This window comes from Vipera ursinii (genome assembly GCF_947247035.1).
Source record: "Vipera ursinii genome assembly, chromosome: 1".
NCBI lineage: Eukaryota > Metazoa > Chordata > Lepidosauria > Squamata > Viperidae > Vipera > Vipera ursinii.
The window spans coordinates 112,075,505-112,136,452 of record NC_139512.1 but is presented as its reverse complement, the minus strand read 5'-3'; the positions used below and the strand labels follow the sequence as shown (position 1 = coordinate 112,136,452).

Here is a 60,948-nt window from a genome sequence, read left to right as displayed (position 1 = left end):
CTTTTTTATCAAGTAGCCTGTGGAGGGGCTCTGCTATTGCAGCCTTATGAGGTAGAAATGTGTGATAAAAATTCAGGAGGCCCAAAAATGCTTGCAACTCAGCTTTTGATTTTGGCCTAGGAGCCATTTTGATGGCCTTTCCTTTTGAATCAGTGGGATGAATCCCACTAGCATCGATACGGAACCCCAAGAATTCCATTGATGAGACCCCAATACTACATTTATTTTTCTTTAACTTGAGGCCCGCATCGCGGAGCCTTTGTAACACAGCCCTGAGCCTGTTGGCCAATACTACTGGGGATTTCCTGGCAATGAGAACATCATCAAAATAAGGACAGACACCCTGTATACCTTTAAGTGTGCGTTCCATAATCCCTTGGAAGATACCCAGTGCAACGCTGACTCCAAACTGCAAGCGTTTGACTTTGAATGCCCCTCTACGAGTTACTATTGTTTGAGCCATGGCTGTGGCCTCATCTACCAGCAGTTGCTGATACACCTGCACTAAATCAAGCTTAGCGAAAATGGTTCCCCCTTGCAAGGAGGCTAGAATACGGTTGACTATCAGGACCGGGTACGCGTGTTGATTTAAGGCTTTATTTAATGTGCATTTGTAGTCTGCGCAAATGCGAACCTCTCCGTTGGGCTTTAGTGGGGTGATGATAGGAGTTTCCCACTCCCCCCATCAACAGGTTGTAACACACCTTGCTCTACTAGTTTATCAATTTCAGAATTGATTTTGTGTTTTAAGGTGAAAGGAACTCTGCGAGGCTTGACCCTAATCGGTACAACATTAGGATCTAATTTAAAAGAAATTGGTGACCCAGTATAAGTTCCTAGTTTTGATTTGAAGACATCAGCGTATTCCTCACAGACAGCCATGAGGTCTGCAGTCTGTGTCTGGTTAATGCCTGTTATTTGAATGCCCAAAGCCTCAAACCAATCAAGTCCAATAAGTCTTGTTCTTTGGCCTTCTACTACTATGACATCCACATGCCCCAAAACCCCTTTAAATTTCACCAATAAGGTAGCTTCACCCTTAACTTTAACATGAGCATTCTGAAAATCAGTTAAGATAATATCTGAGGGCCTCAATTTAGCCCACTGGTTGCTGCGTCTACACACAAAATTGAATGTGTCATGGGAGATGATCGAGACTGCCGAGCCGGAGTCCAATTCCATTTTGCATGGAATTCCTTGAAGCTCTACTGAGAGCTTGAATTTAGGCTTAAGGGAACGATGAGCCCTGGTGCGACAAATGCTTCTATGCCTCCTGAAGAACCCCACACTAGTTGGACCCTGGGCTCCACTACCTCTCCTTGTCAGTTCCTCCGACCGGTGCTTGGGTGGCCTGTCTCTCTGGCGAGCTCTGCACACAACCGCGATGTGGCCGGTCCTACCGCAAGCCCTGCACGTGGCCATATGGAATCTGCAGTTGACGCAGGAGTGGTTGCCTCCGCACCCCTTACATCTTAGGTAAGAGAACGGCCCTGTAATCGTTCTCTCTTTGCTGGTTTCCACAGTTTTGTGTGCTTGACTGTCTCTGGAGCTTGTTTATCTCAGGTTCTTCATCTTTTGACGATTGTCCGCCGCATTTGGCAACCTCGTGGTAAACAGAATCTTCTATCTTGGGAGGTTTGGCAGGCTGCACTGTTTGCATGGCACCTTTGGCTGCTTCGTCAGCCATGACCTCGTCCTGTGCCTCGGCGAATGTGAGATTTGGTCTGGCGAACAGTCTCTGTTGGAGGTTTCTATCTCTTAGGCCACAGACGAGTCAGTCTCTCAGACGTTCCTCTAGATTCAAAAACTTGCAGAGATGCGCGGCTTGCCGTAGGCCTGCGATAAATTCTGAAGCTGTCTCTCCTGGAAGCTGCACTTGCTGGTCAAATTTAAAATGCCATGCCATCTCCAACATTTTAGGTTGAAAATGTCCGGTCAGCTTCTTCTTTAGGTCAACAAACGATACTGCTTCTATGGGCGTTGGCGCGAATAGGTTTTCTGCAAGATCAAACGTTGCTGGCCCGCACATGCACAGCAACGTTGCAGCTTTTAGGCCTTCTTCTGCAATCTGGTTTGCCCGTAAATAATTCTCCACTTGCGAGAGGTATGACGGCCAATCTTCTGGATGCTTGATGTCGAACTCTCTGAGTTTGCCGACCTTAGGCATCTTTTCTTCGATTCCTGCGTTTTGGGATCCTGCTTTTTGAGCTCAGGAATTGCGATCTCTGAGCACGCAGCTGCTAGTGTAGCATTACTAGCCAGCCTAGAGAAGGGGGGGATGCCTCTTCCCTCCAGCGAGTAATGCTGACCACTCGTGACTTCAGCCCTCAGGCTGTGAAGCAGGATCCCACCTTTGTCGCCACTGTTATGTTGTGGGTTCAGATGAGCAGGAATGACGCCACGCAGTTACGTACAGAGAACTCATTTTTTTTTTAAAGCTGGAACTGTACTGGAGACTGGGGTGTACCTTGCCACAATATATAGCCAGACTCTTTGATAGCAACCAATCAAATTAAACCCATGTTTGCCGCCTAAAGTTGACCAGTTGCAGGACCGGAGATGTCCTGTCTGGGTTGCTGGAGAACCGTTAGTTCTCATGGTCACTCACCATGAGAACTAACGGTTCTCCAAATACTGATCACTCACCAGAGTGTTTCTACTACACAGTCTGGATGTTGGAGTCCCTCACGCAGCAATTTCACTGCTCTCTCATCTGTATCCTTGAGGAACAACCATAACACTTTCAATCTCTGGTTTTTCCTCAAGACCTCAGCAAGATGCCTGCTGCAGGATTCTGTGAAGGTCCATCCCTTGAATCTGAAAATACAGGAACTCTTCAGACGAATTCAAATTATATTTTCTAGTTAGTAATATAATATATAAAAATAGATGGTACAGACAATACATATTAAAAACGGTTATAGGTAATCCTCGACATATGACCACAATTGAGCCCAAAATTTATATTGTTAAGTGAGAAAGTTGTCAAGTAAGTGTTGCCCCATTCTAGGACCTTTCTTGCTATGGTTGTTAAGTGAATCACTGCAGTTGTTAAGTTAGTCACATGGTTGTAAAATGAGTCTGGTTTCTCCACTGACTTTGCTCGTCAGAAAATCACAAAAGGGGATCACATGACCCTAGGACATTGCAAGTGTCATAAATATGGGTCAGTTGCCAAGCATCTGAAATTTGATCTTGTGACCATGGGGATGCTGCAACAGTCGTAAGTGTGAAAAACGGTCATAAGTCACTTTTTTCAGTGCCGTTGTGACTTCAGTCACTAAACGAACTGTTGTTAAGTCAAGGACTACCTATAAAATAAAAATAATAGTTATGGGTAATCAACAAATGTAAAGTATCATATGGTTAGATATTGACACTACATTAAAAGTATCCTATAACTAATATGTAGATTATATGTCAAAGTAAAAAATAAGTTCTAGAATGCAAATCTTGGGTTTGGCACATTTCATGTTTGCAGTTGTAATCTAAAATGTATTGCAAATAGAATAGAATTCTAAATCTAATTTCCTTTTAAAATAAGAACTTAATCTAGGCATTGTAGTATATTCCCTCGTTGGTTAGCCATTGTTCATCAGAAGGGATCAAATATCATTTTCAATAAAGAAATATATAAAATTCTTGTAACTTTTAACATAATCTTAGAATTCATATTTTTAAAAAAACAGGTGGTTTAGTAACCCTTAATAAAAATATCTCAGAGTGAAATGAGATTACGACTTTCAAAATTTGTTCCAGTCTACAATGGATTGTTTACCAGTATTGTTGAAGCATGAAATATCGCCACCACATATGGAAGAGGGATTGAATCTTTTCATTACATTTTTAGCATTTCAGAGGAAAAGTGTTACTGATTTTCACAATTGTGATTACAGTAATATATTAGTGGCAACACATCTTACATGAAATATCTCTTTAGTTTATTGTTCAAGGTAAATTTAATATTCTATTTCCACTGAAATTTCCATTATCCCATCTCTGTAAGTGTGTTTGTGTGTGTACATGTGTGCTTAGATGTGCTTAGGTGAAGTTGTTCTGAAAATGAAATCTACGTTGCAGGGAAAAAATTAATAAAAGGAAGACTACTTTGTTTAACTGAGAATAAGAGGGATTACCAAATATTTATCAAAAAATGCAAAACAATTACTGATGCTTAGACTCTTCAATTAAAACTAGTTGACTTGTTGACACTGGGAAGCTTTAGTTCTGCATCTTTCAATTACATCTCTTAAACCAGGTACAGAACAGCCAGCCACAGGATTGTTTATTTCCTGGTGCAGCCCTGAGCGTTTTCCTCATCTTCATATTCAAAAATGCCATACAGATTGGACTCACAGAACATGAGTGCTTTATGATGTTGCTTTAAGGAAACAACAATTGCAACGGTCCCCCTGTGATGATGGATAACTGCCCAGTGCAACCCAGGTCTAACTTATGGCTGCCAATATGAGTGAGGTCAGAGAGAAGACCATGGTTGTCATAGAGGCCATAAAATCTGAAATAATACTAAATCTCATCCCCAATACCTGGAGTACTCTTAGATTGGAGATTCCACCACAATCAAGCCATGAAATCCAAGCAGTACTGCTGGGCAGCAACCATCCTCAGCCCGTCCCTACAAACTCATGTAATGGCACTTACAACCAGGTACCAATGAAGAGGCACAATTGTTTCCTAACCCTAATCCTTCCCTAACCCAGAAATCTTGGCTGGTGGAAGAACAAAACTGGATAAAGAAAAACTGTATCCAGGTTACTGTCTGCTAAGGCTTCTTTTATAGCAAATGGGGCTGGCAGTGGAATACTTGGAAGGAATAGGACTGAAGGATGATTGTTAAGACTTATTACTAAGATTTACTGAAAATGAGAAAATAACATAAAAACCCAATGAGTAGCATTTACTTTCAGATGAGGATCTCTATATACGTTACTCTGGGAACTATAAGTTTGGTTGCTTTTTCATGTATTTGTAATGAACTGGAGAAGGACTCTTCCTCTTTGGAAGGCGGCTGGAAGAAATATGGTGCCCAGCCTCATTTCCTCAGTCTTTCTACCACCACCAATTCCACGTTGACCAACTATCCAAACAGCCATTCTAATTCACTCCATCTACCAAGAGCATATTTCTATTTGCCAAGCACTTCCATTGATCCAGCTATCAATTCAACCCATCCAACAGGGCACAGTAGCCTATTTATTAACCTTCAATACCCCCCCCCCAAAAAATCCTAATGAACAAACCACTCTAACCCTTATCTTATGAAGCCACAAAAACAGGTGGGAGATCCCTGTCCCTCTCTTTTCTCACTTCAGGGCAAGCCCTGACACTATTACCCTGCCTCTCATCAAGGAATTCCCATGAAAATACTGTACCCTTTTCCTAACTCTGCTTCCTTATCTCTCAATGTCAGTTATAACTCAGTTCCATCCTAGGCTTCAGGAATCCCCAGTAAAGCATCCTTTATTGTTGACCATGAGAAATTGATGAGAGACTTCTGTAACAATATTTAGGTTAATAAGCAAAGTTCTAATACTATGTTGTTGTTGTTGTTAGTTGCGAAGTCGTGTCCGACCCATCGCGACCCTATGGACAATGTTCCTCCAGGCCTTCCTGTCCTCTACCATCTTCTGGAGTCCATTTAAGCTCACGCCTACTGCTTCAGTGACTCCATCCAGCCACCTCATTCTCTGTCGTCCCCTTCTTCTATTGCCCTCAATCTTTCCCAGCATTAGGCTCTTCTCCAGTGAATTAATACTATGTAGTGGTTTCTTTATCAATAACATCTAGAATAAAATGCTAGCAGTTTCTTACCTGAGGACACTTAAGATTCTCAGTTTGGTCAGTGCTTTAAAGAAGTCTTCCATATATCTTTCATCCAAACTCCATTCCCTAAAGGGGAAAGATATTTTTGCTCTTCAGACGTTCGCTTCAGTGTTTCCATTTCCTCTACTTTGCAAATATAATAGGCATTCCAGTCCATTTAAAAAGTAATCACAAAAATGCATTCATCTTGCACTATGGGAAATTAGTAGTAGAAAAAAGACCATTTTGTAAATGAAATGGCTACAGATAGTCCTTGACCAACAGCCATATTAGAACCTGACTATTACAGTCAGAGGTTGCGACAGCCATTAAGTGAAGCTCCCATGTGATTGTCTTACTTACAACCCCCTACCCATGCTCTCCCCGAAGTGATCTTTAAATAAAGCAAAGGGTGCACCAGGGGCTTGGTGGGAGGCCCTGGGAGGCCTAGTGCAAGCTCTGTCATGGGTCACATAAGGCCTCCCCATCCCTGAGCCACCCCTACAGTATGCTCTGCTTCCCTGCAGGCTGTGGGCCTGCTTCCCAACCCACTGGATCCCATACTGTCTTCCCCACCTGGCATCACAAATCATTCACTTGTCTTTGTAGATTTCCTTCTGAAAGCTCTGGAGGTCACATTGGCGACATCTTCATAGCTATCCATAGTGCTCTGTAGATCACATTGGAGAAGAACAAGCTGCTCTCTCCCTAGGCTATATGGTCTGCTTCTGGAAGTAAGAGCTTTTTTGGGGGACTGTTGCAATGAATTTTGGCTGCTGCAAAATGGTGCTCATTTCCAGGAGTGAGTCATGCAGCCTAGGGATGGGATGCGACTTACTGTTCTTCTCCAATGCAATCTATGGAGCAGTGTGAAGATCTGCAGAGCTCACTGGAGATGGCATGGGAGAAGATGCACCTAATCTAGACATGTCAACACATGGCAATCTATGGGAGCAGTCTGATGGGAGCAGCCATCAGACCCTCCAGCCTCTAGAACAGACATGTCAAACACAAGGCCCGGGGGCCGGATCCGGCCCGCAAAGTGGTTTCATGCGGCCCGCGAAGCCATCCTGGAAACAGTGAGGGAACAGACCCCACTGCCTTGGCCCTGGCCCAGAGACCCTCCTTCTGCCAGAGACCCTCAGATCTGTCCCACTCCTGCCCAGGCCCCCATAGGCACCCTTGATGCGAACGATGTAGAGCTGGCCATGCCCACCCAGTAGGCCATACACATTCTAGCCACGCCCAGCCAGTAGGCCACGCCCACCCTGGCCACACCCACCCGGCCCCCTGAGGGCAACCGCAATGCTGATGCGGCCCTCAATGAAATTGAGTTTGACACCCCTGCTCTAGAACCAAAGTTTAGTATTCAGACTGGCTCATTGGATTCTCTGCTGCTTGTTCTGTTACAGGCAACACTGATGATTTGAAGGTACAAGGTACAAGAACATTCTATAGATTAATTTCTCTCTTAGTCATTTGATTCCTGGCTATTAACCCAAAATTTACAACTTGACAATACAGCTCCTCAAACTTATAATTGTCCGGCTTTCTATTTCCATCATCTGGTCGGGACAATCACAGGTGAGAGGAATAAACAAGGAGGAAATCCTTCCATTGGGAGCTGTAGTAAACTCACCCCTGTGGCTAAAGCAGGATAGGAGAATGAAATCTGGACAAAGAGCTCTTCAGCCAGCTTCACTTCCCACAGATAACAAGCAGGTAAAAACTACAATAAGAAAATTATTCTGATTTCCTTCTGTTAGAGAAAAAATATGACTTTAAAGCCAATTTATTTATTTATTTATTTAATTGGATTTATATACCGCCCTTTCCCGCAGGACTCAGGGCGGTTTACAGGGTATTTAAAACAGGAAATACAAAAGTTAAAAACAATTAAAAATAATTACAACAGTCCCTGAAAAAGTAAAAAAAACCACCCAATTAAAATTAAAATTAAAATTCTCAGCCTGGGCCAGAGAGCTCGAAGAGCCAGGTCTTCAGGTCCCAGCGGAATGAACGGAGGTCGGGGGCAGTCCTAAGCTCCACGGGCAGCTGGTTCCAGAGGGCAGGCGCACCCACTAAGAAGGCCCTCCCCCTGGGTGTTACCCGCCGGCAATCTTTTACCGGCGGCACCCTGAAAAGTCCCTCCCTGTGGGAGCGCACTGGACGAAGGGAGCTTGATGCTGGCAGCAGGTGTTCCCTCAGATATCCCGGACCCAAGCCATTTAGGGCTTTATAGGTCATCACCAGCACCTTGAATCTCACCCGGAGGGCAACTGGAAGCCAATGCAGCTCACAGAGCAGAGGTGTTACATGGGAGTATCGGGAAACCCCCATCACAACTCTCGCGGCCACATTCTGCACCAGCTGAAGCCTCCGAGTGGGCCTCAATTTCCACAAGAATAAAATAATTAAAAGCTGCGACACCATAAAGCTTTATAGGAAAGGCCTTAAATGTTAATGTTGCAGTTTATTCAGTATAATAATTCTCTCAACAAGACTAGAAAATGAGCCCTTTATAGATTCAGTGATGAAGCAGAGAAAATATCCAAGAACTGTGTCCAAGTCACACCACTAGAAGGATTTTTTTTACTTTCTCAATCCACTCCTCTTACTTGAGATGAAAAATGAAGCAGGGTTTAAATTAAAATCTCATACATAATCAATCTCTATAGTCAATCATTCTTAAAAATGACCTTGTTTTAAGGGAGATGCTTAAGACATTTCCAATTATTACAGAAGCATCATCTTATGTTATCTACCATGTAAGATGGAAAGTTTTACATGCAATGAAACTTACAAATGTAGTTCCATTGAACATTTTAGGGTATTGAATGTAGTTCTTTTTAATTAAAGGGAGAACTCCTTGAGCTTAGCTATGGCCAAGTAAGCTTCCAATCAGCCTTTAAAGACTGCCAATATTGGGCAATGAATAACATAATCAAGTTTTTTATTTGTTTATTTAAAATTGTTAAGATTCTCTAGATCTCAATAGTAATGGCCTCTCCAATCTTGAGCTGAGATGAGCACTTCTTGGTGATATGATTATAAGGCTCCTTAAGGCCAAGAGGAATTAATTGGTGTTGGTCAATTGCTCATTTTTAATCATCCTCCCATCCCACACAGCCCATCCCTTGCCTTCACTTCTCAGGACTGAGAGCGCTCTTTAACTTAGCTGCCCAAAGATATTTATGCATACTTCTAAGTGTCATTTTTCTGGTTATTATTATATATGAGACTGTAGGTTACAGAATAGTGGTGGCAAGATCATAAACAAAAAGAACTGTTCAATAGATTTCCAAAAATACTTACTCATTTTCTGGAAGAAATAATTTTGTCTCTGCATGATGTAGAAATTCAGAACCTTTGACAAAGAGGTACTTTAAATTCTGGCAGTGTTGTATACAATAGCTCAGGATAATCAATTCCATATCTGAGTTGCACTGATAATCTATTTCAGTGCTATCACCTATTGCATTTTTTATAAAATTGTCATCTTGTGTCTCATATAAATAACTAAACATTTCTTTTTGCAATTGGAAATTACGCCTCCTTTTTGTAATATTATTTTTTACACAGTCTAACAAGAATTCTTTATTCTTAGGAGAAATTTCCCATCCAAATTCTTTTTTCAACTCTTTCATTCTTTTTGCTTCATTTAAAAAACCAAAGAGGAAGCAAAATCCTACTGCAAAATCAGGCCTAAAAGATTTATGTCTTTCTAAAAGTGCCTGTAAATTTTTATTCTGATTTTCAGAATGCTGTTCATCTCCTTCTTGTAGGACATAAAAGAAAGCAGCAAAAAAACCTCCTTGAAGCTTAAATGAATGAAACTGAAGGTTTGAATACATTCAATGTCCCCTTTGAAGATCCTCTGATTCAGAAAAATGGGGAGGAAGTTTCTATGATCCAAACTGTGCTTCTTGACTTCTTTCATAAATATGGTTTTCTGTTTCCAAACCCCTTCTGCAGCCAAAGAGCACAACTCTTTCACATTTGATTGGACATCCTGTTTGGATTCTTTGTGGTGAAACTTTAACAGACTAGAGAAATACAGCATATAGATTGCAGTGGGGTTATATGGTGTCTTCTGCAGATCCTTGACTCTCTCCATCTCCTGTTTCATCACTGTGCAGATGATCCAGCACTTTCTTTTTGTAGGTAAATTGGAAGCTAGCCAGCCATGGAGGGGAAAGTCAAGAAGCAGGAGGACAACCAATCACGTTTTGTGGGACTTGTAATCCAGATTGAACACTAGTCCAACTTGGCTGCCAACTCATCCAAACTGCAGTTTCTGAAGTTGTCTTTAAGAAATGCCAGAGAGCATCAGGGAAATAAGCAGCTCAGGCTACAGTGCAAAATTGCCCTTGGTATCAAATTTTATTAAAATCTTTGCTCCCCTGCTTTTTATACATTTCTCCTATCTGTAAACTCAACCATTTAACACACCCTTTCTAAATATTATGTGCTTATTAAGCTGCCTAATTAAATTAACTTTTTATAATAAAGTTATATCAGAAAAATAACACCAAAATCACTCAAAAGCAAATGTACTTATGTACAATAAACTTTTCTTCATATAGTTTGTATCTCCTAATTTTACAAATGTTAATCATTTTTGACAAGATCTGAATTCCTTCATGGCTAGATACCAAAGTAAATGTATTGTTTTTAATTGTTCAATAGTTTAACGATGAGATAGTCCAGCTGTGTTATTATCTTTCCTTCTTAAGGTAACAAAGAAACGTACTGTCTCACAGTATAAAATATCTCTATGACTCATTGTCTATCTTTCTGTAATATGGGTGATTTGGGTGCTAATCTTTATCATTGTAGTTCTGCATTTTCCAGCTAAACGTAGAGAAAACACCAATATGGATTGTGCGCGCTCGGCTCGCAGCTTTTTCGAGTTTTATCAAATTGGTGGACTTTGTGCTGCGCGATCAGATACTGCCCCCTCGCGGCATAAACTGGGGGTGGCGACGGGGGAAGGCGGCGAGGCTCCGCCTATCCCTTGCCTGGAAGGCGTGGCGAGTTTTTTTTACAGAAACTCCCTTTCTCCGCTTGGGAGTTTCCACTGAGCAGCAAATTCGCCATGCGGAAGAGGCGGGGAGGGGCGAGTGGTGTCCGAACTGGCAGCGTGGCCGGAGTTGGAGAGAAGAAGAAAGCTGCCGTGCTTCCTCATCCTCTGTAGCTTTGGAGTTCCCGTAATCCGGCGCCTCTTTTCAGAGCTTCCTCTGTTCCTTGGGAATGTTGCTGTGAGGATGGGCGGGCTCCTTAATTCCCTAGAAACCAGCCTGAAGTTTGGGACTACATCAGGAGTTGCAGGGGGGTTGCCTCTTCCCTAAATTCTGTAAGACTGCCTGACGCTCCTTTGCACCCTTACCAGACAGAATGGATCCATTTGAGTCCTTCTTTCCTTGTGGATTTTAAACTGATCCTCAGTGCCGTGGGGGAGGGGGGGAGGAGGGGAGGATGGGAATGGAAATCCACCCCTTGGCCCAATGTCATACAAACAGAGCAGCGTTTCTCACTTTTGGGACCTTTAAGATAGCTGGATTCCAGGTAGCTGGGGAATTCTTGGGAGTTGAAATCCACCCGTAGGTTCACCCATACGGATGTGATATATTTATTGTATACCTTTTTTTTTCATCTAGAACTCCAGCCATTACTCCCTCCCTCTTCTTAATATGGCAGTGGTGGGTGAAGACCCTGCCAGATTTACAACAGATGCTCTGCCTTCTGACGCCAGACTCCTCCCAACATTGACAAATGCCTACCTGGGCACCCGAGTCTACAGGGACATCCTTCATGTCAATGGGGTGTACAATGGAGCAGTTGGGCAGACACATCGGGCCGATCTCCCCAGTCCCGTCGATGTCAAAATGGATGTGGGTGGGGCTGATGACCTGAGAGAGACCTTCTGTCTGGACACCAGGACAGGTAAGTGACAATGCCACTTTCCTCATCTACACTGTTTTGGTAGCCAATACATTCCTGCCACCCTGTCAGGGCAGCTTTCTTCAATTCACATGTCGAACATAGAAATTAGCTTTTGTTTTGAAAGGCAATGTGACTCCATGATTTATAAAGGAGAAAAAGGGGGTGGATATAGAAAATTCAAAGTGGGCTATGTTCTCTGAAGTTTGAATCCCTTCCTATCTCATAAAGGAATCTGAAAATCTCTTGATTTTAAAATCAGCCTCCCCAATTAGATCTCCAGATGCAACAAAGTGGTCCCCGTTTGCATCAGGATAATGCAAGTTGTTCTCCAGCATGTCTTATCCAACTGGGAAGCCTCCTAAAACCTTCAATCTGGAAGAAGACAGGAATTTTTAAAATAGGAATGTATTTTAATTACAGCGCAGAGTGCTCAAAATCTGGAGAACATTTTCACCTTTCTGTGAAAATGGGTATGGTAGCGATGTGAAAAACTCACTGTATTTTGAGGAATTTGCTGACATACTTGGATTTCTCTTGACATACTTAGGAAAAGTTGGAAAATTTGGAGCTCATTCTCTGTTAACCTGCTTATTTTTCATTCTTGGTTGCTGATCAAAAGTGAAGGGGGAAAATGTTTACCTAGATGCAAAACTTTTCTTGTCTGTAAAAGCCACAGACTCTTTAGCTCCCATCCCAGAGTCATGGGCCACCCTCTCCAGGTCAGGTCTTGCAGTCTGGATACCATAGCAACAGGGTCATAAAGTCACGATGCCAGGTTAATAAAAACTCTAGTGCCGGCCTTTACACTGGGAGCTTCTGCACAGAACTTAGCACTGGTTACTGTGAAAATCCCCCCCCCTTATCACTGCTGTCCTTATGAAGGAGCTCCTAACAGCTTGTAAGAAACTGGGTATCAGCTTGCTTGGTACATACACTTTTTGTGTTAAGCTTTTAAATCTGTTAGGTTACGTTAATAATAAAGCCTAAAATTTCTTCATTCACTGCTATGTTTATTGTCTCAGAATCCAAAAGACCAGCTGTGTGACACTTGGCAAGACAATGGATCATCTTTCAGTCCTTAAATTGGACTTCATTTAATTGTTAAGCAGACAATCGCAAGCAAAGATCTTTTTCACATTTCAATTCATCAAATAACAGAAGGGTTATATTGTCGGCCATGTTTCAATTTCTTGTGGCAGACCCAGTCCCTTATGTGAAATTGCAAAGTACATTTGATGTCAGAATTTAGGGTATGCATTCAAACTGACCCTTTCCTTCTGCCTGTAGGGTCGTATATCCATACAGCCCAGTGCTCAGAATATACAGCTACTCATACGATTTATGCCCACCAGTCTCTTGTCCATCTCCTGGCCTTCCACATAACGATTGCAAGGTCAACTCTCAAAACTAAGCCCATCACAGTGAATCTCCACACCCAGTTCACACCCGAGAGTCCAGACTTGGACTTGCAGAAAGGGCCAGATTTCCTGCGAGCGCAGTGAGTATTATTGTGGGAATGGTTTTTTGGGCTCTTGGCCAGGCATCGAAAGACTGCGATAACAAAATCTAGTTATTTTTCTTGTGCTTTTGAAAATAAAATAAATGCAGTCCCCCTCCAGAGGACACAGGGAGACTATCATGCTAAGAGGGTGCTTTGGATTATAAAAAAAGGATGGATTTTTTTAATTAAGTTTATTGGATGGATTTTTGTCTAATATTGCATTCCGTAACCTGCTGTCCTCCAGATATGCTGGCTCTACAACTTCTTGAACTCCCAACTAGCTTGATCTACAAGGCAGAGTGATTAAGGGAGAAGAGAACCATTGGCCCCTAACTTAAAAGGCATAGGCAGAATTACAAAGAATAAGGAGAAAGGGAAGATGGAAAAAGTATTAGATTAGAGTTCAAAAGGTATGCAGAACAAATTCTTTGTGCTCAATGGATATAAAATTCCAGTGATGTTTCTATTGTTTATTAGATGGTCTAATCTGCAGAGAGAAACATAAAGGTTCCCATTTTTTTCTTTCTCTTTAGCTATTTATATGGAAAGACATTGGTCCCAGAAGTAGAGGGTGGCCCCCAGCCTACTGTACACATGATCTGGACCCCAGTGCCCCAATCAGTGACCCTCCCTGGAGATCACAAGGAGCAGAGATGGGAGTTCCTCACTGCCATAGCAGAGAGTGAAGAGGATGTGCAAAGGACCTTTTGTGAAGGAATGTCCCTGATCGGATCTGGTTCCTTATATCTGTCTCACATCCAGGCCTGGGCAGCACTCTGGGAAGGCTGCTGTGTAGATGTGGATGGGCCTCTTCCCTTGAGCCAGGCCATCTATGGCTGCCTGTATTACCTGCTGAGTGCCATTCCTCCTCTGGGCTCTGCTGGCTTCCCTTTCTCTGGAATCAGCCCAGGAGGCCTTTCCAATGGCACCTCTGGTGAAGACTACTGGGGCCATGTCTTCTGGGACCAGGTGAGCAAAGGGCACTGCCTCAGTTTTCTACTACCGTATGAAGTGGAGATGAATTGGGGAAGATGCTGCATGCTGTGGCAAAGACCTGGCCCTCTACTCTCCTGCAACTAGTGTTAGCTTTCTGTGCTGCTCATGTAAAGACTAAAAGGTGTTGTGAATTTTGCACAGTTCCGCCTCCCTCAGTTGCAGATTGATGTAAGTTCCATGCAACTAACTGTTAGTTCAGATATGTGACTCAACCTGGAAAGTGAAGATAGAAAGTTAGACTTAGTTCATCTCACCTGGCATACACATCTAATAATGTGTGGGTGTGTGTTTAAGCTAGGGATCTTTTTAATTGAAGGTGACATGGATTAAATCAGGCCATTATCTATGTTGTGTCCTGAGGCACAGTCTCTGCTTCTCAAATAAAATATCTTTTTCAAAATAGTCAACAAGTTGGAAGGTTTTATTAGCAAATGACCTGAGTGTGGATCTGTCTCTATCTTTCCTCTGCCATCTCCCTCTCTATCCATTCCTTTATAACTTAAGCTTTGTTAAACTTTCAGTTGTTTCATCTGACATATAAAATGCCATATTTTATTATTGCTCTTCCTGATTTAAACACTCCCCTAAAATGTGATGTGTACTGGAATCTAGCTAGGCATATTCAGTATGAGATTCTGGGCCCATCAATATTTCTTCCACAGTAGTGAGAGTCTCCTGAGGAGGTTTGATATCAACTTTCCACCAGCCTCCTGCCCCAGAGAAGAATATTCATCATGTGGTTCTCTAGTTTGATCTTTACACTGAAGCCACATCATTCCTGGGGCCCAGATTTTTTTTTTTGAGGGTGGGGTTGAAGAAGTTTGTCTCCCAGAAGACTCATGCTCTCCATCTCACCCTCATCTGAAGCTGGGAGCTCTTATGGGAAAGAAATAACTGCTGGCTTTACTCTAATGTGTGGATCTTTTTGCATTTGATGGCAATATTTATATATGTTGTCCTTTTTTAAACCTAGGATACCTGGATATACCCAAACATCTTGCTTTTCTATCCAGAAGCTGCTTGTGCTATCCTAAAATACAGGATCCGAACACTAGAGGGAGCTCTACACAATGCACAGGAACAAGGCTGCAAGGTAGAAGCCTTCTTGCATTTCTTTCCAGGGAAGGCCTGAAACCAGTTTTCTTTATGAAAGAAAAATCTTCACAGCAGGGACCCATAAGAGGTTCTTCTCGACTTGAACTATTTTTAACTTTATCATTTCAGCATATCATTTTTTTTTTTAAAAAAGCAAAATTCTGGAGCAACAGCAGCAGGTCTTTTGAAACAAAGGTGGCTCTAAACCAGGGGTTGGCAACCTTGTTTTTTTTTATGACTCGTGGACTTCAACTCCCAGAATTCCTGAGCTAGACATGCTGGCTCAGGAATTCTGGGAGTTGAAGTCCACGAGTCATAAAAGCCAAGGTTGCCTACCCCTGCTCTAAACAGTTAGGAAAGCCTGGATGATATTCAGAAGCAGCTCTTGGAATCTGAAGTGGGGAAGACTGGAAGTCAAAGGGCAGGAAGTGGGGTCTAAACTGAGGAGATTTTAATTCTTTAACTCAGAAGTTAGACGACTTCTTTTCCAGAGTCAGACCTTACTTTGAAGACAAGTCAGGGATTTTTTTCTGTTCTTCAGAAAGCATAAATGGTTGGAATAGACAAGATACTCCAAATTTCAACAGGTTAATTTGGAAATAATTTATGAAAGAATTTCTGAAACAGCACAATGTCTAGAATTTATTAAATAAAGTAACTTGGACCAACCACCAGTAACTCCACATTAATATATAAATCATTTGAAATTAAGCTAGATAAGCCATTGGAGTCGTGGTAGAACAGTGGTTAGAATGCAATATTGCAGGCTAATTCTGTCCATTGCCAGCAGTTCAATTCTCACCAGCTCAAAGTTGACTCAGCCTTGCATCTTTCCAACGTTGGTAAAATGAGGATCCAGATTGTTGGGGGACAATATGCTGATTCTGTAAACAGCTTAGAGAGTGCAGTAATATGGGGTGGTATATGGAGTGGTACATAAGTGTAAGTGCTATTGCTGTTGGAGTACATTTCTAGACCTCAGTGTTACGGCAGTAAGCTTAAACAACAACGAACAATTACATAATAGTAACAATTCTAAGATAATTCTGAAGAGCACACTTGGTTCAGAAGTTGGCTGCTAAAAACATCAGTGACGCCTGTGTTAACATGGGTTCAGAGAGCACAAGCATGTAAGCATTTTTCAAATGTGCTACTTATTGCTAAGCTTTAAAATCAATAAATTTTGATCTCATTAAAGGTTATGGTAAGCTATAGGGTAGGGTGGGGGTTAAATCTTCGAAACAGTCTTAACTCCTGGTGATGCACTAATCCCTGCAGTTTTCTTGGCAAGATTTTGGAAGTGACTTGCTATTGCCTTCTTCCTGGATGAATGACTGCCCTAAGATCACCCAACTAGATTTCTGCCTAAGGGGGAGACTAGAACTCAGAATTTCCTGATTTCTGCCTTAACCATTCCACCAAACTGGCTATAGGCAAATCATTATAAAGCCTGCAGCATTGGCACCATAACAGAAAACTTGCCTATTGGATCCAGACAATGGCCCTCGGATGCCATCTTCCTGGGTGTTCTTCTTTCCTATGAACATGTGGCTGAATACTGAAGGTGGTGAATTCAACACACACACATCCCTTACATGAGTTTTACCCAGGGATTTTTTTTCTTAAAAAAAAAGGTGCCGGAACTCTCATCTTGGCGGGCACAGGAGGCGGGGGGACAGCACTGCTGCGGTCACAGGCACGAGGGGTGTTGGCGGCAGGCTGCCCCCCCCCCGGGTCCAGAGCAAAAAAAAAGAGGTGCCGGAACGTCATTCTGAGCGTTCTATGAGGAAAAAAGCCCTGCTTTTATGTTTTAATCTTATGATTTTAAAAATATATTTTTTTCTATTGTAAGTTGCCCCAAACCTCGCCATGTGGATTGCATACAAATATTATATAATCAGTAAATGAAGGTAGAACATATGTTAAATATACATCAAATGATAATATGCTTCCCTACAAAGTCAATTCTTGCTCAATGACAGACCAAGGAGTTAACTCGGAAAGGCAAGAGGAAAATCTAGAAGAGGTCTGTGCAACTTGTAGAAGGGAAATGCCCACACTGATAAATTAAAAATCTTTGTGGTCTGCAAAGGAATGTTGGTGGGCTAATCAATGATTTGGTGACTAGAGGAGCATCTACAGTGTTGCAGCTTGTGGTCATGGTAAGCCATGGAGGCACTAGGCAACATGACTTTCAGGGCAGTGTTGGTGATTTTATTACTTTAAAAAAAAGTCTCTGCTCTGTCCATGGGTGCTTGGTAGGCTGTATGTACAGGCCTGGTCTAGAATTTATTTATTCAACTATCTAGAGCAGGCATGTCAAATTGTAATGTCATGTGACATAACATGATGTATTGCACTTTTCCCCCATTGCCGGCAATGGGGTGGGCGTGGTTTCGTTGTGACGCATCTGGCCCGCGGGCCAACAGTTGCACATGCCTGATCTAGAGACATCCATTTTTTGCATTGCAAAGATGCCTTTCATCTGTTGTTTATATGGTTTTATTTTTGTGTGCAAAAGGATTCTAAATTGAGTCATGTCCTGGTGTGAAGTCTGATAGCTTGAGTTAAAGAGCCTATAAAATCTTAAATGACTCCAGTTGTTTTGTTCAAGTATGCTAATGTTCTAAGGTAAATATTATTCATACTATATAATATTCAGATGAGCACCTCAGTAGCATGTTGTAGTTCTATGAGGTGTGGTGGGCTTCATAATTTGTTGACTGAAGAAACCACCATGCCACATGTATATATGCAACTGCTATTATTTTTCAAGCTACATTACTTGAACACATGGCACACATCACAAATCAGATTCCTCTGTAATGCACTATTCCTTTGCATGACTGTAGGACATTTAGAAACGCAATTATGTTCTTATGCTTCCAAGGCATTCTTCCTTATCTTCCTGTTATATTGATAACCATAAAAATACTCAAGGTCTCTTGGGATAGGATAGAATAAGTATGCTATTTAAGGAATGCAATAGAAAGTATTCACAATGCACAATGTATTTAAATTTCATTTTGTTTGAGGCAACTTTTTATAAAAAAAATTGCCATTAATTTGTTTTAATAAAATAATTTAAATCAATTTTTACTTGATTTCAAATTAAATTAATTATATTGGTTGACAATGAGATTTTTTTTTAGTACAATTGCCAAATGCAATAAACTGGTTTTAGGTATATGTGTGCACTAATTATTTCAACACCAATAAATTTTAACAACAAATTATACAATTTTTTGTGCAAAAATAAAACAAAACAACAGATTTAAGAGCTGTTATCATTAGTTATCCTTAGATAAAAAATAATTCCATCATCCAAAACTTTATTATACTGCATTTAATGAACAGATGCTTTGGGATTAAAAAAAAGACTGACTACATTTGATTGTGTATCACCATGGCATTAAAACAAAAATTGAACAGTGTATGAAAAATAAAGGTTCCCTAAACGTCTGCAGGCTATATCTATACATTTTCCTTGATAGCACCCTTGCCTTCTTTTTAGCATTGTTTTCAACTTCCCAGCTTAAAAAAGGCAAGCCATCCTGCACCAGGAGCGGAAAGTTTGTTTAAGCAGGTTGCAAGGCAACCTGTTCACACTCGGCCTTTCTTACCTTCCCACTTTTGAATTAGCCCATACAGATCGCATTTCCTTCCATTTGAGCCATCAGAACGTCCATCGCTGCGATGCATTCTGGTGTTCTGCAACCTGGCTGCCTGAGGAGAATTTGGTTCTCCCGAACAGTTTCCTTCAGGTGTGTGTGTATGTGTGTGTGTGTGTGTGCGCGCGCAAAAAAAGGTGCCGGAACGCCGTTCTGAGCGTTCTATGGGGAAAAAAGCCCTGGTTTTACCCCATTTGACCCAGTCAGAGCTATTCTCTGCCAACCGAACAAGGCACAGAATAACGTTGAAAAGTTGCCTTCTCTCACTGAGGACAGAAACTGGATTGAGCAAAGGAGGCCACTGGTCAGTCTCTAGCAGGTTCTTCTGTCATGCAGCAAAAAGCTGCCCATTCCTGACCAAGCATGCTCCGGATTTGGAAGCCCTCAAAGAAAGGAAACGTTTTACTCCTTAATATGCCTTGACCTTGTCCAGATACTTTATTTTATTTTGGCTTTGGTTTTGGCAGGGTGCAAAGTTTCCCTGGGAGAGTGCAGCAACAGGCCGAGAGGTCTGCCCTGAGAAACTTTATGGAGACGAGGAGATCCACATCAACGGAGATGTGATGCTGGCTTTCGAGCAATATTTCTGCATCACTCAGGTAGCTGGGGCTGGCTTTGGGCCTCCTGTCCTGCTTCTGCTTATGCCAGCAAACCTGGTTAGTCTGTCTGAGTCAGATGGCCAATGGAATCTCTCCTGATGTGTTTCTAGGACTTGAAGCTCTTTCAGCAGGAAGGCGGCTGGGATGTAGTCCAGGCTGTCGCTCAGTACTGGTGCAGCCGAGTTGTGTGGAACTCTGAGGAAGAAAACTATCACATTGCTGGTAAGTATGTAAGGAAATTCCTGAGCAGGGATAAAAGTCAATTCAGTGCATCTTCCCCAGCAGCTAAAGCTGATGAGGCAGAACCTGTAACGATAGGGGAGAATGACCTTGGGAGACAAGAGGAAGAGCAGTAAATGCCCAAATGCATTGTAACCAATGGACCTTTATACATCAATACTTATTCTAAGAGTAATTCTGGGAGGAAAACAAAAGATTGGAGAGGTTATAGATGGCCATTCCTAACCATGAGGACATCACAGTGATGGCTATGAAAGGGCTGCTGTGTTCTAAAAACATCTGCCTCCTTTTAGGTGTTATGCCTCCAGATGAATATCATTGCACTGTAGATGATTCTGTCTATACAAATGCAGTTGCCCAGAGGAGGTAAGAGATTTCCAGAATCGCTGATCCTACTTCTCTGTCCTTCTCTTCTTCCAGAAATTCTGTGTCCTTCTCTTCTTCCAGAATTGCTGTTCTTCCTTCTATGTCCTTTGTTTTTTTTCTACTTTAGACTTTTTTATGGTTAACATTGAATTCCAGTTCTTAATACATCTGTTAGCTAATGCAAGTTTAAATAATTTAAAAGCTCATCGGCACGCTCTATCCTTCAGGAATATAAAAGATAATTATGATAGGCTGAGCCTCATGTCATATTTTAGTCTGGCTGTATTTCTCAACTCCCCCATCCTTCCCACTTCCAGTTGACACAGAATTTACTTTCTGGTTTCAAGGCGGAGTTGACCTTCAAATCCAGCAATGATTTAAGAATAATCTTTCCCCCTCTCTTTTTCCTCACCCCCTTTGAGAAAGATACTGCCCATGTAAAGAAAGAAAAGGAGGGCAATCAAATACAAATAGAGTAAGATTTTTTTATAAGGATACTCTGTCTTATGAAATACATATTACTTCTTTGCAAATTGTAAACTACTTTTGGTGAGCCGCCCCCTAACTGGTTTGAATAATACAAAATCAAGCGCAAATTTCTAAGCACTTTAAGGATTATTTGGGAAGCTTTTTCAAATTCAGTTCACGTGTGTGACTGTTTCTCTAACTTTAGAGGTTGTCATCACATCCCTATCAGTTAGTGCTAAGGAAGACATCCCTTGTGTGGGTGGTTATGGAATCATAGAATGTCAGGGAAAAATAAATTAATACTTCCCTATCAGAGGGCGATGAACCGTGGTTCATACGACACCTGGTAAACAGCAGGTAAAAATAAAGAAACCCGAGGCATATTCTACTGTATATAAAACTTTAATTGGGAAGCAAAGAAAAACCTAACTGACTACATCTTCCCATCAGACAGAATACAAAGGGAATAAAAAAAGTAAAGTGAGAAAACTTTTGTAGACATGCGCAGTTCTAGGCATGAAACCATAACATGGCTGGACATGTGACAATCACCTTGGTTACAGTGATAAGATTACTATGCAGCTGGCAGAAACAGAGTGAGACATGCAGAGCTGACAAACAGAAAAAAACACACGCAGTGACAGCCCCTTTTGTCAGTTACGCAGAGCTCAGATAAGGCACATCTTGTTGCGCAGATACTCGTGCTGAGCTGTAGGAAGTGGTTTGTTCAGCATATCAGCAATCTGATCATGTATAGGCACATACTGCAATTGAACAAAACCTTGTTTAACTACTTGTCTCATATTTTGATAATGGATGTCGATGTGTCTAGACCTTGAACCTGTAAAGCAACTCTCAGATATATAAACCACAGATTCGTTGTCTTCCATCGGTCGAATCGGGTGTCTCCAGATATCTGTGACTAAAGCATCAAACCACGTTAGAGAATTACACGCATCTGAAACACAAGCATATTCAGCTTCAGTAGATGAACAAGAAACAAAATTCTGTTTACGCATATGCCAGTAAACAGGACAATCACCTTCGTTACAGTGATAAGATTACTATGCAGCTGGCAGAAACAGAGTGAGACATGCGGAGCTGACAAACAGGAAAAAAAATGCAGTGACATAGAATTCCAAATTTGGAAGAGTCCAGACTAATCTTCCACATTGTACAAAAAAAATCCATTAAACATGAGTTTTGGCTATCCAAGATCTCAGTTTCCGTGTTCATTTAAAGATACTCTAAAGAAAAAGGAATGGAAATACACAGATGATAAGGTTGAAAATGTTGCTGCTGATTTTCTTAGTTTCATTAGAAGCCATCTCTGAAATTTATGAAGAGCAACGGCATTGTTCAAAAATATTCTGTTCCCAAGTAACACAGGTAGAAAGCAGAAAGGTTGAAATACAATTGCAAACCTCATGTAGATAGTTTCTGAGTCTGTTAATGTAACATTTTTTTTTAAAAAAAAATCTGTCTACCCTGGTACTAGTCCACTAAGCTTCTTAAGTAGCATATTCCCGATTTGTCTTCTGCAACAGAATGTATACTGTTGTATCTTCGGGATGCCATTTAATTTCACAGGAGTAAACATTAAGCAGATATGACATCACAGTGATTAAAAGTTGTTGGGAGAAATAATTTAATACCTCTTTAATAATAAATTAGCAGCAATCTCAAAGAAAACAAGTGCCCCAAATCTGATGGTTTTTTTTAAATGCTAAATGTCAACAATTTGTAATTCTCCATTAACTCAGCTAGATATTTTTCTCTCCATACCATTTTAGCTTGAAATTTGCAATTGACTTGGCCTCCCAGTTGCATTTTGTTGTCCCTGAAGAGTGGAAGGAGATTATGAAGAAACTTAAAGTGCCTTTGGATAAGAGTAGATGTTACCATCCAGAATATGATGGATATTGTCCAGGTGAGGGACTCAGAAGAAGAAATCAAGGTGTTCATCCTATCTTTTAACACCTGCAGGTCAAATTGTTCACTTAATTGTGAAAATGAATGAATTCATTTAGCACTTGCTGGGCCTGAAGACCTGGCTCTTTGAGCTCTCGGGCCCAGGCTGAGGAGAAATTTTTAATTGGGGTTTTTAAGCGTACAGGGTCAATTTAATATTTTTTAATTTGGTTTTTAACTTTTGTATGTTGGATTTTTAATTCCCTGTAAACCGCCCTGAGTCCTCAGGGAAAGGGCGGTATATAAATGTAACTAAATAAATAAATGTAACTAAATAAAATGTAACCATCACTCAACCTACACGCTAATGTGGAGGGCATCAAATTAACGTTTTACACAAAATTCAGTAGTCAATAGTCATTCTTGCTCAGGAATGTGCTTTCTCTACTGTGGGAATGGGGATGAGGAGAAGAATAGTGTAAAGCCAAGAGATTTTTCTTTTCCTCTCACCAACAAAAAAAGGCAAAATTGTTGTCCTCTCACTTCCATTAACTCTTGGGAACATGGTGATTTTTTTTGCCAGGAGGAATTAGGAAGCTTTGTTTTCCCGTTTTTTCCAATTATCCCCTGGAATCCTCTGATTGCCTAAAACTGTTTGAAACACTGAGGACAACATTGGTGACACTACATGTGGCTTTTGATTATGAGTTGCCTATCCCTTCAAGAGGGAATGTGTTGGAAAGAGATAACTCTCACACGTTGGCTAACTTATTATTTAACCTGGTCGGCCAGATACTAGAATATCCTCAAGTTCCTTCTTCAGATGGACATTTTAGCCAGCTCCTAGAGCTTTATTGCAATGGAGTTTTAAACAAAGGAGAGCTTTTCTCAGCATATTAATGTATTGTAACAGCTGCTGCATCTTTGCTTCCTATACATCAAGATTCTTTAACATAAGTAGAGGCTTTCTTTCTGTATTTCCCCCTCCCCCATCAAAGGGAATGCAGTATGAAAAGGAGATGTTCCATTTCCTTAGCAATCATCACCCCACATCTTGGCCATATCAGAGCTTTGCTTCATGCCTCTCCCCATAGGTGAGCCAGTGAAACAAGCTGATGTTGTCTTGCTTGGGTTTCCTGTCATGTACCCCATGGAACCAGAAGTCAGAAGGAATGATCTAGAAATCTATGAGCCGGTGACTGATCCCAAGGGGCCAGCCATGACTTGGGTAAAAAGCTGACCTTGAGGAAGGGAGCGAGTGATTTCTGTCGTAAAAGTGTGGGCTCATGCCCATCTGCAGTGCATCTGTTTGAATAAGGCTGTGTTGATGGTAGAGTGCTCCATCAGTGGTACCATGTCTTTCTCCCTTCAGAGCATGTTTGCAATTGGCTGGTTGGAGTTGAAGGAAATCAAAAGAGCACAGCAACAAATGGACAAATGTTTCAGCAACATCACCGAGCCATTCAAGGTCAAGCAGTTGGGCACATTTTATTCCTGTCTTTAAGTTCTACTCTTAACAACAATCATCTATATATGTGAATACTCTCTCTCTCTCTCTCTCTCTCCATTTTCTTAGATCTGGGTGGAAAACTCTGATGGATCAGGAGCTGTAAATTTCTTGACCGGGATGGGTGGATTTCTTCAAGCCATCTTTTTTGGATATGCTGGGTTCAGGTATAATTCCTAGTCAAAATTGTGTGGTGTACCAGAACATGTTCTGTTGCAGAATGAATGGAGACATAGCTTCCCTAACCCTAGAGTTTCATAAAGTTTATTTCTCAGCTATCTTATTGTGTATTTGACTTAAACTTATCGCTGTATGTTCAGAAAAGTTGCATGCAAGTATGTGTAACTGGGAATAAGTCCTTATAAAAAGATAGCAAAGATACAGGTTAGAAAGGTTACATCTAAAAATAAATAGAGTGCAAATTCTGTAACAAAGTATTTTGTAAAGCAATGCAGAAATTCGATAGAATGAATTCATTTAGCACTTGCTGTGACTGATTACTGTCTATTCAACAGGCCCTTTTGTGTCTCACTCCACACACACACACATATATAAATATACAATTGTATTAAAATTAGACTGTTCGGTTTTTGGAAATGCCAAAGTGGATTTGATAACAGGGATAACTATTTTTAGAAGTCAAGGTAGGGGTAAAAAAACAAGCTTTCCCCACTGCAGACGCTTCTAACTGCAGTCATCAAACTCCTCTTGTTTCTCCTAACGGGAAATACCATTAGCTGAGCAGCCAGTTTCCCTCAAGCAAGAAGGTCTCCTAAGACCATCTTGTCTTTTCCCACCATGTTTTCTCACCACATTTTGGTTTGGTATAGCCATTGAATTATGCCCATTCTGTGAACATCTGATTGCAAACTAGGTAGCATGGTATGATCACGTTACCTAGTTTGATAATGAAACATCTGCAAGAAAACAAGCTCAGAGAGCACCAAGGACCTCACAATTCAACCCTGAGCTACAAATATTCTCTTCCATCAGTACTTTGTTTTGTTTTGCTAATATTGTTCCACAGAATACTATGTGCATTGATGATGCAAAAATCAAGTTACAAAAGGCATCAGCCACTCTAGTCAGCAGGATTAACTGTCGCCTGGTAACTCTCCAGAGTTTCTGCAAATGTATTCTTCTCCGAGCTCTGGCTTTTTGGCTTTAACATTACTTTTAAAAACTAGTTAATTTAACTTGGACCTTAGTAATTTTCTTTGACACCCCACCACTCCCATCAAGCTTTGGAAGAACTTATTCTTGGACTCTGCTTTAAAATCCGTTGTTCGGGAAAGAATGATAATCTTGAATGACAGCCTGGGTCATGTATCTGTATCCCATTTCAAGTCTTGTGATAACGTCTGGCCTATTCTAGCCACCGAGTTCTTTCTGCTCTTCCTAGGATCTCCAGAAGCTGCCTGAAGTTTGACCCTGTTTATCCTGATGACATAAAGCAGCTGAACATTACTGGAATCTGCTACTTAGGAAGCAAGCTGAATTTCACCCTCACCAAAGAGAAAACCACCATCAAAATGACCAAGTCTTCCTCTGATTTACACTTATCTGCTCTGGAGGTGGTACTGGCTGGAACAGGAGAGCATCTGTCCTTAAAAGAAGGTGTTACATTGTTTGCTATAATATGAAGAGCCCACATTGCCCCTTACGATATAAGAACTTTGTATCACTAGCACTACTGGACTAGCACTCAGCATGGCCTCCGGGCATTCATATTTGTTAAAGCTGGAACTGAACCAGTCTAGATCTATAGCTAGCCAAAAACTAAGACCAACCCCTATAGATGAAAATCAAAATCTGTATAAGAGGATGTGTAGTGACTTGCTCAGGACAGCTGAAAAATCTGATAAGTGAATGCCAAACTTACCTGTGACACAATTTCTCTGATGATTTTCCCTCTTTTCATAAGACATAGCTCTGTCTTCTCTGGATTTTCCAGGTGGGAATCCAGGCAAAGCAAAGCTAAACAATTATAACTGGCAGCCCTTGAGAACTTTAGGTTTTGACAGAATTCCTTGAGTTCCAGCTGTTCCAGAGCTCCTAAAAGAAAATGCATAGCAAGAACCCTGCTTAGCTAAGGTCTACTATGCCACTAGATATTGAGACCTAGAAATAATGTTAGGCGATACCCATTGCTTTGTGTGGGGGGAAAACGTATAGACGCTCTTCAGGGTGAAATATCTCTGACCTAACAGACCATGTTGAGTGTAACAGTGTTCCCCAATTGCTAACAGGAAATTTTGAAATTCATGTTTCTAAAAGGGACTGTAGTGCAGACTACAACAAGGTTTAATTCTGACTTTTGGCCAGCAGTGTAGCTAACGGAAGCAAGAATTAATAACAGCTGGAAATGTGTAGATTCTCCAATTTTGTTCTACAAGTATATGAAGAAGCAGCATGAATGAAGGATGGGACTGGAATAGATTTCAATCACTGTTTTACACACTCTTCCTTTCTTTTCGTTTCAGGGCAAAGTGTCTCCTTCTTTACAACTACTGGTTGGATTCAGAAAGAATCTGTTCTGCCATGAAAACCAGCTCTCAGCCCAACCTACCTCACAGGACTGTTGTTGTGGGGGAAATAGAAGAAAGAAGGTTTATTAGAACTGTTTGCCACTTTAAATTATTTTTAAAAATAATAAAGGAGGGATACAAATTTAAAAAATAAATAAACTTTATGACATACATAAAAACTATCAAGAAAGAGTTGATAATTTACTTATTCTACATTATTACTGGCATATTACAAAGACATTCATTTGTAAGTCTCAGCAATATTACTGGAGAAATCTTTTTTTAATGAGTATGTAATGTTACAGTACGCAGCCTGAGATAATACAAATTCCATGGATACTTAATGAAAAAATTATGCCTTTGCTTTAATATTATATTGTTGCTGCCCAACTGCATGTTGAACACTTATATTTTCATTTGTACAGCGTAATTCTTGCATACAGGTAGTCCTTGACTTACAACGGTTCATTTAGTGACCGTTAGAAGTTACAACGGCACTGAAAAATGTGACTTACAACCATTTTTCACACAATCGTTGCAGCATCCCCATAGTCACATGATCCAAATTCAGATGCTTGGCAACTGATTCATATTTATGACAGTTGCAGTGCCTCATGGTCATGTGATGAGCTTCTGTGACCTTTTGACAAGCAAAGTCAGTGGGGAAACCAGATTCACTTAACAACTGGCAAGAAAGGTCTTAAAATGGGGCAAAACTCAATTTTCCCTTAGCAACAGAAATTTTGCGCTCAACTGTCATAAGTCAAGGACTACCTGTATTTATTCTCTTTTTGCAACATAGAATGATAAAGTACAATATTATTATGCTAGCCAAATTGCCACAGTAGATGATTTCGTAAATAACTGGCGTTGTATAAGCAATTTCCATTTCTTTGGTAACCTGTTTGGGAAGGGCCGCCTTCTTGTTTTCCAATATTACCAATTTGTTTTTCCATGTGATCCAGACATTTATGACACTCAGTTTCTGAAATGTGGATCTAGAGCTCATGAAATGCCTGAAACGTTTCCTCACTGACATGAAAGCTCTGCTTTTCAATATCAGTTCTGCTGTGATTAAGCTGGAGTCTTCTTGTTGTTGTTAGCTGCAAGTCGTGTCCGACCCATCGCGACCCTATGGACAACATTCCTCCAGGCCTTCCTGTCTACCATCTTCTGGAGTCCATTTAAGCTCACGCCTACTGCTTCAGTGACTCCATCCAGCCACCTCATTCTCTGTCGTCCCCTTCTTCTATTGCCCTCAATCTTTCCCAGCATTAGTCTCTTCTCCAGTGAGTCTTTCCTTCTCATTAGGTGGCCAAAGTATTTGAGTTTCAGCTTCAGGATCTGGCCTTCTAAAGAGCAGTCAGGGTTGATCTCCTCTAGGACTGACCAGTTTGATCGCCTTGCAGTCCAAGGGACTCGCAGGAGTCTTCTCCAGCACCATAGTTCAAAGGCCTCAATTCTTTGGCACTCAGCCTTTTTATGGTCCAACTTTCACAGCCATAAACTGCAACTGTTTTCCCATACGCAGTTTTGTTGGCAGGGTGGTGTCTCTGCTTTTTAGTGTGCTGTCTAGATTTGCCATAGCTTTCCTCCCCAGGAGCAAGCATCTTTTAATTTCTTGGCTGCAGTCCCCATCTGCGGTGATCTTGGAGCCCAGGAAAATAAAATCTGTCACTTCCTCCATTTCTTCCCCATCTATTTGCCAGGAATTGAGAGGGTTGGATGTCATGATCTTGGTTTTCTTAATATTGAGTTTCAAGCCCACTTTTGCACTCTCCTCCTTCACCCGCATCAAGAGGCTCTTTAGTTCCTCTTCACTTTCTGCCATTAGAGTGGTATCATCTGCATATCTTAGGTTGTTGATATTTCTCCTGGAGTCTTAATCCTACCTAATTCATGCCTATTGGGAGTTATAGCCTGCACTTGAGGCCTTTTTCATTCTGATAATATCTTGGGGGAGGGGTGTAACCTCTATCTTGCATCCAAACTAAATAATCTCAAAGAAATGTGCAAATTGAACTCTCTAGAAAGTTTCATCAATAATGTCACACCCATTAAAATATAATCATAAGGGAGAATGCTCTCAAATAATTAAGCCAAATAGTGCATCCATAAGCTCTGAACGTCAGAGTCAGTCTCAAGAGAAACATGTATTGTAAACACAGCATTAGATGTTCCTTTCTCCTGAAGTTGCTTCTCAATCCTGTTTTTTCTGACTTCCTGTCTAATGGAGCAGTACTGAGGAGTTCTAACTCCTTGTGTTGGATTTTGTGACACTGGCCCTCTATTACCTGCCATGGCCTTCTTCCTGTGTGGTCTTGCACATCTGTGGTGGCTGCATATGTTTGGAATGAAGCAGGGTGGGGGTTGGGCACAAAAGGTGATCTGTGGATTTCAGGATTGGTTTAGGTCAGGAATTGCATGTAGCCCCTTCACTGGGAATGAAAAAAACTTCCTTCTTTCCAAATAATGGGGCAGTGTCCTCAAGAGGAGCTCAGCAGAGAGAGAAGCCTTCTGTGAACAGCAACCAGGCAGCTATTTAAAGGCATTTGTGAGGCATCATTTCCATCTACTTTAAACCTCTGAAAGTCAACAAAGGAACCGCATGATGGCACCCAAACCACAGCTGCAACCAACATTATCCAAGTTAAAAAAAACATTTTGCATCTGGCTGCTCTGGCTTAGCCTGTGAAAACCTCGACATTTTGGGTCGTTGGAGATATCCTGCAGCATTCATGGTTTTTGAGTGTACTGTAGTGTCTGTGTGGGAGGTGAGCTATGGTTCAGTAATATTTTGGAATTAACCGTCGGGAAATGCCAACAAGCGCAGAGGGGCTGGGTGCCATTTTGCAGAGTGGCAGTCAGGCCTGTGTCTTTCCATTCTCCAGTAGAGCTAGGAGGAAGAAACAGCTGCAAGTTCCATTTGTCCAACCTTGCCCATTTGCTGGGCAGCAAACTGGGGCTTCCGCTTGCTTCCTCGGGTGAAGAAAAATTCAGCAGAAGTGCTTTCCAAATTTCTCCTTTAGACTTTTGCAATCCATCTTCCATGGAGCTGCCTTTAAAAATGGTTCAGAACCTGATGATCAAGAGATTTTCAAAACTTATTTAGCATCATGATCCTATGCTTTTGGCAACTCCATGGGTTGCCTGTCCATTTCAGGTTCTAAGTATTCACTTTTAAGCAATGGACAGGACTTCTTGCTTGAAGTTACCTGGATTTCTAGAGTGGACATTTTTTAAAAAAATGTTAATTACATATAATGTGCCCTTCTATGGTTTTCTTGCTTTTTACTATGTGCATCACAAACAAAAAAGGGTTTATAATTCTTTGTGCATCATACCAATTGGATGTTTGAATTTTGTTTGCAGCTTGGAATTCTGAGTAGATGGGCGATTATATATATGACTAATCTTGGAATCACTCAATCTAATTGGGAACTCCCCTGTCAGAAGCAACAAAACAAGCTGTGTAAATTTCATCTATAGTACAGGAGACTGTAGATAAGCACTGCCTTCTGCTATGTTGGTTTACATCAGTATTTTTCAAACTTGGCAACTTTTAAGATGTGTGAACTTCACCTCCCAGAATTCCCCAGGTGGCATGCTGACTGGGGCATTCTGGGAGTTAAAAGTGTCTTTTAAGGTATGCTCTGTTGCGAGTTTGGAAAAAGTATAGACATAAGTTAAATTATAAGATACCAATTTGGGCAATACCTAAACATGCAATAGAAAATATAAATGTGGGATTCAAACAGGATGAGACTACATATAAGGAAATTTTAAGTCTAGAAAGGAATGTATGGCAATTAAAGCCATATAATATTTTAAAAGAAGAAAAGATTGTACAAACTTGGTTCCACTATGGGCAATTACAGGCAAGATGGAAAGAGGACCAGAAAGCTGGCTTTTCGATGACTGATGAAAATTTGGTAAAACAAATTAGAGATCAAGGTCAAGCACATATAAAAAGGATATATAATGCATTGATAGAAATTGATTCAGAAACGGAACTTGTTAAAGATTGTATGATAAAGTGGGCCCAGAATTTTCAAGAAGTTATAACAATGGATACTTGAGAAAAGATCTGGGTTAGAAATGTAAAATTTACACAGGCCCAAAACTTAAGAGAGAATTTTTATAAAATGTTTTATAGGTGGCACTTAGACCCTAAAAAATTAGCAAGAATGTATCCGAACTGCCAGCCCAAATGTTGGAGATGTGGTTGTGAGGATGCAACATATTTTCATATATGGTGGACTTGTAAAAAGGTTAAAGTCTTTTGGATTAAAATTTGGTGGAATATGCAAAAGATATTTAAGAAAAGGATAAAGTTTTCTCCGCAATTGTTTTTATTGGGTATTATTACAGATACTACTGTTATAGACACTAAGTTGATGTTGCATCTAATTACAGCGGCAAGACTTTTAGTTGCGCAATATTGGAAGAAGGAGGAATTGCCGACTATAGAAGAGTGGACTTTGAAAGTTTCCAACTTGGCAGAAATGGCAAAGATTTCAGCATATTTGAAAGACCAATCGCAACAGAGATATCTGGACCGGGATGCCCTGTGTACGGTCACTCATGCGCTCGTGACCTCTCGCCTTGACTACTGTAATGCTCTCTACATGGGGCTTCCCTTGAAGACCACTCGGAGGCTCCAACTGGTACAGAATGCGGCCGCGAGAGTTGTCTTGGGAGTTTCCCGGTACTCCCATGTTACACCTTTGCTCCGTGAGCTGCATTGGCTACCAGTTGTCTTCCGGGTGAGGTTCAAGGTCTTAGTGATGGTTTTTAAGTCCTTACATGGCATGGGTCCGGAATACCTCGGGGATCACCTGCTGCCGGCGTCAACTCCCCTCCGCCCAGTGCGTTCCCACAGAGAGGGCCTCCTCAGGGTGCCTCCGGTCAGAGAATGTCGGCTGGTGGCCCCCAGGGGGAGGGCCTTCTCTGTGGGCGCCCCGGCTTTGTGGAATCAGCTGCCGGTGGAGCTCCGGATGGCACCGGATCTCCGCTCCTTCCGGCGCGGGTTAAAGACCCACCTATTTGAACAAGCTGGCCTGGCCTGATGGGGAATTAATTTGGGTTTTAAATATTGCTATATTTTATTGTTTTATCGTGGGCATTAATTTAATTCTATTTTAACTTTTGTAGTTTTGTATTTTTATTATATGCCCTGTACACCGCCCTGAGTCCCTTGGGAGAAGGGCGGTATAAAAATTTAATTAAATAAATAAATAAATAAATATATTGTGGAATGGAAAAAATGGATTGAATATATTCAGAATAAATATGGGACTAAAAAGTTTCATTTAGCATTTGAATAAGTAGTGGATTTTTATGATGTATGATTAGTTATTTGTTACTTTATTAATATTATGATTATGGAGAGTTAAAGTCCGATAGAACTTAATGTTTTATTTTTGTTGTTAGCATATTTTAGTTTATGTTTGTATTATTATACCCTGTATTCAGCTCTGGGAAGTCGGGGAGGGGGGAGGGGAGTGTTGGGGAGAGGGCAGGGGGAGGAGGGAGTTCATTGTATTTAAAAATTGTAAAACTTTTCAATAAAAAAAAGTGTCAACACATTTTAGAATTGCCAAGTTTGAAAAGCACCAGTTTACATCTATCACATTTCTGTTCCTTACATAGCTTATTAGACTTAGGAAAAGAACAACCTTGTCCTTTATCATATATGATTATTTCTAACTTGCATCCTGGGAATTTGTACAAGACCACATTTTGGACAAAGAGACCTTATTTTTTAACTTTTATTTAGCTTATGTTTATCACTTCTTACTAGTGCTTTATGCCACTTATTTGTGATGGATTCCAGCTTACTTTTGTATATACCTTAAATATAGTTTGGGTCACATCTGCTAATGTATATTGACTTTGGATGTAGCAATTCTTACTCTTCAATCTGGAAGGAGGTTGTTTTGCAATTAAGAATAATCTGGACAAGATCAAACACTTTGAGCCCTTGAATGAGTCCCAGTAACCCAAATACATTACAAGTGGATTGGACTCCATGACTCAAAACCATATTTCTTGCTTACAACCGCTACTTATAATGCATAATTAACCCATTTAATATATATAGATTCTGTGATGGCCATTCATTGTGAATTATGGAATTTGCTCCCTGTCACCTTGAAATTAGACCTTTTCATTTTCCAGTGATGACTTTAGATTGACTTCCAGGTAATTTTTTATATTAAATGAACATTTTTATATTAAAATCTCTTCCAGAAAATTCCCTGATGCTGCATTTAGTCTATTGGGATTGTGATTATATTCTAAAATTCTGAACACTGAAAACATCTATGTAATGAAGTGGAGCATATTGTTGATACTGCACTGGTAAAGCATTTTGGGGTAGTTTCTCTCCTCTCTCTTTTGCTAAGGGCAAATCATTTCCCATATAGATGCAGATTATTCAGATTGATTCAAAGAGAGAGGTGTACTTTTCCCACATTCAAGGACAACCTTTCTCCTTCCCCAGCTTCCCCCCCCCCATCCCCTAAGTAGGACAAATCACAATGGATGTTTCTCTACTTCTCTCATATGTGGTTGGCTACTCTAAAGGCAGCCCTAAAATCATATTTCTAAAATTAAAGCCATCTTTTTTTTTGTACAAATGACATTCAGTTCCTGGGCAGGATGTCAGTTCTGTACTGCAGAGCAAGCTGCTAATCCTCCATGCTTCTCCCAGCCATTTCTTAAGCCAGCTTTAGAAAGTTCAGCCTACACTGCAGTTGGTTGGTGACAAAGGTAAACTGGTGTTCATTCCAGATTCTGGGCACTTGTTATTTTGGCTTACTTATTTTGGCCCCCATAGTATCATGTTTCCCTAACTGGCATTCACACACCCCTCTTTCTTCTGTTAAGATTCGGTTTTACCCAAACAAATCCCACAAATTCCAAACTAGACCTTATACATAAAAAGCCCAGAACCCCTCTGACCATCAAGCTAGCATGTGGGAATATTTAACAAGGGAGTGAAATAAACCTTGGGTGCCCTGTAATTAGGCTGGCGGCAACTCAGGACCTGTCTTTACTAGAGGAAATGCTCATCCCTTAATCACCAAATGCCCACAGCTGTTCTGAAGCCCTTTAGGGCAGGTTCAGGGAAAGGAGATTGTCTGCCCTTTTTCTTCACCCAGCTGTCAGGAGGAGGATTTACCTTTGAAGTAACATGTAGGGCTGAAGCATTATGAATGACTTTTTAAATTCATTTTTATCTCTTGTTCCCACCTAAGGTAATCTCCATGACTGACAACAGGAACCTCCATGTAACTTATAGCAGTTCTGCCACTTATCTAAATTTGGATATATGTGAAGCAAAATCCAAAGTCAGTCCTTTCTAAACTCCATTGATTTTGTTTTGGGGGGGGGGGAATTAAGCTTGTTGAAATTGTTACTATTTTTTGAATAGCTAGTATTTCTTCTAAATAAATATGCACAGGAACAAATCAAAACTCTCACTCAAAGCAAGTTATTTCTTTCAGTGTGATTTCAGGATTGCTATCTTGTCATAATGGTTGACATTATAAAAGGCAATATGTTGAGCATGCATCTAGAAATGGCTGTGAATTGCTCTTCTGGGAGATCTCTAGTTATATACAATGATTTACCCTGCTGGCTTGCTCAGAAGGAAGCCCCTCTGCATTCACAAAGAAGCGTATCTAAGATTTCAGCCTTAATAAAATGCTGAGCAGGAGTTCACACTTAGTGGCAACCTGAGTAAGTGGAAGTTCCAAATCTTCTGTACACCAGAATCATTTTGACCACACAGATATCTGGGAATCAACCTAAAAGTTAAGGAAACAGAAAATTATGACCACCCAGTTGTTCCACGTTGGCTCAGTCAAGACACCAGCAAATGAAAAGGAGCTGTTGGCGCGTGGCATATCCCATTGGTTGCAACACCATAAGCTGCAACATTTAGCTGATAATAATAAGATAATGATTGGCTTTTAACACAGCTCACACGTTTCATGCCACCATCCAGCAAAACAGCTGGAAACACCATGCTTGGTAAAATATTCCAGCAATAGTAAACGAGGTAGCCTTTAGCCACAAAGGCTTCAAAGAGCAGCAGCAGCTTCTCTGCTATTATCCTGAAATAGCCATGCTATGCAATAAATTTCCAACCCAGGCAGTTAAAGGGCTAACACATAGCCAGGGCAAACAAACTAGTGGGGGCCATGTGCATCCAAAATTAAAGAGGACTTTTTATGCTAGGGAGTGCTTTTAAAACAAATGGTCGAGGCAAAAGAGAGAAGAGAAACCAGTAAATTACAGAGCTTTGCACTACATTACAATCCTTGTTCCTCGGTGTAACCAAGAATCTAAAGATGGGTGAGCCTCAGAGGAATGTTAAGCAGAGGTTGTGAATCAATAGACATTTTGTAAAACATCCCCCAAGAAGCCCAAAACGGCAAGGGAAAGCAGAAGAGCTTGGTAGATGAGTTTTGAATTATTTTATTATACTTCTATATTGGTAGTAAATGCATGCACTGTGCCTCTGTAACAATATAATTGGACTATATTTTCCCCCTTTGCTAAGTGAAAGGAAGCTAAGACATTCCAGTTATTATAATAAAAGCTTGGTTAAGAAATGTCTGAGGGTATAGCAGCAGTCTCCAGTTGGTGAATCACTACAAATTTTGAATGGCTTCAGATGTGGAATAGGCACATTGTTTATGGATTTTATTAAGCAGAGATTAGTATGATATATCTTAATCCAGTTTCAACTTTGCACCACATTGTATTGGTTTAGTAAAGGAAAGTGTAATACAAATGATTCTCTTTGACTTGACTAAAATTGCCTTTATGTTGAGGATATTTTTCAGCCAAAGCTACAGGCTCATTTAGTCATGACTATTTAGAGAAAACAGATTTTGAGTCCAAATTACTTTTGGAATAGATTCTATTGCCAGTTTTGAAAGACTCTGAGACTACAATCACAAACACATAGTTGGAAGTTACCACCTTTCACTCTAGTCTAAACAGTCAAGGATTTTCTTTTCTACTTGGACACAACAGCTCTTCTCAAGGGCATCTCCAGGGAGAGAATAAAGTGTCAAAGAGGCAAGATGGCTGCCACTACCACATAAAGCCATGTGTTTTTTTATGTACATTATGTGTCAGCTTCCCTTTTTTTGAACAGCACTGCCAGCAGATACCCCCAACTCTTCTGCTTCACATACTATATACTATTCTGTGCAATTTTATACCATCAAGGGCATATTATGGATTCAAGGCTACAGGTTTGAAGCAGAGCTGGCATGCCAGCTGGACTTTTAGACAGAGGTGATCCACGTTCTCCCCTCTCTCTCTTTCTTTTATTTAGGTTGAATAAATAATAGGTTGAAACATGACCCAGATCAAAATAATTACTTATATTAACACTGAAATGTACAGAGGACTACTGTGTTTTAGTTCTGTACTTAAATAGTAACTAGGGGTAGTCCTTCACTTATGACCATAACTGAGCCCAAAATTTCTGTTGCTGCGCAAGACAGTTAAGTAAGTTTTACCCCATTTTATGACCTTTCTTGCCATAATTGTTAAGTGAATAACTGCAGTTGTTAAATAACACAGTTGCAAAGTAAATCTGGCTTCCCCATTGACTTTGCTTGTCAGAAAGTTAGAAAAGGTGATCACACAATCCCAGACACCGCAACCATTATAAATATGAACCAGTTTCCAAGCATCCAAACTTTGATCACGTAACCATGTGGATGCTGCAATGGTCATAAGTGTGAAACATGGTCATAAGTCACTTTTTCAATGCTGTTGTAACTTCAAACGGTCACTAAATGAATGATTGTAAGTCAAGGACTATCTGTATAAAAAAGAAATTGACATCGACAAGAGGTAAGGAACCAAACAGGGCTCTAAGCAAGATTTGAGGGTTTGCTCCTAAAGAAACTAACATCTAACACACACACACACACACACCCTGCCCCCCATACAAGCCACTAGAACTATTACATGGGGCTTGATGTAGTATTATCTGTATTATCTAAAGAAGCCCAGGTGATAAATGTTCTTATTCTGGCAATCAACTGGAGTAATGCCTTCTAGATATTTCTGAATTGCCTCAGACTCACTTAGCAAACATTATGATAAATTGGGGAAAACCTTTGTAAGAGACCTTCCACCTATTCTGTCTATGCATGCCAAAGCATTTTATTACATAGTTTTCTGGCTTATAGATTAACTGTGCAATCTTTTAAAAAGCTATTGAGAAGAAAATGCCACCAAGTTCAATGGGTATCTATTGTTGGTTGAGAAGTTTTATTATTCAGCTTAAATTACACCTTTGCTAAAAACAAAAACAAAAAACCCCTTCCCATTGGTTTTCTGCATATGCCAGAGTTCTCAAACTCAATTAACTATTCAGTTCAAGGTAGCTTGTCCTGGGATCTCACCATAAATGATATATAAATGGTGCAAAAAGAAAAGGATAAACTTTTCAAAAAATCTGTTTTAGCTAATATATATTGATCGTAATCTTATACATAGTAACATATTAGCAAGTACGGTAATTTGAAAAAAACAAGGCTATCTTTGTAAATACAAGTCAGTTTCCAGATGCATTATAATAATTATTCTTATTAGGCTAGCTTTTCAACCTGCTTTCTTTGAATTCTGCATGTCTGCTTACCCAAAATGTGGGCAGATCCAACAGAATATACAGAAAACTAGGAAGGAAAGAACCTCAAAACAGACACGTGTGAGACAGGTCAGAGATGGAACAATTCAGCCATGAGCCTATGAAGGGCCCCCGAGGGTGAACATCGGCAGGACTTCTTGAGAAAGGAGTCCAAGGCTTGATTAATGCTTTACTGTAGTGAACCAGATGACCCAGTCAGAAGCAGGTAGGGGGTTTGTATTGTGCAGTGCTTGAGTTACACCCCATCTCTTGTTGCCCTTCACTTTTTGTCCTCAACATCCTCTGGGAACAGTCTGTAAGCCAAATAGTCCATGGACTCCTGAGCTAGCTTGGAAAGGTGGAGGACACCCGTAATCACCAAAGCAATGAGCACCAATGGCAGCACCACACTCCACATTGTGGCAAGGATGTTGTAGCATTTGGCTTTGGAACTATAGCGATGAGCAGCTTCCAGATCCCCAGCCACCTTCTGATCCCGAGCCTTCAAGGGAAAAAATAATAATTAATACTTGAGAATATATTTTTGAATACATTTGAATAGTTTATATAAACCACTTTGCTGCTGTGTTAAAGGTTTGTGCTCTTCCCCTATCTTCTGAAGTGCAAATGGCACAGTTTAGGGAAGAATAGTGGGGGGGGGAAACCATACGTTAACAATTCTGCTTAGTGACATCTTGCTACATTTCATATATCTCAGTTCAATGCAACCTAATTTGTGGAAGGCTAATCTAATGCAGAAATCCCAAAGAGGCAGCAGGAAAAATCAATTCATGTCCTTAATCTTGGTAGACCAGCAGTTAAACATTCTTTAATTTTAAGCAGAATAGGAACATGGCATGTCTTCCTGCCAGGGAAAACCACATGAAATAGTAATTGTTCTCTAGAATTTGCCCTAAACTGTTCCTAGAATTCTTTTCCATCTGTGCCTTGACTGATTCCAACTGCTTGTATATCACTACCTCTCCTATCATCCTATGTTATTTTTAATCTCACATTTTCACAAAGCACAGAGTGCAGCCTCTTAAACATAATCAACAAATGCACCATTCATTCGTCATCAGATGGCAAAGATACTGATGCAAAGGTTGTCTCACAAATTCTCTGCAGATCCTTGCTCATGCTGTCATGTAATCCTTTTCAGTAAGTGAGCCTCAAGCCAGTTTCATTGCAAAGAAACCTCCCAAATTAAATAAGATAAACTAGGATTGATCTCATTGTAGCCTAGTTCTTTCACACATCATTCACCTCCTCTCCTAATTTTTCTCCAGTGCCTTTAGTAGCCTGTCACAGAATTATGTAGTTCCTCCCATCTTTCAGATCAACCTACAGCAAACACTAGTGCCCTTTTTGGAATGTCTACCTACCATTCACACCCCACTCACTTAATGGCTCGACTATTGCAACACATTCTACATGGTGCTGCCCTTAAATTCTTAGAAGCTTCAACTGGTCTAGAATGCAGTGCTGCAGGCAATGTTGGGCATGCCTTCGTATACTAATAATAATAATAATAATAATAATAATAATAATAATAATAATAATAATAATAATAATAATAATAATAATAATAATAATAATAAAGTTGGAAGGGACCTTGGAGGTCATCTAGTCCAACCCCCTGCTCACATGGTTTTGTGAGCCGAACTGGGTGTCAGTTTGCTTCCAAGTGTGATTCAAGGTGCTGGTTATCACATATAAAGCCTTATATGTCATTGGGCCAGGTTGCTTGAAGGACCACCTTTCTTCTGTGTTTCTGCCTGGCCAGTATAAACTAAGATAGATGGTAGATTCCAGACTCCTGCAATTAAACAGGGCCAAGGCTTTCTTCTATTATGATCAAGAAAGCATGACTTCTCTTCCACAGTGTCTAACTTCTGGAATGAAATTCCCCTGGATATTTTGTGTGAGTCCCACCCTGATGGTGTCCTGGAAGGTCTTGAGGACCTGGCCGCTCTCCCAAACCCTTGATTAAGGTGGATGGAGCCTCTTGTTGCATGTATTTCTAAAAACATTTTGTATTAAATGACCAGATCTCATCTTGTTTATTTTGTACTATATTTTTTTTCTTTTTCTTTTTTGCTATATTGTGAAGTTTGGTGGTGCCCAAACCAAAGTACCAAAAGTATCATCCCTACATTAGCTGAGTAAAGGGATTCATCTGAAGAAAATTGCACTAGCACATATTTTAGCCCATTTTCTTTATATTTGGCAGCCTTGAATAAAGCATCTGTATGCACATGCACACACGTGTGTACTTGTGTGCTTGTTGCGGTCTAACTCTTCCCTGGTTTTTTTATCTACCCGAAAATTCATGTTCCATTTTAAACAACTACTCATAACAGGGCTGAACAAGTTCATAAAATTCCCTTGACTTCCCGGAAGACCTATTGTACTGCTTCCTTTCTTACTCATAGGTAAGAAAGAGATCAAATGTCCTTCAGAAATGACTTACTTGACATAAATGCAACAATTCCCTGGGAAAAGTTACATATTTAGAATATAAATCTGGGATGTCAATCAAATTGCTGGATTGGGAAATTATGGAAAGGATCACTATGTTAAGATACTGTTCCATAAAACGTACAAGGTTGACAGAGCTTGTAATTGAGGTACTAGAACTTCTAAATTAGATTTAACTCTTTTCTTGTTAGATATAAAGAAACGCCTATTTTAGTGTCCCTAAACTTATCCCGAGTGCCGCGTAACAGAGTGAGCGCCTGTTACTCATCCCAGCTTATGCCCACCTAGCAGTTCGAAAGCACGTAAAAATGCAGGTAGAAAAATAGGGACCACTACGGTGGGAAGGTAACAGCGTTCCATGCGCCTTTGGCGTCTAGTCATGCCGGCCACATGACCATGGAGACGTCCTCGGACAAGCGCTGGCTCTTCGGCTTTGAAACAGAGATGAGCACCGGTCCCTAGAGTTGGAAACGACTAGCACGCATGTGCGGGGGAACCTTTACCTTTACCTAAACTTATTAAATCTACAAATTTAATGAGCAACTAATGCAAGATGGAGCTTTATGAACCTCGAAAGTTTCACAGAAGCTACAAAGGTTCCATAGCACAATATCACAGCTAACATTTGGGAAATGTTCTCTTCCAAAGGTTCCCCAGGGATCATCCCAGGTAAAAAGTCAAACCCCAATGCAGCTCTTGATATATAAGAATAATATCGAAAAGATCTCCTACCTTGACAGAATATGCAAGAGCTACGAAGCCCAGGCAGCAGAGATTCATATAGAGGGTGTTGAAGACTGACCAAATCATATAGTCCTGGGGGACCACAGGAGGCCTGACGGTGATGACAGTGGGAGACGTTTCCTTCTCGTGGGATGTCATGGGCAAGCAGGTTTTGCAAAGGTACAGAGAAAGAAAGAGGAAACACAGTTTCCCAGGAAGATTAGCCTGTGAAGGAGCCAGACCAGGGAAGCCCTTTATATAGTTCCTGGCTAAGGCACATTTTCATCCCCCGTCTATTTATATAGCAAAGAAATTACAGCTGTAGTTTGTCTGTGGTTATCAGAAATGCCTTGCTAAGACTAAAAGAAATATTTGGTTTTGATGCCTGCCCTCTCTCCCTTGGGCAAGGAATGCTTTTTTTATACCACTGTGGTTGTTTCTGCACTACTCCCCACAATGGAGAGTAATTCAGGCACGTGGCTCAAAGGCAAAAGATGGGAAGGTGCACAGTGCCACCTACCCACTTCAGGGTGTTCCTGTGAATGACAGATCAGCATATAGCAAAGAGAACTTGGTGTCATTTGCATTGCTTTTTCTTGTGGTTTGGAACGTGGCTCAAGATCCCAAAACAAACAAGCTCATTTGGAATTCCAGCAACAAAGTTTTATTTAAAAAGAAGCGTTTGCAAAGGCTTGGTGAACTGAAACACACACAGGAGTTCAGCCACACCTTAAAGAGCTGTTTGACACATTTTTATATCCTACCCCCCCCCATGCAGATTCCCCCCTCCCCTATTGCACTCAACACCCCTTCCCTAATCATCCAATAAACTATCCGGACCGCCTAAAACCACTATCCCCTTCCATGTTCCAGAAAGCCCCTTTGTGCACGTCTTATCTATCACCATCTAATTTTCTGTTAACAAAGCTCGGCTCCTATAGTTATTTCTGTATTTCCTCTTCTTGCGGTTTCAGTTAGCTAGCAACTTCTGCTGAGTTTATGACTTTCAGGTGGCTTCTCCTACAGACCTTTAGATTCATTAGAAATTTCTGATTAGTAGTCTATTCCTTTCGTTATTCTTCCAACCATCATGTCTTCCCTTGCCCCATTGCTTATTTCCTGGGATTTAGAGGCCACAAACACTCTGCAGAAGTTGCCCCAGACTTTTGTGAACCTATAAAGTTTACCTAAGGTTGACAGCTGTTCAGTGGTGGGATTCAGCAGGTTCGCACCACTTCGGCAGAACCGGTAGCTTTCTGTTGCCCAGGCCCAGAATGGACTTCCAGAAGCGACATCCACACAGAGAACTTGGTTGTTCACATATTTGAATCCCACCACAGCAGCTGTTGCAGTAAGACCAAATTTGCACACCTTTACATACAGTACACAAAAGTGATTTCATTTGATTTATTCCCAAGGTTGCTCACATAAGCATAAAAGCAGGCCCAAGTCCTATCCCAGGGCCTACAGAAAGAGGCAGGCCTTATGTGTCTCCTTAAATGTTAGCAACCTGGAATCATATCTCAGAGAACAAGGAGGAAGACTATTCCATTGGGTAGGTGCAACAACAAGAAAGGCTCATATAAGATGGTCTTGCTTAATTGATGAGATCCAGAGAATGTTAACCCTGTCCAGCTTATAGGATGGCTGAAATAAGTTCCAAAGAGCTTGCAAACGATCAATTTTCCCACTGGAGGAAACTCTTGCCTCATTCCCCTTCCTTGCTTTTGAGTTTCAGCATCTGAGTAGGAAAAGCTGACTTGCCAGCTTACATTTCCCACTGAGTAATCCAGGAGAGAAGCAAGCTAAAAGAAATCTGATTATTTTTCCTTTCTTTGTAGCAGTGGGCAAAGTGGCATGCAAAGTACCAGGCTATTTAAGAGTTATTTTCATTTTATTTCCCTTGTGTGTTGAATGGAAAGTGAGAGGATTTTGGTTAGTGAAGTTGAAACAGTGACATAATGTCAACACTCTTGACAATGGCTTACGGTTTCTGCAGTCTAAATGTATGCATTTTGTTAAAGGTTTTTAGCCTTATTTATGGTTGGAATCACAGGACAAATCTCCATGTGACCTTCACAGTTCCCAATGGGATTTTTAATATAGGAAGCATGATTTCTTGATAACTGGACATTTTCACTCTTCCAAATGACACTTATTTATTTTAAACATGATCAGACAAATGCATATAATGAGTATTGGGAATGTGAATGGAATTAGCACTTTAATTTTTCCTTGTGGGGAGGGCAAGTCTTGTTGCTCTAAGACTAGCAGTGAGTCAGGTAGTAAAGGAACTGTTTTGGCAAGCTGCCTCTACTCACCAAGAGGAAGAACCTCCATTTGTTCATTCCATTCTTTGTATTTTGAAGATTGCAGATCCACTATAAATTGCCTTGGAGGGACTGGATAACATATCCTGTGGAAGTGCCCTGTATCTGTTGAACGTAGATTGTACGGGGATTGATCGGGGACCACCTGCTGCCGGCGTCAACTTCCCTCCGCCCTGTGCATTCCCACAGAGAGGGCCTCCTAAGGGTGCCTCCGGTAAGAGAATGTCGACTGGTGGCCCCCAGGGGGAGGGCCTTCTCTGTGGGCCCTCCGGCTTTATGGAATCAGTTGCCGGTCGAGCTCCGGATGGCACCGGATCTTCGCTCCTTCCGGCGCAGTCTGAAGACCCATTTATTTGAACTAGCTGGTCTGGCCTGATGGGGGACGTTAGGGTTTTTTAATGGGTTTCTTATATTGTATTGTTTTTTATCTGGGCATTTGTTTAATTCCCTTTTAATTTTTGTATTTGCTATTTATATATGCCCTGTTCACCGCCCTGAGTCCTTCGGGAGAAGGGCAGTATACAAATTTAATAAAATAAAAAATAAAATAAATAAATAAAATGTCTTCATGACGCAAGCCACCATCACCACCACCACTTTTTTTTTTTAGGAAGCACTGTACTGGGCAAGACAGCAATGGTTCACAGTGGACCTTATTATAAAGATGCTTTTGTGACATGTGTTAAAGAAGATATTTTAATGAAATCTTTGCTCTGTAGATCTTGCATACCTGATGCTGGTTATAAATAAATGAGCAAGTTGGCCTGAAAAAAGAGGGATTTAAAGCAGAAGAAATGTGAGTTGAGAAATCACAAAAAATTGGAAATGAGAGCCATCATTAGTAATGGAAAATATTAAATTATTGCAATTATTTGATTTTGGGATAAAATTGCGGGAAAGACCTCAAAGCTTTAATCCCAACACAATTCCTATATTTTCCATTGCCTTTCTCTCCCATCTCACTTTTTTGTTTTTCCCATCCCTCCCTCCCTCCTTCTTTGCCTCATCTCCCAATTGAAGCTAATACTTCCAAAGAATTCAATTCACAAAATGCTTTCCATGATAAATATATATGTATATAACCCAGGAGATCTGATCTTACTTTCCTTTAGGCATAGGTTTCTTGAAAGATTTCTAATGGCCACGTGGTGGGGCCACAGCTGAAAGAAGAGGTTGTTGGAATGTGCTCATGATGTGAGGAAGCAAGATACAGTCTGTCTGTATGGATTATTCTTAAAACATTACATAAACATTTTCTTTCTGGAGCAATCGTAGTGGGATTCTTTAATGTCTCTTCCTCCAGTCTAATTTCTCTGATTTAAATCATGCCAAACATCTACAGGTAGTCCTTGACTTACAACAGTTCATTTAGTGACCAAAGTTAAAACGGCACTGAAAAAGTGACTTACAACCGTTTTTCAGTTACAACCTTTGTAAAATCCCCATGATCATGTAATCAAAATCCGAATGCTTGGCAACTGGTTCATACTTATGACCGTTGCTGTGTCACAAGATCATGTGATCCCCTTTTGCGACCTTCTGACAAGCAAAGTCAATGGGGAAGCCAAAATCACTTAACAACCTGTTAGGCAGGCTCTGAGGTGTTGCTTGATTAAAAAAAGTACAGGAAACCAGAAGTTGCCTTAAAGCTTTACATTTTTATTCCTCTGAACAAAGATGGGCCCCTCTAAAAAGAGAGAAAGCCTCGAATGACAGAAGATCCCTATTTTTATACTTTTTGATTACATAAGCAATCCATCCAGGAAAGCTGAGACACATAAAAGATTTCATCCAGTAAGGCTGGCACACTGTAGATAAGAAGGGAGAAAGCAAAAGTAGCTAAAAATGTTTCCTTTTGGGTCTTTCCCTAAGACACTGTATGTTCACAGGTGGGTTAGGACATTGGGTGTTCTCCTTGCATCCATGACTCTGCAACTCCCCAAAGACAGCGGGGCCATCTGCATATATTCACAATTCATACTTCCTATGCTGTCCCCTAATTCCGGGTCAACCGGGGGAGTGTATTGTTTTTTGTTTTTTATATTGGTTTTTTTATGGTTTGTAAGCCAGCGAGTCACTGAGAGTGAGTGTGTGGCCATATAAATCTTCTAAATAAATAAATGATTCTCTCACCACAAAAGACAACGGCCTCAAAAAGAAATAGGTTCGGTTTTTACAGTGCATGGGTATTGGCCTACTATATATTCCAGGAAATTAGTTCAAGAAGGAAGCAATCCGATCATGAACAGTAATTCCTTGAGAAGACTAATACCAGAATGTATTAATACTGTACGGGCACTTACTATACAGTATTTCCTTCGGCCCAGCTTTGTTACTGAAGATGCCCACTTGAGGGCAGACATGTATCGGCAAAGGAAAGGAACAGAAGTTCAGCTCCTCTCACTGCTGTGGCTTCCTGAAGAATTAACATCCTGAGAACATTACTCCCATTTAATGCCCGGTTTCCCTTACATAAGGGACGCGGTGGCTCAGTGGGTTAGGGAACTGAGCTTGTCGATCAGATGGTCGGCAGTTTGGCGGGTTGAATCCCGAGTGCCGCGTAACAGACTGAGCGCCTGTTACTCGTCCCAGCTTCTGCCAACCTAGCAGTTCGAAAGCACGTAAAAATGCAAATAGAAAAATAGGGACCACTCCGGTGGGAAGGTAACAGCGTTCCGTGCGCCTTTGGCGTCCAGTCATGCCGGCCACATGACCACGGAGACGTCCTCGGACAAGCGCTGGCTCTTTGGCTTTGAAACGGAGATGAGCACCGGCCCCTAGAGTTGGAAACAACTAGCACGCGCGTGCGGGGGAACCTTTACCTTTTCCCTTACATGCCTATGAGGGAAAAGGTATAAAGCCCTTCTCATGCTCCCATTAACAGCCAAACTCACCTTGAGGAATAAGTTAAAAGCATTGCAATCCAAACTATTTTTTTTTCATTCAGTACAGGACAATTTTTATCCAACCTCCAATTTTTCCTTCTTGGGGTGGACTTGAGTCAAATTTCAGGCTAGGATTTGGTACGGAGACTATACTGATTGCACTTGTAGATGATCTCCATTATGCCAACTGCACTAGCTCTCAGTAGGAGTCTGCATGCAATTCAAGAAGCCTGTTGTCACCTTTAAAGCTTGACTTGGTATGGAATCAGTACTTGCAGGAACTGCTGTGCCTCTTGCTAATAGTTTCTGCCCACCTCACCAAATCAAGCAGTGTGGGCATGCTCTGGATCTCATAGGTGATGCAGGGCTACTTGGTTGGCTCTAGGAAAAGTACTTTCTCTACTGCAATACCTGTCTTGTGGAATAGCATCCCCATTGAAATATAGACAGTCCTATCCTGTTGACCTTCCAGATTACTCCAGGCACTGGTGACAGAATTTTAAGGGGTGGGGGAGGCAGGGTTATCTGAGAGATTGATACTGAGTTTTTGGCAGGGGCATTTAGATTCCTTTTAATGGTTTGTAAACATGGATTTTAAAAAAAACACCCTTGTTCACTTCCTATGGTTCTTTTGGTAGATATATGAACTTGTTAAATAAATACAACAGATGCCATTCTAAATGCCACTTGGTTTAATCCATTTATTTATTTGGCCACCCATCTTACCGCAGGGTAATTCTGGATGTCTTACAATCTTAAAAAGATAAAAACTATACAAAATCTAAAAGACATAATGTACAGATCCAAATACTGAGCCCCAATTAAAAGTTGGGGAGGGAATAGAATGGCGGGGGGAGGTGGGATCTGTTGTTAATCTATCAAAGACCCATGTGAAACCCCTTCACATGGAGCCCCACACCCAGTGGGGGGGACAGGACAAAATGTTCCAAAGGGCAGGCACAATGGCAGAGAATGCCCTTCTCCTAGACCCCGCCAGCTGGAATACTCTGGCCAATGGGATCCACAGCATGATTCCTCTGCCAACACCATCCATGCCAGTTTTAAGTTTGGTACTCATCCCACTTCAAATAAAGGAAATCAGTTATAAACACCTGAAGTTTCTACACCAAGGCTGTTCACAATTCACAGAAGATACATGCCATAAAGAATGTATAAAAGAAGATACAGCAAGTATGTCCATTGTGACTGGTCTCGTAACAAAGGAGACAGAGGCCCAACTAATAATATTGTATATAGAATATAAGATGGAGTACATTATAAACTCACAAGACTACCACTCTTATTAAAGAAAAACTTAAAACTTGATCAAGAAGCAGATTTAAATCAAAGAAAACTGTCAAAATAATTTGTGTTTTGTCATTTATTTATAGTTATTTGCATTTCAAAACAAATAAAACTCAACTAGTGTCCCATGATACCTCCATTTATCCTAAGTATAAAAAGTAAAGGATTATAAATTCAAAATTAACATTTCTAGTGCACAAAAATTTACAGAGTTATTTGGGAATTTAATGTTTTAACCATAGAAATCAGTGTTCAATGACTGGAATGTGATTGCTTTTCCTTAGAAAAATTGCTTTAAATATCACTGCTGTATTGAACTGAATTTTGTTTGCTTGGTCTTAAGTCTCTCATGAACTCTGTCAAGTTGTCATGGAAATCTGGAGTTCTGCAGAATTCAATTGAAAAACTGTTCTACAGATAATATAAATCTCTCCCCCTGTCAGTATAGCAAGTTGTATTAAACTGCACAAAATTCCTCCTTTTGACAAGGGAAAATATACATGAGACAGAGAAGTGATGCAGCCAATATGCCATAAAACATGTTTGGTGATGGTATCCTAAATGAATTACTTGTTCTTCACTGATCTGGTGGAAATAATCGGGGTTCCTTCCTCATTTCTCTGAATAATCTAACAATATCTTCTGCACTTAAAATTATTGCAATGAAACAAGTAACAGTGATTCCAATTCCAATTAGGCAGGCAGCAATGTTCAGGCATCTGGCTTTCTTTCCATAGGTAGCTGCGCTTTCAGGATCTCCAATAACTTTACGATCCCTTGCCTGAAAAGGATAAAATGAAAAAAGGCATATTTATACCAGTTATAAACCTCAAATTATCTATATATGACTGCTGTGAAAATTAATGCTATGTTCAGGCAAATACTTTTTTATTTTTTTTTCAGGCAAATACAAAGTTCCTATCCCTCATATCTTTGTTCATATTTTAGCCTTGGGGGGGTTGGGGATTAGACTTGGAAATAAGTCTAAAACAGTATTTGTCCATTTTATTTTTGCTTCTTTTTTATTCCATTTCCATGCAAATACTATGAGGGCTATATTTTGTTTGGTGTTGATGTTTATAACTCTGAATTGTATGGATGCAGTGTTGAGAGTGTAGTCACTGTATTAACACCATCAGTAAACAACTCACTCTTTTGAAGCCAGATGTTGGTGACAGATTGGGATTAAATTCTCAGAGAATTTGAGAAGACCAGAAACATTTTGGAAGTAATAACAACAACAACAACAATAATAATAAAAGTTGGAAGGGACCTTGGAGGTCATCTAGTCCAACCCACTGCTCAGACAGAAAACCCTATACCATTTCGGACAAATGGCTATCCAGTCTCTTCTTAAAAACTTCCAATGTTGGTGCATTCACCACTTCTGGAGGCAGGTTGTTCCACTGGTTAATTGTTCTAACTGCCAGGAAGTTTCTCCTTAGTTCTAGGTTGCTTCTCTCCTTGATTAGTTTCCATCCATTGCTTCTTGTCCTGCCTTCGGTCGCTTTGGAGAATAGCTTGACTCCCTCTTCTTTCTGGCAGACCGAGATATTGGAATACTGCTATCATGTCCCCCCTTGTCCTTCTCTTCATTAAACTAGACATACCCAATTCCAGCAACTGTTCCTTATATGTTTCAGCCTCCAGTCCCGTAATCATCTTTGTTGCTCTTCCTTGTACTTTTTCTAGAGTCTCAACATCTTTTTTTACATCGTGGTGACCAAAACTGGATGCAGTATTCAAAGTGTAGCCTTACCAAGGGACTGTAAATTGGTATTAATACTTCATGTGATCTTGATTCTATTAATGCAGCCTAGCACTGTGTTGGCTTTTTTGGCAGCTGCAGCACACTGCTGGCTCATATTTAAGTAATTCTCCACTAGGACTCCAAGATTCCTCTCACAGTTACTACTTTTGAGCAAGGTACCCCCTATATACTATACCTGTACATTTGGTTTTTCTTGCCTAAATGTAGAACTTTACTTTTTTCAACCACTGAATTTCATTTTGTTAGATAGCGCCCAGTGTTCAAGTCTGTCCAGATCCTCCTGTATCTTAAGCCTGTCTTCTGGACTGTTGACTATTCCTGCCAGCTTGGTGTCCTCTGCAAATTTGGTGAGTTCCCCATCTATCCCCTCGTCCAAATCATTGATGAAGATGTTGAATAGCACTGGGCCCAAAACTCCTCTCCATGTACATGCGGTTCTATTGAGGACCACACGCTGAGTATGGCCGGCCAGCCAGCTAGCTAGCTACGAATCCATCTGGTGATGATGCTTTCTAACCCACATTTTTCTATTTTATCAAGTAGTAGGTTATGATCTACTTTATCAAATGCCTTACTGAAGTCCAAGTAAATTATATCCACAGCATTCCTCTGATCCATTAATTCTCTTCCAAAAGCACAATTCCTTTCCTTTAAAAAAACGATCTCATTTCAAACCCAAAATCTAGTGGGACAATCCCTATCTAAACTTCATTAGCAAACACAGTCAAAGCTGGTTACTTCACATATTCTTGCCCAGGGCTTTTTTTCTCATAGAACGCTCAGAACGGAGTTCTGGCACCTTTTTTGGATGGAACCTTGTAGGGTAGGCAAGGCGGGTTGTATGACATGTGTGAGTTCCGGCACCTTTTTCTTTTACAAAAAAGCACTGTTCTTGCCTGTCACACACATACAGCTAGAGCTGGAAAGAGAGATTACTAAAGAAAAGAAAATCTCACAAATAAATGATGGCAAATTTGAACCCCCGTATCCTTTTCTTCTTATACACCAACAAAAAAATATTATAAAAATATTATACTGTAAAACTATAAAAATACCATACTTTACTATAAATAAATATCAAGTCCTAGATCCCTAAATTGAGTCAGTCAGTGTTCAGGAGAATTACGGTTTTTTCAATGAGCGGGGAGGATGGCCATCTCCAGCCTTAAGCAATCTTTTCCACTGCGTAAGTCACGCTTATGCAATTCGGTAGAGAAAAATCCAGCCCTCGGCGCATGGAAGAACGAAATGGAGCCTGGAATTTCCACTTAATTGAAATGTGTTGATAGGGACATAAAAAAAAAAAAACCCGCGGACTGCAACGAGGGATGGAGCCAGAAAAGTTACGGGAATCCTGAAATACTGAACGAAAGCAAGAAAGCGAGGCAAACGTTCCCGAAAGAAATGTGATGCCAGGGGGGGGGGGGGGGGAAACTTCGATGAAATCCAAAGTGCAGAATTTCTACGGGAAAGAAGCACCGGCGTCTAACTTAGCTTCTCGGTCCCTTCTGGGCTCGCTCGCTCACCTTGATGGAGAAGACGAGGGCGCTGAAACTGAGACAGCAGAAGCAGCCGCCGCTTAAGAATAAAAGGTTGAACAAGGACCAGAGGAGATAGTCGCGGGGCTGCTTCCCGGCGAGTCTCCTCGAGACAGGATTGAAGCCAACGGAGCTCTCCTCCTCGTTGCCGGCGGCCTTGTACGGGACGGGCTGGAGGTCGAGGCAAATGGCGCCGGACGACATAGCTGCCGAAAACAACAAACTCTGCGGAGGAGCCCAGAAACAGAGCGGGCAGGACTGCGCCGCCAAATTCAAGAAAAGGAGGTGGGCGGGGCTACTTGAGGGGCGTGGTCTGCAGGAGAAATGACACCTAGCTAGAAAATCAGAAAAAAATGAAACGGAGCGACTGAAGCCCTGAGTGGCTTCCGAGAAAGAAGAACGACGTTGTCTTTCAGCCAATAGCTTGGGAGCTGCGTGACAGCGCAGGCCCCACATGTGCTTAAGAGCTGATGTCTCCATCCCGCCGCAGCCCAAAACGGTCTTAGTGGTGCTTGCCTAATGTAGAGCTGGAGGCTTCTTCAGGCCATGCACTCCGGTGGGCAGGGGTGTGGACATACATTGGGATCCTTATTCCGTCATGACCAGATTGAGAGAAGATGCGAGTACTTTCAGTTCATAAACAATCGTGGAGAATCCTTGGGACTCACGTCAGACGTTCGGAAAATGCCTAACATATATATTTGAAAAGGAAATTGGACATAATTTAAAAAATGGACTGAGCAAACGAGCTCAGGCATGTGTAAAATAATAATGAAAAAAAATACTAAAACGGTTTTATTATTAAAACAGTTTCGTGCAGCCTATTAATCACACAGCAGGAAAACTGCAATGACGCAAAAGTGTAAAGTGAGAAAAAAAATTAGTGACTTACAATAGATAAAACTATGCATACTGAAAACTGGACTTAAAATATTGTGCCAAAATTTACCCTACTATTAACAGTAGTTTTGCATCGAACTAAACAAAAAATAGAGAACACAAGACTTTGTTGCTGAGTTTTAATAAGTATGAAATTGTACTTTGGCAATTCAAATTGATGGTCAGATTGGCCCCAGTTTCTGTCTCAGTACTCTCTATTAAGTAACTGAGTCAGAAGATCATTTATACAATTTATCAGAATACTTTAGCAAAAAGGGTGTCTATGAAAAAGAGGGAACCCAAGACGAAGAATCAGTACAGCACAGCAGAAAAAAGTACAAAAGAACAGTTGATTGGATAGAAGAAACCATCCTGCCCAGTTACATCAATGATATGGACCCTTAGTTAAACATAAGCATGACACTGAAATAAGCATTGTATTAAAGGGGTGTGTGGGGGGGGGGAGTTAGCATGACAAAAAATGATATACAATCAGGGCTTTTTTTGTCATACAACGCTCAGAACGGAGTTCCGGCACCTTTTTTGGATGGAACCTTGTAGGGTAGGCAAGGCGGGTTGTATGACGTGTGTGAGTTCCGGCACCTTTTTCTTTTACAAAAAAAGCACTGTATACAATCCTATAGAATCCCTTGTGAAAAGATTGCAATCAGTTGAAACAATACATATACTTGAATAATCTTTTGTTATTCAGCCTGAGAAATCCCTTTGCTTTGTAGTTAAAAACTTACAGAGATCTGGTTGCTAGGACAAAAGGTTTCTGCGTTCCATTCTACATTATAAGGTTATGGGAAAAATATAAAAAATAAAAGAAAGTCTATGTGGCTTTGCCCTCAAAACCTAAGCAAACAGGACTAACTTCGTCTGTCAATTGGTGTCTTTTGTCCATTTTAACGTTGTTTAATACAGAGAATAACGTCTCACAAAAGTATGTGGAAGAAAAAATTATGAGTGAAACCATTGCTAGAAACTTTTAAAAGTTTCTGGTATTCGATTCCAACTTTCACAATTTCTTGTTTGTAATAGCACTTTTCATTCTGCATACAATTTGTTTCTAAATCCTTAAGTTGAGACTTCAGACTGACAAACACTTGAGTTATAATAATATTATTATAATAATAAAGTTGGAAGGTACCTTTGAGGTCATCTAGTCCAACCCCCTGCTCAGGCAGGAAACCCTATACCGTTTCAGACAAATGGCTGTCCAGTCTTTTCTTAAAAACTTCCAAAGTTGGTGCATTCACCGCTTCTGGAGGCAGGTTGTTCCACTGGTTAATTGTTCTAACTGTCAGGAAGTTTCTCCTTAGTTCTAGGTTGCTTCTCTCCTTGACTAGTTTCCATCCATTGCTTCTTGTCCTGCCTTCAGGCACTTTGGAGAATCGTTTGACTCCTTCTTCTTTGTGGCAGCCCCTGAGATATTGGAACACTGCTATCATGTCCCCCCTCGTCCTTCTCTTCATTAATCTAGACATACCCAATTCCAGCAACCGTTCCTTATGTTTTAGCCTCCAGTCCCCTAATCATCTTTGTTGCTCTTCTTTGTACTCTTTCTAGAGTCTCAACATCTTTTTTTACATCGTGTTGACCAAAACTGGATGCAGTATTCCAAGTGTGGCCTTACTAAGGCATTGTAAAGTGGTATCAATACTTCACGTGATCTTGATTCTATCCTTCTGTTAATGCAGTCTAACACTGTGTTGGCTTTATTGGCAGCTGCAGCACGCTGCTGGTTCGGGGTAAATTGGAACTCTGCTAACTGAAGCTCTAATCCTTCAATTTGTAGCCATTGAAAAACATTTAATTCCATAGTAATGTAGATTACTGCATCTAGATACTTGTTTTAAAAGCACATAACCAAGACAACACAGGAATTGCTTAGGGACAACTTTGTGAATGTCCTAGAGTGGCCCAGCCAGAGCCCTGACTTGAATGTTCTATTGAACATCTCTGGAGGGTCCTAAAAATGGCTGTCCACTTATAGTCACCATCCAACCTGACTGAATTTCAGAGGATTTGCAAGGAAGAATGGCAGAAAATCCCCCAATCCAGTTATGCAAAGTTTGTCGCGTCATACCCAAAAAGACTCAAGGTTGTAATTTCTGCCAAAGGTGCTTCAAACAAAGTACTGAGTGAAGGGTCTGAATACTTATGCCAATGTGGTATTTAAGTTTTTTCTTTTAATAAATTTACAGACATTTCTAAAATTCTGTTTTCACTTTGTCATTATGGAGTGCTGAATGTAGATTAATGAGAAAAACATGAATTTCAATAACGGTAGAATCAGGATGCAGCATAATAAAATTGACAAAAGTGAAGGGGATCTGAATATTTTTTGAACGCACTTTATTGGAAATCATTGTCATCACTTTGTCTTTAATGGAATTAATGGTTCCAGGCAGTAATATCTGTTTCTTTGAAGGAGGGTGTCTTTCCTGCCGACTTGAAGGAGGCGGTGGTGAGACCCCTCCTCAAGAAGCCTGCCCTGGACCCGGCTGTTTTAAATAACTACCGTCCAGTCTCCAACCTTCGCTTTTTGGCGAAGGTTGTTGAGAGTATGGTGGCGCATCAGCTTCCTCTGTTCCTGGAGGAAACTGATTATCTTGACCCGTACCAATCGGGTTTCAGGCCCGGGTACAGCACGGAGATGGCATTGGTCGCACTGGTGAATGATCTCTGGCGGGCTCGGGACAGGGGATGTTCTTCTGTCCTTTTAGACCTCTCAGCGGCTTTCGATACCATCGACCATGGTATCCTACTGCGACGTCTCAGGGGGTTGGGAGTGGGAGGCACTGTTTTACGGTGGTTCTCCTCCTACCTCCTGGGCTGCTCGCAGTGGGTGTTGACGGGAGGGCAGAGGTCCGCCCCGAGGTCTCTCGTTTGTGGAGTCCCTCAGGGGTTGGTCCTCTCTCCCCTCCTGTTCAACATCTACATGAAACCGCTGGGCGAGCTCATTCGTGGTTTCGGGGTGGGGTATCATCAGTATGCTGATGATACCCAACTTTTTCTTTCCACCCCGAACCAACCCAGTGATGCACTCGACGTGATGTCCCGTTGCCTGGAGGTGGTCCGGGTTTGGATGGGGAGAAACAGGCTTCATCTCAATCCTGCCAAGACTGAGTGGCTGTGCATACCGGCATCTCGGGTTAACCAGGTCATTCCACCATTAATGATGGGGGGTGAGGTGTTACCCCCCATCGATAGGGCTTGCAACTTGGGCGTCCTCTTGGATTCACAGCTCAATTTTGAGGACCATATAGGAGCTGTGACCAGGGGGGCTTTTGCTCAGCTTCGTCTGGTGTGCCAGTTGCGGCCCTATCTGGACCAAGATTTATTATTTATTTATTATTGGGACTTATATGCTGCCCTATCTCCTGAAGGACTCACATGCCCTACGCACAGTCACCCATGCGCTCGTGACCTCCCGGCTAGACTACTGCAATGCTCTCTACATGGGGCTGCCCTTGAGGACCACTCGGAGGCTTCAACTGGTGCAGAATGCAGCCGCGCGAGTTGTTATGGGAGTTTCCCGATACTCCTGTGTAACACCTCTTCTCCGTGAGCTGCATTGGCTTCCGGTTGCCCTCCGGGTGAGATTCAAGGTGCTGGTAATGACCTATAAAGCTCTAAATGGCTTGGGTCTGGATTATCTAAGGGAACACCTGCTGCTGGCATCAACTTCCCATTGTCCTGTGCGCTCCCACAGGGAGGGCCTTCTCAGGGTACTGCCGGTTAAGGAATGTCGGCGGGTTATTCCCAGGGGAAGGGCATTCTCTGTGGGCGCGCCTACCCTATGGAACCAACTTCCCACGGAACTCAGGACTGCCCCCAACCTTCACTCATTTCGCCGGGACTTGAAAACCTGGTTCTTTGAGCTGTTTGGCCCAGACTGAGGGGTTTTAATTAATTAATTTATTGCGTTTTAGCTTAACTTTAGGGACTATAATGTAATCATAGTTTTAACTCATTTTAATTTTGTATGTTATGTATTTTAATTCTCCCTGTAAACCGCCCTGAGTCCTATGGGAATAGGGTGGTATATAAATTTAAATAATAAATAAATAAATTTCTGCTAACTAGTAAATCAGAAATATGCTTAATAAATAAAAGGATGCAATTTTAGAAGATGTTTTTAATACATTCTCCTCAGTCTATGTTTAGCTTTGGAGTGAGCAATGCTGAAACCTGCTGGCCTGTTCACATGAACACAAAAACTGACTATGATGTTGATAGTCACTCATTTTGGAAACTGCTTATGCCTTGAAATTAGCTTCGCTGTGCAACCACTGTAGTTATCCCAGACTCCAAAAGACCTTTTTTGATTCCTATATTAAAAATTACAAAGTTCTCCCTTCCTGTCTCTAGTGATAACATTTCTGCAATTGTAAGGTCACATTCCTGCATCACATTCCTGCCTCTGGTGATTCTTCATTTATAACAAGACTTGTTTCATGTAATTGCCCATGCCTCAAGATATGGCTTCCTGTCTCCTGTAACTGTCTCTGCTTCAAGATTATGTCTTTCAAGTCATGCATTCCTGTGATAACTCTTGTCTTCTCTGTTAGCGTTTGTATATGCTTTATTGTTTCCTGTGATGACCTTTGCTCTCTTCATTAGCAGATGTATGCAATGAATTATGTTTTCCCTTTGACCTTCCTCATGAGTGTGTTTCCCCCTCCCAAATGAAACAGCCTAATAAAAGGAGGGTGTACAAAGCTGTTCGGGGGCAAAAACATCCACCCCGGGCACTCTGTGCTCTCTCACCTTGAACAAACTTGTGTTGGTGCCTCAGTTTGTCCTAGGACTCTGCTCCTGAGCTATCGCAGTTCCCAAGTGTGACCGTTGGAACGTCCAGCACACTGGATTGGTGGCAAAGGGCAAGATCCTTCCATATTCAAGGTGTTCACCCTTGCGAGGGTCCCTCTAAATTCTCACCCCTGTCACGGGGCTCTAAGAGTTGAGGCCAGAACCCTGATCAGTCGCTCAGCACAACAAACCACTCAGTGCGATGATTGGAAGGCATGCCATATACCTATTGAATTTTGCAAGTTGCTCTCTCCTTCATGTCACCACCGATCACAATTCTGAAGATGACAGATTATGTGCTGATACAAATGGTAAGGATCCACTTTAAGCTCTGGGTGGTGCACTGTCACATATTTCTTGTATTTTTTTTAATTCAAATTTCTTTGGTAACTCAGCAAGACAGAATAGTTATTGTCGGGTGTTGGTGAATGGTGAATGCTGGTGTGTCACCCGAAACATTGTGGTGTTCGCTTTTGAAAAGCAAGTTGCCATCATTACAGCAATCTCAAAGCAATACAGATAACAGATGACAAGGATTTTTAACATCTCCTTGCAAACGGCATGTGTACCATCGTGCTTGAAAGCAGCTACCATTGTCCCAGTCCCCAAGAAAACTGCAGTTGAGTGCCTGAATGACTACAGACCTATTGCATTAATGTCTGTAGTCATGAAATGCTTCGAAAGATTGGTTCTCCAACATCTTAGGACATGCCTCCCACTGGACTTTGATAAACATCAATTTGCCTACAGGGGAAATAGGTCGACAGACGATGCCATAGCTACTGCTTTACACTCTGTAGCAAGTCATCTCGAGAGACCTGGAAGTTATGTCAGGATGTTTTTTGTTGACTACAGCTCAGCTTTCAACACCATTTTGCCGAGCATTCTCATCGAGAAGCTGACTGACTTGAAATTCTCCCCCGCCATCTGCAATTGGATTCAAGACTTTCTTAGGGATCGGTTACAAACAGTGAGGGTCGGGTCTGCTTTGTCCACCCCCCTGAAGCTTTGCACCGGCACGCCATAGGGCTATGTGCTTAGCCCCTACCTGTACTCTTTATACACTTATGATTGTGTATCATCTGACCCATCCACTGCGATAATCAAGTTCGCAGATGATACAACTGTGGTGGGTCTTATTACAGGTGGGGATGAGACAGCATATAGGGCAGAGGTACAAAAACTATCCATATGGTGTAGTAACAACAACTTGCACCTAAACATTGGCAAGACAAAAGAGATGGTGTTAGACTTCCGGAGAAAAAAGGAGGAACCTGCCCCACTTTACATCGGGGAGGACTGTGTGGAGAGAGTTTCCTCCTTTAAATTTCTGGGAGTCTACCTCTGTGAAGATCTGACCTGGAAAGTTAACACAACCCAGGTGGCTAGAAAGGCCCAACAGAGGCTTCACTTTCTTAGGGTCTTGCAGAAGAACAGGGTAGAACAACGGCTAATGACCATCTTTTATCGGTGTACTATAGAGAGCGTCCTCTCGTATGGTATTGTGGTTTGGTATGCTGGTCTGACAGCCACGGACAGGAAAGTATTGCAGAGGGTAGTGAGCACAGCACAAGACATTGTGGGCTGTACCCTGACACCACTGGATGACATCGCCAGGGCTCGTTGTCTTGGAAGAGTGAGGAAGATTCTCAGGGATGACTCACACCTTGGACGGTATCTCTTTACTCTCCTACCATCCGGTAGGAGATATAGGAGTATAGCCAGCCATACCAACAGGCTGAAAAATAGCTTTTATCCATGGGCTGTTAGGCTTTTAAATGTGATATAATCTCTGTGAACTTATGCAGAATTGACTTGGGAGGCTGGTGTGTGGTGTAGTTGGTTCACATGGTGTGGTAGGATGGAGGGTTTGTTGTCACTGTGTGTTGGGGAGAGAGAGCATGGGGAGAGGCTCAGCTAATCTCAATGTACACATGTTGTACTTTGACAATAAAGGTTTATTTATTTATTTATTTATTTATTTATTTATTTATTTATTTATTTATTTATTTATTTATTGATGGGATTTATATCCCGCCCTATCTCCTGAAGGACTCAGGGCGGCTCACAATAATACTGATGGGGTTTCAGTGAGAATTAAGGGTTTGGAAAGGCCAACAAGAAAAAATGCAGTTTAGAAAGCATCCCACCACAATTTTAAAAGCCTTGTTGGACAAAAATTGGTAAGAAGGAACTTTCATCCCATTTGTGGCTTATTGGTTTTATCTCCCTTCTTAAGATGAAGTTGCTTTGTCTACTCAAGCAGGGCTCTAGGCTGGGTACTGTACTTCAGTTTCCAAATACTTCACAATGGGTTTACAAAGCCAGGTAAGGCTTACATGCACATGTTCAATAACAATGGCTTAAAATCTTCCGTAGTCAGATTTCTCTGTTGACATGATGATGGGTGATAAAAATGGAGAAACAGTTGTCACTTAAAATGAAACTTTAGCCCACCTAATTGCATAGAGGTGTCTCCTGGGAACAATATGCCTCACATCATCATGCAAATTATGGAATTTTCATGATTTGGGCAATGGTATCACAACATATACCAGGGTAAGTAAAAGAGTTCGCCAAAGCCAAGGATTAATAAAATACTTATTTCAGGATGAGTAATGCTGGAGGTGTACTTCAAGGTGAGTTTTGGGTAAGATTACCATATTTCAAATTGGGGAAATTGGGGGAAAGTTAATCAGCCCATTGGTTAAACTCGTTCTCTTCAGGGTATGCTTGCATAATACATTAAGCCCAGTATGGTGGGAAAGCAGGCCTAAGGCCTGCAGGGACCCCAAAGAGTGGGAGGCAGAACAAGGGGTACCCCGTGAAGTGGAGGTGGTCTTGAGAAGCCCAGAGTAGACCCTATGTGAGCTGGGGAGGTGCTGCAGTGTGGGCCAGGACCTGCCCTAAGCTTCCCATGGCCTTCCCACTCAAAGCACCCTGTGTTCCCCTTAATGACCTATACTTAATAATCACATTGAAGAGAATGGGGATGGTGTCTAGCACATGGAACCAGAAGATTTCTTTAGAAGATAGGCTTAAGATTCAGAAGGATATTGAAAGACTTGAAGACTGTTCAACATAAAAAAATGCAATTTACTGGTGAGAAACGCAAGATTTTACACTTAGGCAAGAAAAACCAAATATGTATAGAATACAATAGGTGGTACTTGGCTCAACAGCAATAACTATAAGAGGGATCTAGGAATCCTAGTAGACAATCACTCAAGTATGAGGCAGCACTGGGCCACAGCTGCCAAAAAAAAGCCAATACAGTCGTAGGTTGCATCAAGAGAGGGATAGTATCAAGGTCATGTGAAGTGTCAGTTACCGCTTTATACTGCCCTGGTAAGACCACATTTGACATATTGAGTCCATGTTTTGGTCACCACAATACAAAAAAGATTTTGAGACTCTAGAAAGAGTGCATAGAAGAAGAATAAAGATGATTAGGGGACTGGAGGATAAACATACAATGAATAGTTGCAACAAAGAGAAGGACTAGGGATGACTTGATAGTCATCCAATATTTGAGGGGCTGCCACAGAGAGGAAAGTGGTCAAACTATTCTCCAAAGCACCTGAGAGCCAAACAAGAATAGCTGGCAATTTATCAAAGAGAGAACCAATCTAGAACTAAGGAGAATTTTCCTGACAGTGAGAACAATTAATCAGTGGAATTACAGATGAAACTTGAAAAATTAGAATATCGTGCAAAAGTTCATTTATTTCAGTAATGCAACATAAAAGGGGAAACTAATATATGAGATAGACTCATAACATGGAAAGCAAGATAATTCAAACCGTGATTTGACATAATTGTGATGATTATGGCGTACAGCTCATGAAAACCCCAAATCCACAATCTCAGAAAATTAGAATATTACATGCAATCAATAAAACAAGGAGTGTACCTAGAACAATATGGGACCTCTGAAAAGTATAAGCATGCATATGTACTCAGTACTTGATTTAGGCCCCTTTTGCAGCAATTACTGCCTCAATGAGGAATGGCATGGAAGCTATCAGCCTGTGGCACTGCTGAGGTGTTATGGAAGACCAGGATGCTTCAATAGCGGCCTTCAGCTCTTCTGCATTGTTCGGTCTCATGTCTCTCATCTTTCTCTTGGCAATGCCCCATAGATTGTTTATGGGGTTCAGGTCAGGCGAGTTTGCTGGCCAATCAAGCACAGTAATCCCACGGTCATTGAACCAGGTTTTGGTGCTTTTGGCAGTGTGGGCAGGTGCCAAGTCCTGCTGGAAAATGAAGTCAGCATTCCCATAAAGCTCATCTGTGGAAGGAAGCATGAAGTGCTCCAAAATCTTCTGGTAGACGGCTGCGTTGACTCTGGACTTAATGAAGCACAGTGGACCAACACCAGCAGATGACATAGCTCCCCAAATCAACACAGACTGTGGAAACTTCACACTGGACTTTAAGCATCTTGCAGTGTGTGCCTCTCCATTCTTCCTCCAGACTCTGGGTCCTTGGTTTCCAAATGAGATGCAAAAGTTGCTCTCATCAGAAAAGAGGACTTTGGACCACTGAGCAACAGACCAGGTCTGTTTTTCTTTAGCCCAGGTAAGACGTTTCTGACGTTGTTTGTTGTTCAGGAGCGGCTTGACAAGAGGAATATGACTTTTGAAGCCCATGTCCAGGATCCGTCTGTGTGTGGTGGCTCTTGATGCACTGACACCAGCCTCAGTCCACTCCTTGTGAAAGTCCCCAACACTTTTGAATGGCCTTTTCCTGACAATCCTCTCCACGCTGCGGTCAAAAGGTGCTTGTGCACCTTTTTCTTCCACACTTTTCCCTTCCACATAACTTTTTATTAATGTGCTTTGATACAGCACTTTGGGAACATCCAACTTCTTTTGCAATTACCTTTTGAGGCTTTC

At 41.2% G+C, this 60,948-nt stretch overlaps 2 protein-coding genes across 6 annotated transcripts; one reads left to right on the top strand and one right to left on the bottom strand.

Annotated features, from left to right (window-relative positions):
• Nucleotides 1–10,902: 10,902 nt before the first annotated feature.
• Nucleotides 10,903–31,325, top strand: PGGHG (protein-glucosylgalactosylhydroxylysine glucosidase). 5 transcript variants are annotated; one of them, XR_014494371.1, is made up of 15 exons: nt 10,903–11,179; nt 11,484–11,769; nt 13,057–13,267; nt 13,804–14,239; nt 15,240–15,359; nt 19,500–19,631; nt 19,742–19,853; nt 20,165–20,237; nt 22,499–22,635; nt 23,711–23,844; nt 23,989–24,084; nt 24,193–24,290; nt 25,526–25,740; nt 26,607–29,425; nt 31,023–31,325. XR_014494371.1 is itself a non-coding variant. In XM_083379435.1 (14 exons), the coding sequence occupies exons 2-14, from the start codon at nt 11,517–11,519 to the stop codon at nt 26,666–26,668; spliced, it is 2,079 nt and encodes a 692-aa protein (XP_083235561.1). In that variant the 5' UTR covers nt 10,903–11,084; nt 11,484–11,516; the 3' UTR covers nt 26,669–31,013. The 5 variants fall into 5 exon arrangements, 3 of the variants coding, with proteins under 3 accessions (XP_083235561.1, XP_083235560.1, XP_083235562.1); XR_014494372.1 differs by having other exon boundaries at nt 26,607–26,732; nt 31,023–31,055; XM_083379435.1 differs by lacking the exon at nt 31,023–31,325 and having other exon boundaries at nt 10,903–11,084; nt 26,607–31,013.
• A 6,272-nt stretch (nt 31,326–37,597) lies between these two features.
• On the bottom strand, nt 37,598–40,680 carry IFITM5 (interferon induced transmembrane protein 5; the record flags this gene model as incomplete). Its single annotated transcript, XM_083348533.1, has 2 exons — nt 37,598–37,819; nt 40,531–40,680. The coding sequence occupies 2 exons, from the start codon at nt 40,678–40,680 to the stop codon at nt 37,598–37,600; spliced, it is 372 nt and encodes a 123-aa protein (XP_083204659.1).
• Nucleotides 40,681–60,948: the final 20,268 nt, after the last annotated feature.

What these genes read in the sequence shown, in the direction of transcription:
- PGGHG (XM_083379435.1), top strand. Translation starts at nt 11,517, where the DNA reads ATGGCAGTGGTGGGTGAAGACCCTGCCAGATTTACAACAGATGCTCTG. An exon ending in CCAGATTTCCTGCGAGCGCA is followed by an intron (nt 13,268 to 13,803) that starts GTGAGTATTATT and finishes CTTTCTCTTTAG; the next exon opens with CTATTTATATGGAAAGACAT. An exon ending in CACAGGAACAAGGCTGCAAG is followed by an intron (nt 15,360 to 19,499) that starts GTAGAAGCCTTC and finishes TGGTTTTGGCAG; the next exon opens with GGTGCAAAGTTTCCCTGGGA.